This window comes from Phyllostomus hastatus, unplaced genomic scaffold, assembly GCF_019186645.2.
Source record: "Phyllostomus hastatus isolate PE091 unplaced genomic scaffold, TTU_PhHast_1.1 phas_scaffold_12, whole genome shotgun sequence".
NCBI classification, from domain to species: Eukaryota; Metazoa; Chordata; class Mammalia; order Chiroptera; family Phyllostomidae; genus Phyllostomus; species Phyllostomus hastatus.
The window spans coordinates 5,828,425-5,900,513 of NW_025334007.1; the positions used below are offsets into that span (position 1 = coordinate 5,828,425).

A 72,089-nucleotide genomic window follows, 5' to 3' on the forward strand; every position below is an offset into this window, starting at 1 on the left:
AAAGATATGAAGGAAACTTAAATTAGTGTTATGAAGTGAAAGAAGTCAATATGAAAAACTTGCATATTGTATGCTTTCAACTATGTGAAATTATGGAAAAAGCAAAACTATGGAGACAGTAAAAAGATTAGTGGTGCCCAGGGTTAGGGGAGAGGGAGGGTTAAATAGACATAGCACAAAGGATTTATAAGGCAATGAATCTAGTCTACGTAATGGTAAAATGGTTGATACATGTCAGTATTCATTTTTCAAAATCCATAAAAAGTACAGTACCAAGAGTAAACCTTATTGTAAACTATGAACTTTAGGTAATAATGATGTGTCAACATAGGTTCAATGATTTTAACAACTGTATTGCTCTCTTATGTGATTTTGATGGTAGGAGAAGTTTTTTATGTGTAGAGACATGGCTTATGTAAAAACTATAATTTCCATTCAAAAAAATAAAATAGAAAGTGAAAGAGCACAAATATTTTTACTGAGTTAAAATTCTTTGTCTCAAAAAATTAATACTTCAGGGATATTGTTATATAAGGGGACAAATCAATATAGCATGTAGATTGTTTTGTGAGAATTTAAAAATACTCATATTTGAAATACTTAAAATTATATATATGAATATATAAAAAGAATATATATAATAAATAATATATGTGCATATTTATATACACAAACACACACATACACTTTGTACATTGATGTAAGCTGTTTTGGTAGCTCGTGAAAGAATACAACTTAAACTGACCTGAATAATTAAGAATTTTAGTTGCCCATGTGATTGGCAGTAAAATTGTAGGTCAGGTGTTAGATTTGGCATTGCCAATAATTTTTGCTTCATTTTCTTGACATACTCTTGACATTAGTCAACCCCCTTCTCTCTCTTTAGTCTGGTAGCAAGACCGTCACAGTAGTTTTGGGCTTCACAACAGAACATAACAATTTGCAGAAGATATGAAAGAACTCTTGTGTTCCAGCACTCCAAGAGACCTTTTTACCCACCCCTCCACCAGATTACTTGCCCACTTCTATCCAGTTTCCAAGAGGTAGTATGTGCTAATTGTCTAACACCACTCAGTCTCTCACACCAGTAAGATTTGTGGGGTCAGATTCCTCTGAGGCACATGGAATGAGTAGTGAATGTTTGCCCTAAATCAAGAATCTGTTAGGATTCAGGGAGAGGGAAATAGATCCTATGAGAGCTTCTACAATTCACACTTTAATTATATACTGCTGTATATTTGACTAGGTTGATAATATTTAACATTTTGATGAACAAGTACCTATAATAACTTAAATGATAAAAATATATTTTACATGCTACTCTGTCTTATGACTATGGTGAATTTCTGAATACATCTTATTTTATTGCTATTTCATATCTTTAAAAATGAGAATTTACCAAATCAAGAGAGGAAATATTTAATTAGAAATAAAATGAATTCTAAATCTTCCATGAATGTATTCTGTGCAGGGAATTCTTGATGACTTCCTGCATTATGAGAGATAATGTCAAGCCCAATTATTTCAAGTCAAGCTAGATCTTTTTACATTAAAAAGTGCTGAGATAAAAGCTCTTCAATTATGGGTATTTTACCTAGAGCATAGGCCTCAGTCTTTGAAATATTTTAAGTGGAGTTCATTTTTTATTATACATTAAAGTTCTACAAAGTTTCTCATGTGGGGTTTCTAATTTGGTTTGTTTTTACAAGGTTGGCAAGTTTTTAAACATTTGTGTCAGTTGTTCCTCTACTTGTCCTCAAATATTTTCCTCTTCTTTTTCCATTTTATATCACATTGAGGCTGACTCCAGGAGAAATATTTCTCCCAGATTCCTGAGACAGCTGGCTTCAACTGTAGTCTGTCAATGGGAGCTTTTATCAGTAGGAAGGGAAGTAAAGGGTAATTCTCACTTTCTTTGTCTGCCAATGGGTAGCAGCCGAAGTGCTTCCCTCTGTGCTTCCAGGTCTTAGGAGAATTGATTCCAACTTCCTTCAAGAGACCCTAGTTTCTGGACTTCAGTAACCCCACCTCATCCCTTCAGCCAAAGCAGCTTTTGAGATTGCTAATCTGAGTCATCTCATTATCTCCTGTTTGCTTTTTCAGCAATTCCATCACCTATGTAAACATTCTCGATATTGCATCACTCTGTCTTAAATATTCTGAAGGGTTTTTGTTTCCAAAATGGAACAGAAGTGATACATAATTAAACACAGTTTTATTTAGTTTACCTACACTTAATCTTTTGTTATATGCTTTCTGCTTCCATGCTTCTACACTTGAAATTATTCTGGCAACATCATCAGTGGAATAAATGATGTAAAATTCAGGCCCTGGCTGGGTTGCTCAGTTGGATAGAGTGTAGTCCCAATATGCTGAGGTTGTAGGTAAATCACTCTCTCTCTCTCTCTCCCCTCCCCCTCTATCTCTAAAACAATAAACAAACAAACAAACAAATATTGCTAAATCCAATGAGTATATTTCAGTTCAGATACTTTTGCTTTTGGCTTTGTTTGACTGATGACTACTCACTTTCCTGAAGTATTTACTTTATTTTCACAATGGCAATCTTTAGAACTTCTACCACCCTGATCACCTTAGTATCTGTCATGACCTTCTGCAACTTTGCTCATTCTTAAACAATGTTGTTCCTGTTCATCTCATTTTCACACTCTACTGGGATGAACTTTTCTAATCTTACGATTTAAAGTACCATTTAAATGCTGGTGGTTCTCAAGTCTATTTCTTCATCACTAAACATATTATTGCATTTCCAAAGCATATTACCTAGCATTTTCTGGATAATTTCCAAAATTGAACTTTATTACCTTCTACTTTCTGAACACACACCATACACATATATCACAAACAAACAACAATAATCCTGCTCCTTGTTATTGTTTATTTTATAGATATCACCAAAATCTAACTAAACATCAAAGACAGTAATGTAGAATCTATTATTTTCTACTGTGTCTGCAATGAGTCTTGCCTCATGCTACTGATGCCCATGTGTAGTCATCTCTCACCTATGTAACCAATAGAATATTGCATAAAAGACTGTGTTTGACTTCAAAGCTAGGTTTTTGGCTTATATCTCTTCCTTTTTAATAAGGAAGATAACTGGTTATAGGGCAGCTGCCATTTCATGAGGACACTCAGGTACCCCTATGGAGATGCTCATTGGCAAGGAGGTTAGTCTTTTTGCCAGAGCCAACAAGAAACAGGACTCCTGTTTCCCTTTTGTTCATTTTCATAAGGATTTTTCTACATGTGTTTTTGGTACATTTGTAAGAGTTCCTCCAGGAGAAAAATTATTAACCTTCATATTATTGGCAGAATACTAAGAGGTATCCCCAAGGTTCTCATCCAGTGGTATACATGTACCTTCTCCTGGACTCAATATAACATTAATCTAGGTAGTGCTGTGAAGATTTTGCAGATGTCAAATAGTCCCCAAATCATTTGACTATATGATTTCTCTTTATGAGTTCTCTTAAAAATTAGTCAGTTGAGCATTTGACTATATGTAACATTACAATATAACTCAATATAACATTAATCTAGGTAGTGCTGTGAAGATTTTGCAGATGTCAAATAGTCCCCAAATCATTTGACTATATGATTTCTCTTTATGAGTTCTCTTAAAAATTAGTCAGTTGAGCATTTGACTATATGTAACATTACAATATAACTCAATATAACATTAATCTAGGTAGTGCTGTGAAGATTTTGCAGATGTCAAATAATCCCCAAATCATTTGACTATATGATTTCTCTTTATGAGTTCTCTTAAAAATTAGTCAGTTGAGCATAGTATAATGAATTGACTGTGGTCCTTGTAAATTGTACCCCAGGAGTAATAATTCTAAATTTCCTGCCTCCTCACCTTTTTTGTATCAGCCATTTCAAATCGGTATATTAGCCTTTAATATCTCTTTAATAGAAAAGGTATTTTGTTTTTCTGATTAATTTTGACTGATAACATTTTTTGCTGTGTGTATCATTGTTTTATAAATTTTCATATAGTGTCTCATTCTTGTTCTAGAAATTATGTGGCTTTGTGCATTTCCATTTCTACAGAAAATATATTTTTCTATTTCCTTTATCTCTCTCTTGTACAGCAGACGCCATCTATTTTAAAATAAACAGCATGCAAACAAAAACAGCGCATCTTGTAGAGCTACAAAAATAAAATGATTTTGAGAAGAATCCACTAGATATCACTCCTATTGTTATTGAAATGACATACTGCCTAATGGCATGGGACATAACAATTTTCTTCACTGTATATGCTTACGTGTAGCTGTAAGAATATTGGAAACTGAGAAAACCTAACCCACCTTGTAGTGATGTATTAGTTTAATGTATATTTGATTCTTTAGTTTTAAAGAAAAAAAATCTGCAAAATCCTTCTATAAATCAATTTTCATCTCAAGTTCTTCCTCCTTCTTTTTCTTCTCCTTCTTTATCTCTTTTTTTTCACCTTCACCTTCCCTTTCATCTTGTATATCCCACCTCAGTTACACAAATGCGAAGAAAGGGGCACCTGTAATCTTGGGATACGTATATATCTGTGGTAGAGCCTAGCAAAGAAGGCTCCCCTCAACATCCCTTGGTTACAGATTCTGTTCCCTGGGCAGAGATGGATAAATGTGTCCAAGAGCCAGTGAGCCACATGGGAAGAAAAGATTGAAACTCTTGCAACATCCTTTTTGGAGGTAAAACATTCTTAGAAACTCGATATTTTTTGATGATCTAGGTAAGACAGGCTGGCACGCAAGGCCCCCAAGGATAAAGTCATATGTGCCACATAAAAAGTGGTAAAGGAGTTGAAGATCTAGACTCTGTATTAGGGGAAGGGCTGTTTGAATAAAGAAACAAAAATTAGGTTCCTGCTCAAATAAATATTTGAGGACTTGGGTATTTTATTTGATTTCAAGTTCAAAAAGCAAGTCACACCTGCTCCATAATCTTCAAATAAAATGGTACATGTAGATTACCCCTATAGTCTCTAACACAACATGGCTACTTAGTGTTAGTTATTTACCCTGCAATTCCTCCTCCACCCACTGCAGAGGAAAAAAATTACATCTGTGTGATTTGTTTGGTTGGAATTTGCAGATTTCTTTTGGACTTCTATTCACTGCAAAGCACAAACTCCCTGTTGATCCCACTCCACCTCTAAAACGTCCCCTTCTCATTATAATTACAACTGTCCTATAAAACTTCTATTATTCAAGTAACTTTTTATCTTAGAGCTATTTTATGTCCTCACAACATACAAAATGACTTCCTGAGGCTGATCAACACTTATTCATCCAAATATTTGGTGTCTTCCAATAGCCATGAAATAAAGTTATTATTAATTATATCAATTGTAAAATTTTGAGCATATATCCCATTATAGATGTACTTTATTGAATTTAAATCATCTATTTATCCAAATATGCTGATTTCTAAATTCTTGTAACAATAATGAATATTAACACTGTGGGAAATACTTCATTTTCTAAGATATTTATTAAAAGATTCAATCTGTGTTTCTTTCACAATAGTGTACTTAATCAAGTCAAACTATCTTTATCCAAATAAATGGAGAAGATGGTTAGGCTGACTCTTTTGTTCAGTTGTTCTGTACTTATTTAAAAATATATTCATGTTGATCCCCACCTTATGTATGATGCCAATATTATCAATGAAAAATTAGTGCTACATTTGAAAAGGCAGTTAGATAAGCTTAATTTTGCACATTTTCTTAAAAGTAGACTACCATTTAAAGATTCAAGATGTACTTTATTTCAAATAGCATGGTTTACTACTGTGAGTACCATATGATCTATAATGCACAATTCCTTAACTAATCCTCCAAAACTTGAGTTCTTGATTTTATATAAATTCATCAAATTTTTTACAATCCCTGCCCCTCCCCGCAAAAGTCACCAATATTTTTTAAATAAAAATCATATATGTTTAAAGTATACAACATGATATTTTCATATACATATATATTGTGAAATGATTATCATGGTCAAATTACTTGCCATATCTAACATTCTTGTTTTCACTTAAAAACATTGCAATTTTCAAAATAGCATTCCTTAACTTGCCATAGAGTCAAAACCTCCCTTTGGTTTAAGCTATGGTATTTTCTTCTTTCACACTTTGTTCTAGAAATAAAGAAACAACTGATTTTAAATCTAAAGCAATTATAAGTATTTTACCAAGAATTAAAAAGTCTTTTGAAGAGTTTTAAAATTTATTGTTCATGTTATTACAGTTGTTCCCAGTTTTTGTCCCTTTTCCCACCTCCACCCAACCCTACCTTCTCCCCTCCCTCAGTCTATCTGGATATTGTTGTCTGTGTCCATGGGTCATGCATAAATTTCTTTGGTAAAAAGTTTTTTCAAGATAATTGTGGCATGTTTTATTTAAGAAAATCACTTGCAACCAAAAGGCATTTGGTAATTGTTAAAGTGAATCATATTCTCCTTATCAGCATATGTAGCTCTATATCGAGAATGAGCCTCAACAAACCACAGAGGCATCTTGGTACATTCAGTGGGAATTAATGCAATGAAATGCCTGCTTACATTAGTAAACACATGATGATTTTTTTCAAAAAAAACCTTCAAATGTTATGTTAAAAACTTAACATAGGGGTACATATATACAATGAAATATTACTAAGCCATAAAATAATATAATAATTATGCTAAGGATTTCAAGATCTAATCATCCTGGATTTAGAGTGGGTCCTCTGTCCAAAGGCAGGTCTCATACAGGCAGAAAAACAGAGGGAGAATTGTGACACAGACATACAGACAGGAAGGTCATGGGAAGATGGAGGTAGAGGTGGAGACTGGAGGGATACTTTAACAAGCCACAGAACACCATGAATTACTGGACAGCTACCAGAAGGCAGAAGAAAGGCCTGAAATAGATTCTTCCTCAAAGCTTCCCAAAGGAACCAACTCTTCTGACAGCTTGATTTCAGACTTCTAGCCCCCATAACTGTGAGAGAATAAATTTCTCTTGTTGTTAAGTCACCCAGTTTGTGTTACATTTGCCTTGGGAAAGTACTATGAAACCTTATTTTTAAAGTGGGCAAAAGATCTGAACAAATATCTCACAATACAAGACAGACAGAGGGCAAATAGGCATATGAAAGGATGCACAACATAATTTTGCATAAATGAAGTACAAGTTAAAACAGCAATTAATTACCAATACACCTATTAAAAAGGCTAAAATACCAGTTGCTATCAAGGAAGCAACTGGATCTCTCACACATTGATGGTGAAAATACAAAATGGTGCAGCCATTTGGAAACAATTGGCAGTTTCTCATAAAACTAAACATAATCTTATCATCCAATTCAGAAACAGTGCTTCTAGATATTTATTCAACTGATTTGAAGACTTATGTCAACACAAATAACTGCATATAAATGTTTATAGAAGAATTATTAATCACCCAAAACTAGGATGTCTTTAACAGAAGAGGGTGCAGTGAAGGGTAACCTGCACTTAACAGTAGTGCCCCGTGCTCCCGAGGCTGCCATTAGGAGCAGAGCTCTGTGTGGGGCAGTCTGTTCTGGGGTGGGCAGTTCCCCCAGACTTTCCTCATGCTCCTCATCTTTATTTCTGTTAGGGCCTGGGATCCTTCTCTCTTCTGGCTTGTGGTTGACATTCTGGTATAATGACATCACATACCATTGAAAGCTAACAACATTTACTGCAGATTATGTGAAAACATTAATAGGAGTTGATGCATAATTTAAAAAATTAATTCAACCAAGTTAGACTTACTACAATAATAAAGAACTTTGAAAACCACATATCACTGTCAACTCCAGTCAGTTTAACAAGGAACTGCACTATCTGTATGAATCTCTCCGCGCATTGTGTAAAATGCTTCCTCACCTGGGGCCAGCACTCTAGTTCAGACAGTATCTGGTGGCAACATAACCACAAGATATATGCCTTATGGAGGCAAAGAACTCAGGAACTAAAGGCCACATCTAAGGTGGGGATAGCATCCACATAATTTTTTAATGCTAGTCCCAACTTCAGTGGTGGAATCCATACACAGGAGAAGAAATCACCTTCTTCATCAGCCATCAAGACAGCTATCAAGTCCTGCTACTTTGAAAGAACACATGAAACTCCCAGATTAGTGAAGAGATGTACCTCTCCCCAATTCCATCAATAACATCACTTGGTAGGTGACACAGGGGAGCCAGCTATCCTCTGCCTTATATTAGGCAGGGGGATTCAAAGGTAGGAAGGGGTATCAGGCACACTACTGGTCCTTTCAAACAATGGATCTGCCGAATCAGATTGCTCTGCAACTTTAGGCTGGTGATAACAGTTCATAGATTCTCCAAGCCTTTTCCTGGAAGATATCCAGGATGCTCTAAGATTCCACAGGTTCTCTTCTTCTGTTCCTTTTTCCACTATGTGCTGAGCTTTAAGTTCAGACCCCTGACTGGCAGCCTGCCCAGAGCTATCAGGACTTGGTTCAGTATGCAGTCTCTCTCACAGACTCTGGAAATTTCTTTACTCCCCAGGCTTCTTGATGTTTCTCACCAACTGAGGGTGTCCTATCTAGACAATTCCCTGGGAGCTAGTCATTCTGATCAAATCCTGCCTCTTAATGCAAATGGAAAAATTCATATTGACATTGAATTTTAAAAGATCAACCCAGAGTGGCCCCAGTATTCAAGATATCTTGCAAAAAATCCCACTTTGTATGGATGAAAAATTAATGAGAAATTAATTTTTGATTAATATCATTTAAAATCATGTAAATACAAAATTACAATGTATATATTTTCACATGAAATATTGACAAACACTTAAAATTGATAAAATAAAATGCTGGTGTTTCTTTTGGATATTCTCATATACTAAAATGTGAGATGATAACTTGACAGCATTATGAAAACAGAATATCAGCAACATTTTAAAAATTTATGATCATCATGCTATTTCCACTTTAACCCAATGTTCACTTCTGTGTTGTTACAATAAGGAAACATCCACATTTTCCCAGTAATTTATATTTCATGATGTTGATATAAGTCCTATTAGTTGCAGAAAAATTGGAAGACGACTTATGCATCCATCAAGAGGAGAATGGTTAAATTATTTAGGGCATATAGACTTTAGAATACTTGGTAGTAATTAAAAGGGTGAGATGGATCCACATGCGCTGTCATGGAAAGAGCCTACATTTACCTCATTAAGGATAGGGCAGGAGGCAAAACAATATGTACATCATCATCCAAGGACATTAAAAAAACTCACATTGCATTTTTCTAATACATATATAACTCAGAATATATTTTCAATTAATATATACAATATTTTAATGCTATGGACACTTCTATTATTTAATATTAAATATTTCATTACTTCTAATATAAATGTTATGATTATTTCTAAGAAGGGCTGAATTTTAGAGGATAAAAATTAGTTAATGATTTAAAAGTATTTTAAGAAAGTATAAAAGCTGGCACGTCTGCCAGGGAGACATTTTCTACCTTGGTGGTAGACTGAATAATAGCTCCACAAAGATGCCCATGCATTTTCCCTGAAACCTGTGATTATGTTACATTACATGGCCAAAGATACTTTGTAGATACATAAGGAAATGAAACCAACTTTACAGTAGTCATTGGATTATCTGTGTTGGCCCAATGTAATCCCATGAACCCTTATAAGCAGAAGACTTTCTCTGACTGGAGACAAAAGAGAGATACAGTGGAGGGGAAAGGTAGAGGGATTCTACATGTGAGAAGGCTCCAATATTTCATAGCTGTGTCAAAATATATGGCCCAATGTAGAGGCTGGAGAGAGGCCAGGCAAAGCAATGTCAGCTGCATGTGACAGTTAGGGAATAGGGCCTCAGTCCCACTACCACAAAGAATGGATTCTGCCACCAACCTGAATGATCTGGGAAAGAGATTCTTTCCAGAGCTCATGATTGGAAAGGCCCACCACCTAAAAGTTTGACACAGGCCTTGTGAAGCAGAGAACTTAGAAATCCGCAGAAGAAACTTGGATTTGTCACCCACAGATATGTGAAATAATACATGTGTGGTGTGATAAACTGCTAAAGTTGTACTAATTTGTTATGGTAACTTAGGAATACTAGTACAACCTCCTAGAAGGACTACAGGGTCTGTGAGAATACAGCCTCTGCTGATGGTTGCTACACAGTGGATTCCTCAGAACTTTCCCATCTACCACTTAGGAGGGAGGCTTTTGTTCTTGGCCACTTATTTAAGCTAAGTCATCAGTGTAAAGATTCAGTGGCCAGTCTCAAATAAGTCACCAGATTAAATTTTCTTTCTAACCTCATCTGCTTTCTGAACCCCCTTGCTAAGTTCAGGGTTATCTTTCAAGAACCAGTAGATTTTGTGTCAAATAAGACTGTATTCACAAGCCAATTGGGAAAAAAATCTTTGGAAGTGTGTTGTAAGCACCCAGAGCAGAAGAGCAGACATCTAAACTTTACTGCCAAAGTAAATAGCCATGTGGACAGGTCTGTTGTTATGAGAGGTGTTCCATGGTCAAGGACAGGATAGGCAGCAGACATCTACATAGAGCTGCAGGCTTTTAAGTCAGGGGAAAGGCAGGTGATTCTAGGCTTTCTGTTCTACTGGGAGCAGAGTGCAGACTTATGAAAGGAAGCAAGGGAGAGGTTGAGAGCAGGTTAGAATCCGTATTTGGACACGAGACCACATCAGGGAAGACCTAGGAGAAGAAAGATGTAATTCAAGAAGTGTTGGGTGGTCCTAGCATTGGGTAGAGTCAGCTCTAAAACAACCTTGTGGACACAGGGGCAGGAGGACCTTAGGCAAATGCATCCCATAGAGAACCCCCATGTGGCATTTCATTCTCTTTTCACCTTATTAATGCACGTGGTTTTAGTGCATTGGCTTCAGGTTCCTTCTTCATATTCCTGTGAGACATTGTGGAATTGTGAGAAGAGAGATGAATTAAGAGATATTTGGCCTCAGGCAGGGAAGAGAGTGGAACAGTGTGTATGGGTCTGAAGAGGAATTCATACCAGGGCTTTGTCCCAACTATGTCACCTACAAGCCAGGTGAAATCACAAAGTTCTAGGAACCTCAGATTTCCATCTGTGAAATTGACTGGTAAGTAGTCCTCTTGCTCCTGGCTCACATATACCTTGAAAGTATGAATGCTGGAATGGATGGGCTATGTCTCTCCTAGCCCAGGGCAGAGTGCCATCACAGTGGCTTCTGAGCATCCCATCTCAGTGTCACCCTATTTCTCAGACACTCAGATTTACACAAATCACCTAGTTTGTGGACTTTGTTCTCCAGCACTGGGACAAGAGCACAGGGCCTCTTCCATTTTTGTCCCAGATGAAGACTTGTCTCTGCTTTATCTATGATCTTAAAGTCTGTACAAGAAGCAGTTTCCCATTCCAGGCTTCAGTCTCTCCACTGAAGACACATTTTCTGAGCTTTTGGCACCTGCCCACCACTCAAACTCATCTGACCCACCACCCAGTTTAATTAAAACTACCATACACCAAAGGACTCATAGTTTCCCAAGGCCACAACCCCTGTTTTCCAGGCCTTTACATTTGATAGTTCACACCTAAACCCCCCAAGTCTTCACACCATCTTTCGACTTGTTATTTTGGTCACAGGGAGTGTCTTAAATATTCCTCACATCACAGCTACTCCAAGACTTTACAATTCTATTGGCAGGGATGGTTCCTGTACACCTTCACATTCTCGGTACCAACACAGACTTTACAAAGAGTAGAAGCTCAATTATTATTGGAGAAAAAAGTGGGCCACTGAGAAAGAGGTCTAAATTATTACAATTTATTTTCTCTCACATTCTTTAACAAGCAACATATATTCACACACACACACACACATATAAAGAAACAGACTAAAAGTTATAAATTAAACAAAAAAATATTAGCTTTCTTTCTCCATTTCTTAACTCCATCTATCACACTGCTGAGTTGTTTCACATTTCCATGGAAATGCCTCATCTACTGCCATATTGTCTTGCTCCATATCACTAAACAAGGTGAATTTTTTCCAATTTGTTTTACAAAATAATAAAACTCTTACTCTTAAATCTCATTCACAGCAATAAATGTTTGAGCATACCCTGCATAAGTTTGGGTTATGAAGCTATTAAAACCTTCAATTAAAAGGAAAATGCTTTAAAAATTATCTAACTTACTATACAGAACAGAAACAAGTATGTTATATATCACTCCAACTCTCTACTCCTGAGAAGGTAGACTTCTCTTTTTAACAACAAAGTGAAAAATCTGCCTCAAACTTGATTAGGGGTGGGAGGAGCTGCTTCCTTGGCTCTGGAGCGTTCCCTGGCCATGGCAGCACGACGAGCCCTGACTGCAGCTCGGGCTTGGGCTCTCTCTTCCTCATCTTTCAAAGCCTCTTCATAAAGCAATGGGAAGGTAGTGGGGTCAGTGCCATGGACCTTGGCCAAAAACTCCAGTACTTTCATCTTGGTAGTTTCAATGTGGGCTCTTGGACCCCACATGAACTCATGGTGTGGAGGATGACTGTGGGGTACTTGGCGGTACACCAGGTAATCTTCTTTCACCAAATCTTCTGTGATGAGCTTCTTGGGCTCCCCAAAAAGGAAGTGACTCCTCCCCTGATATAGCCCCATCACATTCAATGTTTCCCAGACTTGCTCCTCAGTGGCACAATTGTGATTCATGTAGATCACACCCAGTATAGTCATCAGCAGACCGGTCTTGGGCACACCTCCATCATCATTCAGCACTGTGTCACAGCATGGTTCCAGTTTGTTGACAAGGATATATACATGCCGGTAGGGATCCAATTCTTTCATGTCGAGGCCAAAGACCATCTCCATGTGATCAGAGGCTCTCTTGAGGATCTCAAGGAAATGATTTCTGTATATTTGGATTACATTTCTCACCATCTCTTCCTTTGTGATGGGCTCTTTGATTTGATACTTGTACAGCAGATAATACACTAAGAGAATCACCTTCTCTTTTAGATGGCATCTGTGGAGGAACTCCATGGTGGACAAGGCCTGGGAGGATCTTGACCTTTGTTCCACCTGGTAGTTGGCACCCTCATTTGATCTTGCTGTGGTTTGAGCACCTACTAGATTCTGGCGCTCTTGTCGGGCCTGGCGGCATTTTTCACGGGCACGGGCTTGACACTTCCGACCCTGAGGCATGATAACTTTCAACAAAGGCAGCAGGTTAGTGGCAGATGACTCAGTGATCTGCAGAGAGGATGAGATTTGGGGGTCACTTCAACAGGGAGATAAAACCTTGGCTTTATTGATGGCCACCTATGCAGGATTCCTTGAGGGAACTGCTCTGGAAACCCAGAGGCTACTATCCCCTGATTTGGCACTGCCCTGAGGACCCCATGGAAATAACCAAGGTGTGCCTCAGCTCCTACCTACCAGATCTGCTTGGGGCTCACTGGTGCTTACAGAAATTGCTCTGTTCTGAGTTAGGGAATATTTAAGTTCACATTAGGGGTCACCCCTTCACTTTTGGAAGGACCTAAGGTCCCTGTGCTCTACTGTTCTGATGCTGATCCCTCATTTCAAGGCCCTCATCCCTCTGAGACCCCACAGGAGGAATTAAAGAGAACTTCATCTTACCACACCTGCCCAGGGATGCACAGAGAAGAAAGTACACACAAAGCTCTGTGGGATATTCTCTATGCTGGCATGCACAGGGGGCTCAGTCTTCATTCAGTGCCTTCACTTTTACTTTGGGTAGGGCCCTCTGCTGATTTAAGACCTATAGCCTCAGAGCAAGGCCCTCCAATCCCTGAATGTCTAGAGAAGAAAGTGAAGGAGGGCTCAGTCTAACATATTTTCCCTGACTGCATTTCTCACCAGCATGGAGGCATCCTCAGGGCTGATGGCTTGGATAAGACTCTCTGTGATCCCCACTGTTCTGAGATGGGTGATCCCCTCAGTCCTCACTCAGGGTCTTCACATTGAGTGCTAGAAATGTTTGGGTTCCCTCCTTTTAATGACAATGTGTCTACCCTCTTAGACCAGACTTCACCTTCCTGAGACTGCCCAAGGGCAATATGAGAGGGTGGCTCAGCCTCACACTCTTAACTGAGGAGTCCCAGAGCTCACAGCAGTGGTGGGGTTTTGTGAGGTCACCTTTGTTGGGAGTGGGTGTTTCCCTGAGACCTCACTCAGTTTCATGCTTGTGATGTGTGTCAGGGCCTGACACCATCCTCCCCCCATTCAAAGGTATTCACTGCCACTGAGACACCAGGAACAGAAGTCGGTGTGGCTTACATCAATCCAACCTAATCTGTGGCCTCTTGGACTGAAAATATGGGCGGGGCTCCGCGGGGCTGTGTCTGTTCTATGGTATGCAGTTCCCTCAAACTTCACTGAGGGTTCTTGCCTCACACTCGCTAGGGCCTGGGACCTGTCGCTCTTCTAGTGTGAAGCTGATGTCCTGGTCTGATGTCTTCACCCTTCTCAGTTCCCTCAAGGGAAATTTTTAACATTCTCGGAGGCTGTCCTGTTAGACGATTACTATCTGAGTCCTATCATGGCTGATAGCAGGGGCAGAACCCTCTGGAAGCCACTCTAAACTAAATCAGGGTGTTTACCTTAATTCAAAGTACGGCCTGAAGCTCCTCCGTCTCCTAATGTGACGCTCTCCTCCTCATGGAATGGTTGTGGCTTGTCTCAGAAACCAGGAACAAAACTCGCGGTGTGTCACATCCTTAAACCACCGCTTGGTGCTTCCCATTGTGGACAGCAAGGTTCCGGCACCGCAAGGCCCTTGAGAGCAGGTGCGTGATGTTCTGGCAGCCTCTCGTGGCTGGGACGGATACTACCTCCATACATAACTCAGGAAATTCACGTTAACTCCAGGCAGAGACCAGAGTTCCTTCCTCACTGTACATCACAACACTCTTCTCAGACCAATGTTTTTGGGAGTCTAATATCCTAGCACACCACTTCCAACACCTTTGCCTGGGCTTTGTCAGTACGTACACAGGAGCAGGGTTCTATGGGGTCAACTTTGGTTTTGGGGTGGAGAATTCCCTTGGAACTCACATAGGGGCTTCTGCCCCATCCAGACTGGTCCTGGTTTTCCTCTCTTTGGTTAATTAGCCTTAAACCAAGGCCCTCCACATATTACTCTCCAGTTTCCAGGGGTTAAAATGAAGGGGTATATGAGCCTCACAGCCACACTGGGGCCTCCCAGATTTATAACAGGAGCAGGTCACTGTGCTGTCCATCTGCTCTGGGGTAGGCAGTTCCCTCAGAATTCACACACAGTGCTTTACTCATGTTAATGCTTGGGATCCCATTTTCCATGGTCCTGAGGCTAATATCCAGGTCCAAAACCTTCGATCCTAACTCTCCAGAGGGGAAATTCAGAGGTCATCACTGCCAGTAATACCTACATAGATCCTACCAGGACTGAACGCAGGGACTAGACTCTGTGGGGTTCACAAACTTCTGTGGTGGGGATCCCTCAGACTCAATCGAGGACTTACCTAAGATCCTGGCTCCCTCTGACATTACCTAGATTCTTCACATTTATTTCTGCTCAGGCCTGGGATTCCACCTTCCATCTGCTGGTGGAGTCTGACAGGCTGGTCATTGTCCTTACTTCAAAGTTTTAGATTTTACTGTATTTAATATAGATACTGTGATGACTTTGTGAATGGCTAGCACAGAATCTATTTTTTAAATTTTAATTCAGTCAGGTTGGAGTTTTACATTAAAAAAATAGAGCTGAACTCCACCTATATCTGTTACCCAACCTCCGTCCAGGCAATTTAACAAGGAACTATACTTACCACGATGGTTCTCCATTCACCCTGCAAGTGTTTGCATTGTAGGCCAGGCCCTTACTCCAGTCAATATCTGGTAGCAACACAGACCACCAAATGCAAGGTACATTTGCCCTCTGCTATGCAAAGAAGTCAGGAACCATGTCAGGCAATCTGAGCCGGAATAACACCTGAACTGTTTTTCAAGGCATGTTCACATTCAACCCTTTATTGCCACAGTCACTGAAATAATTAACCTTAGGGAATTCCCCCTCCAATTTTCCCTTCGGTGTAGCTGCACACCCCTTTCCACTACTCATTGGTAATACTTGTCCTACTTTAACACTCCTAAATCACCAAAAAATTCCATCCATTTGCACAGCCTCAACCTTAGCAGCAGGAGTACCACAGAGATGGGTGGGGGGGGATAGTCTTCTCTACTTGGCATCAAGATAGCTCTAAGCCCTGCTATACTGGCAAGGATGCACAGAAACCCCAGAATAATGAAAAGATGTAGCTCTCCTTAATTCCATCAATAACATCACTTGGTGGGTGACACAGGGGAGCCAACTATCCTCTGCCTGACAGTAGGCAGAGAGTGTTCTAAGGTAGGAAGGAGTATCAAGCCTGCCTCTGGTCTTGGCATTGAATAAATCTGCCCATGCAGATCACTTTAGAAATTGATGCTGGTAATGATGATTCAGAGATTCTCTAGCTTATGCATGTAAGTTGTCTGGTACACTCTGCCAGATTCCCCATCTTCTCTCGTGGTACCTTTGTTTGCCTTTTGATGAAGTCCGCATACAGATCCCTGACTGACTACCAGCTGCCCTAGGCCCTGTGGACTTGTTTTAATATATGGTCTATCTAGAAATTGCTCTCCTTCTCCCCACCCCACATAACCCACTCCCATCTTCCTGGTGTTCCTCAGTTATTGATATTTTCCTGCCCAGGCTCATTTTCTGGCACCTGGTCATTCTTACAAAACCTTGCTTCTCAAATTGAAGTGAAAACTTAAATACCTATCAAGAATTCTTAAAGCATGAGCCCAGAGGTATCCTGGTAATTAAGACATCAATGTAGAATCTTATTTCATACGTGTGAGGGAGTATGTTAATTTTCTACTCAACTTGATTACAAAACAGGGAAATACAAATTAAAGTTGAGACAATATAATTGCAGAAAATTTCCTCCAAATTTAAAATTGATAAAATTAAATATCTGCAAGAACTTTGGTTATTCACATAAATTAATTTGTGAGAATATGAATTGGGACAGAATTATAGGAATACAATTTCAGAAATATTAAAAATATTTACAATCACCAAATTATTTCCACTTTAATCCAATTTATACATTTTTATCTCTTTCCTATAAGGAAACTTCCACATTTGTGCAACAACCATGTTCAATGATGTTGTTATCAGTTCTGTTAAATGTAGCAAGAAATGAGGAACAGCTTATGTGTCCATCAGGAAAAGAATGGGTACATTATTTATTGCACATACATCTTAGAATTCTAAGGAGTACTTAAAAGATTGAGGTGGATCTATATGTAGTCTCACAGAAAGCTCCTGCAGTCATTTTATTCAGTAACAAGCAAGAGTCAGAACATGATATACACCATTACACATGTATCTTAAAAACTCACAGTGTCTTTTTCCCTTTTTTCCCCTTTTTTAAATTCTTCCCTACCAGTTTGGACAAGTTCTCTGTGTCTCAATTTTCTCATCTGAAAAAAGGACTATTCTTACTTAGTAGGACATCAGAAAAGGATTAGAAAAGATAGGCCAAAGAAAAGGTTGTGGCATTCAGTAAGCACTCACTACAAGGGTGGGCAAAAGTAGTGCTACAGATGTTCATATGGAAAAAGACAGGCAAATTATGATTATTAGAGTAGATTTATTAACTCTGTGTTCAGTGTACTCACAACTGTAAACCTACTTTTACTCAACCCTGTACATGAATTTATTTTGATGATTACATTACAGGAGGATGTCAGTTTATGCTATGAGTCTCATGTTTCTCAGGTCCACCACTGTGGTTCATGTGCTGTAGTGAGTGAAGCTTTGTTTTGGCCTCTCAACTGAGCATTCCTTCTCTGAAGTCTGACCCTACACCTTCTTCCTTCAACACCTCAGTTCATATCTGTTGAAAACCTGCATATGTAATGTGTTGGGGAGAGTAGATATGGAGAAGAGCAGAGAGATGCCAACATGAACCCTCAACAACTTCTGATCGGGCAGGAGTCACAAAACCTATTAATCACAAGTGAGGTACAGTGCAGAAGCAATACAGATAAAATGTATGGTAAGCTGCAGTGAGAATGGGGTTCTCATGCTTCTATGATACTCAGGAGTTTGCCTCAGTGCTCACTGGAGATATTTTGAAAGGAAGTTATCAATGGTATATTCCTCTAGCACATATTTTAAGAAAAACTCTAGAATAAACTTAAAAATTATACACACAGGGTTTTTAGTTATGGTTTATTCTAATAAGGCCTAATTTTATAGAACCATAGAAAGGAGGCAGGAATGTGATTATTTCATATTTTCAGAATTTTTTAGCATCAACAATATATGCTCTATTTCTATTGTAATTAGTTTATCTAAGTTAGAATACAACAGAAAGAGAAGCTGTGTGTTACTCAGATAAGTAACTGCTAGTGATTGCAATGGAAGAAGCCTGAAACCTGAATGACCTAACAGTGCAAAACTTTCTTTTCATGCACATTAAATCTGACACAGGTAGGCAAGATCTCTGTTGTCAGGTAGCCCAGGGATGAAGGCTACTCCCATCATGTGACTCCACATCTCAACACAGGATCTCAATGTTTGCTGCTGAATTGAATAGAAGGCAGGAAGTGGCACACTGACTCTCTAGTGCCTTGGTCTAGAAAAAATAAACTTTGCTTCTGTTCATATTTCAGTGGCAAAGGTTGTCACAAAACCCTTTTTAATGCAAGTGGACTGGACAATATAGTATCCCTATGTGCCCAGGAGGAGAGCAAGACACAGCTTGGATGGACACTTGCATTCTCCCTATCAACAATCATAGAGTAGGTGCTCAGTAAAGTGCAGCCCTTACAATCTGTATACAGAAATCCTCTGCATTCTTGGAGAAGTTTCTGAGAAGGCTCAAACTTCCTTGCAACACTCCAGATTTGTCTAGTGCCTATTATGTAACCAGCATTTTCAAATACAGGATCACATTAATTTCTCTAAGGACACTGGAAATCTTAGCATGGAGGCATCACCCTTCTTCACTCTATAGCACCTTTCTACACTGGCCTTTCCAACAACCTCTCTAGTCCCAGTACACTGAGAATTCTCTTCTTCCTCTCTGCAAGGTCAAAATCTCAACTTGTGAGTCTCTGCTATCCACCACCTGGAGAAACTGCCTGAATGCTTACACAGGTGCCTTTAGACACAATGAAAGGTCTGGATTTTTCCCCTGGGGGGAAAAATCAGATACAGACAAGAGTCAGGAGAATGATGGTAAATTATTATTATTTTTCTATCAAAGCTGGCATATCTGCCAGGGAGACATTTCTACCTTGGTGGTAGACTGAATAATAGCTCCACAAAGATGCCCATGCATTTTCCCTGAAACCTGTGATTATGTTACATTACATGGCCAAAGATACTTTGTAGATACATAAGGAAATGAAACCAACTTTACAGTAGTCATTGGATTATCTGTGTTGGCCCAATGTAATCCCATGAACCCTTACAAGCAGAAGACTTTCTCTGACTGGAGACAAAGGAGAGATACAGTGGAGGGGAAAGGTAGAGGGATTCTACACGTGAGAAGGCTCCAATATTTCATTGCTGTGTCAAAATATATGGCCCAATGTAAAGTCTGGAGAGAGGCCAGGAATAACAATGTCAGCTGCAGCTGACAGTCAGGAAGGGAATAGGGCCTCAGTCCCACTGCTACAAGGAATTGAATTCTGCCACCAACCTGAATGATCCAGAGCCCATCAGCTGAAAGCTGGACTTAGGCCTGTGAAAATCGAAGCACAGAATCTAGCAGAGCCATCCCAGCCTTTATCCCTACAAAAATATAATAATAACCCCTATTGATACAATAAATATGTGCTGCTCTAAACTACTAAATTTGTGGTAATTTGTTACAGCAGCCAGAAAAAAAGTACTATAACTTTACAAGAAGCCTACAGTGTCTGTGACGCTCCAGCCTCTATCAAAGTTTGCTACATAGTGGATTCCTCAGGCCTTCCCCATCTGTCTCTTAGGAGCAAGGCTTTGGTCCTTGGCCACTTAGTTAAGCCCACTCATCAGGGTATATATTTAGGTGGCTTTCTCAGTCAGTTAAGACACTCCATTAAAATTCTACTGCAGGGAAGATAGTCAATAATATTTTAATAACTATGTATCATTCCAGGATGACTGGAGAGATGCAACAGGAATGTTTTGGAAAGTATAGGATTGTCTAACTACTATGCTGCACACCTGAAACCAATACAAAGTAATATTGAATGTAAACTGTAATTGAAAAATAAAAGTAAAAAAAAGTTTTAAAATTCTACTGCAATTATCATGGATATTTTAAAATGTCCTCTCTCGGTCTGGTTTATAAACCAAGGCTCTTCAGGTTTCCTGCCAAATCAGTCTACCAATCAGCAGTTTTGGCCAAAACAAACATTAAGAGTTTGGTAGAGGCAGCCCAGGGTGGCGATGAGATGTCTAAACTTCCCTGTCTGAAATGAGTCACTGCATGGAAGGGACCACTGCTATCAGAGGGGCCCACAGTGAAGACCAGGATCTGCAAGGATTTGCTATGCTCTAGGTCGAGAGGGCAGGGGTTATGGGCTATGCATTCCACAGCAAGCAGGTGCACAGCAAGCAGGTGCAAGGAGGATGCAGAGCAGAGCTGGCTGGCAGGATAGGTTCCAGCCTGCATGGGACACACACTGGGAAAGGCTTAGGGGAAGGGCTGGGACTGGACACTTGGGCTGGGTACAGGGCAGAGTCAGCTCTCAAGGAGCCCTGGGTTGGAGACAGGAGGATCCTAGGTAAATGAAGCGCCAGATGATCCCCAAATTGTGTTTGATTCTCATTTTCACCTTACTTCTTTAGGCCTGCTCTGTGCACTTTAGCCACAGGCTCTTTCTTCTTACAGCCTGAGAAACATGAAATAGTAAGAAAAATGAATTAATAGACACAAGGCCGGCCTCAGGCAGGGAGGAGTGGAGAAGTATAAGTTTTAGAAGTACCAGACCAGGTCTTTATTGTCAAGCTTGTTTCTTAGGAGCTATTTGAACTCAAGAAAATTTCAAAGCTATGTGTGCCTCAGGTTCTTCCTCTGAACTGGACTTGATGTGATCATCTTGCTCCATGGTTCATATGTACCTTGTGAAGTTGGACTGCTAGAATGTAAATAATTTATATGAGGCACCTGGTCCAGTGACTGGTATGTATTCAATCTTTGATAATTAGCATTATCACTATTCAATTCTGACCTCAAAGATCACCCATTTTACATCTTGGAATTTTTAAATTTATTTTTATCCTGGAGATATCAGACAATATACAGCCATGTAGGATGTACCACACCAACTCAGTGATAATGCTTCTTACCAAGAATATTAAGTAACTTGCTAAGGAAAATGTTGGGGATCATTTATAAGCAACTGAGAGAAACTTCTGAATGGATGTATACAAGGATCCTGTAAAAGGAGTCAAGGACTAACTTGCTCACTCCCATCAAACTATCCATTTCTCACTTTCAGTTTGTCAATTTATACTAAAAAAAATGCCCTATAAATTGTGATCTCTGTGTTTTTCAGCCTAAGGTAAAGCGTGCAAACACAGTGGCTTTGAACATCACACGTTGTTAATGCATTATAACCCTTACTTCTCAAAGATTCCATGGCAATAATGTATACAAAATACCTACTTTGTAGACTGTGTTCACCTGCACTAGGACAAAGGTAGAGGACACACCCCATTCCTGCCTCAGGTGGAAGTTTCTCGCTGGTTAATTTATTATCTTAAAGTGACTGTTGGAAGCACCTTCTCAGGTTTTGTGTCTCAACTCTGGACACAACTTCTGAGGGTCTGGCCACTGCCACCCCCACCCATAGCCTCCCCATCTGACCCTCCACCCATCTTAATATAAAATTGACTCACACCAAAAGACGTGCCATTTCCCAAGGCCCTGAACCCACTTGCTTCAGGACATTTACACATGACTGCTCACATAGAGGTCCTCTATGACCTCTCTCCTTTGTATTTGTCCTTAGGTCTTAGGGTATATCTCACCATCTTTCTGACTTAAAAGTTGCTCCTAGACTCGACCATTGTATCAGTACAGTGGCTCTTTTTGATCCTGACATCTCCAGACGTAGCAAGGAGCCTCCCAAAGAGCAGAGGCTCAAAGAATGTTTGAGAAATAAATGAGCAAATGTACAAGAGATCTAATTTATTATGATGTAATTAATTCTACATTTTTGAATAATCTAAGCACATCCAAGAATATATCTCTTAATTTCACAGAACAACAAATTAAAAGTGACAAGAGAATTCAAACATTTATCATCTATTACTTTACTTCTGTAACCTTAATCCCAAATATTTTACTACTAAGTTCTTTCACATTTCCAAGGAAATGCCCAAGCAATACACTACTATGATTTTGTTCCAAATAACTAAATAGAGAAAATTTCCCCATTTGTTCTAGAAAATAGCAAATTTTTGCAGTTTTAAAATGTAATTTTATTAGGCTAATTACTAGATGCATGAGCTACTGAGGAAATTCTAAATCATAATATCTTTTCCCAAATAAGAAATGGATTTAATGAACTTAATAATTTTTCATTTTGTTAAATTTATCTTTAATTATAGTCCACATACCAAAATAGTAAAACTCATACTCTTAAACCTCATAAATATCAATACATGTGTGACTTATATATCAGTCATTGACTCAGAATCTGAAGTTAGTTAAACCTTGTATTAAAAGGAGCAACATGTATACAAATATCCAAGTTACTACATAGAACAGAAACACAAACATGTTATAAACTCTTATCTGTAGCCCAACCCCAACCTTCTACTAATGAGAACATTAGCTGTTCTCTTCAAGCACATAGTAAATAATCTTCCTCAGCATTTACTTGGAGCATAAGCTGCTGGTCATGACCTTGGAGCATGCCCTGGCCAAGGAAGAAATATGAGCCCTGGCTACAGCTCTGGCTAGGGCTCTCTCTTCCTCATCTGTCCTTCGTAATAGTATGGGAACTCACTGGGGATGGTATCATGAATCTTGGCCAAAAACTCCAGGACTTTCATCTTGCTGGTTTCAGCATGGGCTCTTGGGCCCCGCAGGAACTCATAGTGTGGAGATCACTGCCAAACACGTGGCAGTACTCCAGGTAATTTTCTTTTACCAAATCATCTGTGAAGATCTTCTTGGGTTCCCCAAAGACGAAGTGTTTCTTCCCAACATGCAGCCCCATTAGATTCACTACTTTCTAGACTTCCTTTTCAGGAACACAGTTGCCTTTCATAAAGATCATGCCCAGGATAGTCATCAGCAAACTGGTCTTGGGCACACCTCTGTGTTCTCTTGAATCACAGCTTAGCTCCAGTTTGTCGATGAGGATATAGGTATTCTTGTTGGAATACACTTCCTTGATGTCAAGGCCAAAGACCAGCTCCAAGTGCTCAGAAGCTCTCCTGAGGATCTCATGGAAGTGATGCCTGTACACTTGAGCTGCATTTCTCAGCATATTTACCTTGGTAATGGGCTCTTTCCTTTGATACTTATACAGTATGTAGTGCACCAACACAACCACCTCTTCATCCAGAGGGTTTCTGGGGTGGGGCTCAGCGATATTCTTGGCATGTAAGGCATTTGGCATTTCCTTCACTTGATTGTTGGTACCTTCATTAAATATTGCGTTTGAAATGACCTCAGCAGTTGTGGTGATGGAGCAGACTCCCCCAGGCATTTGAGGATTGCTGGGTGTTTTAGTTGCAGGTGAACTCTGAGGATCATCATTGAAATCAGGAGATTAGGAATAAGGTCTCTCTTCTCCCCCTGGTACAGTGACCTGGGCACCCACTAGATCCCTGGACTGCTCTCAGGCTTTGTGGCATTTCTCACGGGCACAAAGCTTACTCTTCTGTCCCTGAGGCATGATGACTCTGGTCAGGTTTAGCAAGCAGGAGTGTGAGAAAGGTGACCTGGAGGAGAAAGAATAAAATGGTGCGATGCCTTTAGCAAAGAAGTACAAGCTGGGACCTTATCGAAAGCTATCTCTGCAGGTTGACTTGAGGACACTGCTCTAGGAGCAGACGATACTCCACTCCTCTCCAAGCTACCTTTCTGCTGAGGAGTCTGTTAGGGTAACTAGAGTTTGCCTTAGGCTGCAGCTTTCCAGCCCTACCTGGCTCTTAATGGAGCTGATACAAGGTCTGACAAGTCCGGGCCCTGTGGAGCCTCCTCTATTCTTAAGTAGTAGATGTTTCTTTCTGTTCATATTCAGAGCCATTACCTGCACTTCTGGCAGGATTTGAAGTGCTTTCTCTACTGGATTGCTTTGATGCTGACTCCTTATTCCAATGCTCTCACCTCCATAACATTATGGGTGAAGAGCTGAGGTGGGAATCTTACCTAAGCACACCACCAGGGTTATACCATGGGATGACAGCAATAGCAGAGCTCTGTAGGACCATCTGCATCCTGGGATAATCAGGGTTCTCACTCCTCACTCAGAGTCCTCACCTTTTTTTTTTTTTTTGCACAGCCTTGGGCTGTCCCCTCAGCTGACCTTAGACTTAATCTCCTTGGAGCAAGGCACTCATATTGATGAATGTCTGCAGAGGATTTTGGGAAGGCCTCAGTTTTACATATCTTCCCCATGTGTCCCCTGCCCCCAGGAATAGTATCACAGGTGGGGTTCTGTGAAATACCTTTTGTTCTGTGATGAGACGTTCTCCTAATCTTTAGTTTGCTTTTGTGGCTCCTTCCCTTGACTGCCTGATATCCTTCCTTCTTCAGACTTGAGGATTGTAGCAATCAGACCAAGGATTTCTCCACCTGATACTCTGGAATATGTGGGGGTGGAGGGAGTAAACTCAAGAACAGCAGATCTCCCCAGGACTTCCCACAGAGGAAGTGCCTGACTCTGTGTAACCCTCTCAGTGCTCACTTTGACATCTAAAAGAGCCAAAGTCACATCCTTCTAATTGGATCCTCCTCTCCCTGTGACTGCTGAGGACAAAGTGAGGAAATTTTACCCTGAAAGCTCTGCTGTGGGGTCACCAGGGCTTATGGCAGGAGGTGTGATCTCTGGGATTCCCTTTGTCCTGAATGAGAAATTTCTTCAGTAGTTTCTCAAGGTTCTGAACTAAACTCAAGGTCACCCTGGGACTCTTCCCTCTGCTAACCTGAATTGTCTGGCTTACACCAAAGCTTTTTTTTTTTTTTACTAAGGTAGCATTTATTTTTTATTTTTTTAAATATATTTTATTGATTATGCTATTACAGTTGTCTCATTTCCCCCCTTCATTCCCCTCCACCCTGCACATCCTCTCCCACCCACATTTCCCCCCTTTAGTTCATGTCCATGTGTCATAAGTTCTTTAGCTTCTACATTTCTCATACTATTTTTACCCTCCCCCTGTCTATTTTCTACCTACCATCTATGCTACTTATTCTCTATACCTTTCCCCCCTCTCTCCTCCTCCCACTCCCCTGTTGCTAACCCTCCATGTGTTCTCCCTTTCTGTGTTTCTGTTTCTGTTCTAGATGTTTGCTTAGTTTGCTTTTATTTTTGTTTTAGGTGTGGTTGTTAATAATTGTGAGTTTGCTGTCATTTTACTGTACATGTTTTTTATCTTCTTTTTCTTAGATAAGTCCCTTTAACATTTCATAAAATAAGGGCTTGGTGATGATGAACTCCTTTAACTTGACCTTATCTGAAAAAGCACTTTATCTGCCCTTCCATGCTAAATGAAAGCTTTGTTGGATAGAGCAATCTTGGGTGTAGGTCCTTCCCTTTCCTGACTCAGAATACTTTCCAGCCCCTTCTTGCCTGCAAGGTCTCTTTTGAAAAATCAGCTGACAGTCTGATGGGGACTCCTTTGTAGGTTACTGTCTCCTTATATTTTGCTGCTTCTAGGATTCTCTCCTTCATTTTTATCTTGGCTAATGTAGTTATGATGTGCCTTGGTGTGTTCCTCCTTGGGTCCAACTTCTTTGGGGCTCTCTGAGCTTCCTGGACTTCCTGGAAGTCTATTTCCTTTGCCAGAATGGGGAAGTTCTCCTTTATTATTTGTTTAAATAACTTTTCCACCTGTTGCTCTTTCTCTTCTCCTTCTGGTACCCCTATAATTTGGATGTTGGAATGTTTAAAGATGTGCTGGAGGTTCCTAAGCCTTTCCTCATTTTTTTTTAATTATTCTTTCTTCATTCTTTTCTGTTTGGTTGTTTCTTTCTTCCTTCTGGTCCACTCCATTGATTTGAGTCCAGGTTTTCTTCCCATCACTATTGATTCCCATGCACTATTGTGCATTTTCCTTCATTTCCCATAGTGTAGCCTTCACTTGTTCATCTAATTTGTGACCAAATTCAACTAATTCTGTGAGCATCCTGATCACGAGTGGTTTGAACTGTGCATCTGATAGGCTGGCTATCTCTTCAGTCACTTAGTTGTATTTGCTCTGAAGCTTTGATCTGTTCTTCCATTTGGGCCATTTTTTTTTGTCTTGTCGCACCTGTTATGTACGAGGGGCAGAGCCTTAGGTGTTCACCAGAGCAGGGTAACCTAGTTGCTGGGTTGTGGTGCTGTATGTGGGGGCGGGGTCTGAGAGGGAACAATGGCGCTTGCTCCACTCTGTCAGATTTCAGTCCCTTCCGCTGCTTCCCCCAAGCAAACTTGGCCTTTCTGGTACTCATTCCCATTTGGGTGGGCTTGTGTACATTCTAGGACCCTGTGGGTCTCTCCAACAAACTCTCCCGTGAGGCTGGGAGTCTCCCCTTGTGCCTCAGCCCCCACAGGTGTCTCCAATCGGTGCCTTGAGGCTTTATTTCCCGGTGCTGGGACCTTGGGTTACGCGGTCTGTCTCACTCCCCAGCCTCGCCTAGTTTATCTGCACCTGAATGTGGGGCCACTGGGTCAGCCAGCCACCTCGCTTCACAATCGCCACCTCTCTGGGTCTGCCCATTGCCACCCCGTGCCAGGGGTCTGCCAGCTGCCACCTGCATGCCCAGGGTCCGCCCCCTTCCGTCTTGTGTGCCTGGTGACACCACTTTTTGTGCTGCAACCCCTCTCTGCCTGGCCTCCTGTCTCCGCCCCGCCTACCTGTCTGGATGAATGTGTCTATTTTAACTCCTTGGTCGGACTTCCATACAGTTTAATTTTCTGTCAGTTCTAGTTGTTATTTTATTTTTAAATTATTGTTATCCTTATTTTGGTTGTGCAAGGAGGCACAGTGTGTCTACCTATGCCTCCATCTTGGCCAGAAGTCTCTACACCAAAGCTTTTATGCACACATTTCCTCACACATATCTGCCACCACCAAAGCTGAAATGTGGAGGCATATGGGCCTTATTGACATGTCAAGGGTCTCCCAGGGCTGACATCAAGGGCCAGACTCTGTAGGGGAAGAAGTTTCCCCCAAACCCAAAAAGGGGCATTCACTGACTCCCAGAAGTGCCTGACTTGAGGCAGACACTTTGGTGAAAATCTTCCTCAACTCTGGGAGCTGCCATCCAAGTAAGTCAGGTGTGCTAGTTCAAGCTAACTACCCCTGCCCCCTTCCAGGGTCTCCCAAAACTGAAGGCAGGGGCCAGGCTCCCTAGTGCTTCCTCAGCTATGGGGGGTGGGAGGAAGCACTGTGGCCTGAGGACAACTGGTCAAATATCTCTTTCACCTACTGGAGGCACCAGCCAGGGAAGTCAGTGTTGGGAACCGCCCTGACTGGTATCAGAGGCTGAAACCCCCGCCTAGCTAAGGCTAAGGGAACGCCCTTGGAACTGTAAGCCAGCAAGGAGACAAAAGCTTATCTCCCTGGCAGGAATGCTGCTTCTGCTGCTTTATTCATGACTGAACCCCAAAAAGCTTGGTCGGTTAGCCAAAGACGGGTAAGATTCCCCACGGAGGGGAACGACCTAAGACAGGCACGATCACTTTGGGAGGCCCCCCCCAAAAGAAGGACTTGGGGGGCTGCAGCAAAAGGGGGTGATGGACCCTCGCTCCTCGGCTTTGACATACTGAGTTCTCAGTGCCTGGAAGAAAATCTCCTTATCTCTCGGTTGCCTTAGTTCCTTTGCTCCACCTAAGCCTGAAACAATGACAGGGTGGTGCAGCTCGGTACTGAGAAGTGCGGATTCCCCAGGGTGATCAGGCCTAAGAAAGAATATGTAAATTACTGTGAAACCTTCTTTGTTTAGAATGCTCTCAGTTGAATGAGAAGGGTCTTAGGAGGAAGTTAGTTTTGTTCCTCAATCTTACAGCTCTTTGACCCCAACTCAATAGACCGGCAGAGTTCTTTGTTTTCTATAGTTCCTTACTTCCCCCTAATGAGTACTGTACTTTGCCTGAATTATTATGCAAAATGAGCCTAATAAAAGCAGGTATGGATGGTAAAGCAGCGCGCTCCCCACTAGGGGGGGTGGCCATTTCGTCCCTACTTCCTCACAGAAACTAGTTTGTCTCTGTGCATGTTGTTATTTCTCGCGTGTTTATCGTCGAGCCATCCACAGCGTTCCGTGGTCACTGGTGGCCGGTGACCCACACGCAACAAGTCAGGTGTGCCACTTAAAAGCCACCTTCACCTGGAGTCTCCCAGGCCTGATGGAAGGTGCAGGCTCTGTGCTGTTTCCATTTCCTGTACTATCCGGGAGGGGAGCTCTGCACACCAAACTCCTTTATGGTCCTTCACTGACTCCCAAAATGATCTGAAATCCCTGTTGTCTTGATGTCAACCTCCTGGTGCAATGCTATTAATTGCCTAAGTTCCCTGAAGGAGAGTTCTGAGGTCGTTGCATTGGGCCATCCCTGCATGGAACCTTCTAGGGTTGATTGCGGGGCAGGATTGTGTGGTTATCTCTTGGGATAGGAAGTATCCCAAACTTATTGTTTATTCTTACTTTATTGGCTACAGAAACTGGATTCCTTTCTCTGGTGACTGTAAGCGTGCCATCTCATTTGTGATCTCCTGTACAACAGATGCTTAAGGTAGAAGTAAGTCTGCCACACATCCCTCTCCAGCTTCCCCAGAAAACCCTGTGAGCATAATGCTATGGTACCCCCACCTTCTGTTGTGGGTTTATCCTTGTGTGGGATCTCCCAGGGCTCATACAAGAGGCCTAATCTCAGCACTCTTTGTGCCATGGGGGAGGGGAGGAGCCTGGTCTGAGACAGACACCTGGTCAAATATCCTCCTCACCTCCTGGAGCCACCAGCCAGGGAAGTCAGGTGTATCACTCACAGCCACTTGCATGCACATGGAGTCTCCCAAGGCTGATGGCAGGTGCCAGGCTCCCTGGGGTTTTCTTCGGGCATTGGATAGAGCATTCCCTGTGTGGAACATTCTAGTGCTGATGCTTGGGCAGGACCATGGGGCTGATGGAGGGCTCAGGCTCCATGAGTTTTCTCTGCTGTGGGGAAGGGGGTGAAGCATCATCTGAGGCTGACGCCCTGGTCTGCTCTGCCAACAGCTGAATAGGTAAATAAACTGTGGTATTTACATACCATGGAATACTATTCAGAAGTAAAAAGAATGTACTATTGATACAGGCTATGACATGCATGAATCTCTAAATAATTATTTTAAGTGAAATAAGCAAAAGAAAATAGCACACACTGTATGATTCCCCCATTTATGTAAAATTCTAGGATATGTAAACTAATGTATAGTGACATCATGAATGCCATTCCATTGTTCCCTGGGAGTAATGTGAAAGAGATTCAAAGAAACCTGAGGAACCTTTAGGGAGTGATGGATATATTCATTATGTTGAATTTAGTGGTGGTTATATGAAAGTATACATACTACAAAAATTTTCAAATGTGTCCTTTAAGATATGCAGTTTATTGTGTATAATCTATAACATAATAAAACTGTTAAAGATTCTAGACCAAGCCAATCTAATCTGTAGTTGAAAATGGCACACTGTGGAAAGGAGTGATGTCGAGGTGGTGTATTGGGATTGTTCTGGAAAGGCATGACTAATCTTTGTTAGGTGGTAGAATAATGCTATATGTTGATAGGGGTTGGGCTACACATACATATTCATTAGTACACTTATGTTTTGTGAATATGATTTATGAATATAATATAATAACGAGAGTACAAATATTCAGAATAGAATAAACTGTAAAGCATGAGTACCTAATTTTCATTGATAATGCTTCATTATCCTCTTTTTTAATCTATTGATAAAACATAAGTCAAATATTACTTAATCCTTCTTAGCTTTGCATTTCACATGGCTGTAATGGTATTGTAGATATATTCTTCAACTGATCTTTCTTTCTCTTAGACATTTTAGGGCTTAGCCTACTCTTTATTTAGAATGAATTTCTAATATTTATTGGTCATAACTGACCCAATTTCAAATGTTGCAGTAACAAAAATAAATAACAAGGTAATAGTGCTTTGTACTTAAGGCTAAGTAAGTTCTAGATGATTAATTTTTGTAGCCAGAAATGTTTTTTAAGCAGTTAGTTTAACCTTATACAGTGTTGCTAATAAGTATTTATCATTCTCATAATGGAAGCACATTACAGTATAATTTCCTTTAAACTATGGGACATAGTAAGTTATGTTAAACTAAAGTTATGTTAAACTGATGTATATGTGGCCTGACTGCACATGCCCTAAACAACACAGTAGGAAGCAGTGTGTGGGAAATTTACATATTTCTTAAATTCTGTTTTAAAGGATAAACTTTTTGACTGTTAACCTCATAGGTACATGGTACTTTGCTCAAAATAGGCTATTCTTTAATCATTTACCACATTGACCACTGTGCTTTACTTATGCATTTGATATGGTCATTCTCATGCATATAACACTTTGATATTCACATTGATTTTTTTAACCACAAACCAGTTATTAAGATAATATTATTTTGGTGAGTGATTCATGCAACACATATCCTTACCTCATCTCTACTATATACTTCTATCATCCCTTAACTATATATCTAGTCAGGGACTCATCAGTCACAACTCAGTGCTTATGGTCACTACTTCACTGACATAATCTCATACACTAATTTTCACTACATCATTAATTTCTGTCTCACTCTAAGTTTTAACCAATTACTCACACTGTTTCCATATATCTCTAGAGATTAAATGTGAGGATGAGTTGAGATTTTTGGCAACATAAAATTAGTTTTAAAGAACAATGCTTCCTTTGTTATATAACTTAAATATAACAACCACCCAAAAACAAAAACAAAAACATTTTTGTTTTTTTTACTTATCCGTACTTTTTAGCATACTGCCTAACAATTAGGGGCAAATGTTAGCATTACCTTCTTTGAGTTTCTAGTGCTGAAAAAAGGAATAATAGAAGAGGAAGTGCAGACCTCAGACACCCCCAAGCTACTAGTACAGTGATGGTGGAACGTCCAACAGTTTCTCTCTCTTTCTTTTTAAATCATCACCCAAAGATATGCTTTATTGATTTGAGAGAGAGCGGAAGGAGAAACATCAATGTGAGAGAGAGAGAGAGACATTGATCAGTTGCCTCCTATATATGTCCCAACTGGGGATTGAAAGCACAGCCTAGGTATGTGCCATGACGAGGAATTGAACCCACAATCTTTTGGTGTACAGGGCAATACCACCCAGCCAGGGCCAAAAGTCTCTTTTTTCATGTCTACTGAAACCTGCGTTTTTAGGGTCTGATCCTAAGCATGGATCCATGCTAATACTATGTATGAAGGACATTTATTAGTATTTATAATCTGCTGATCTAGAAAAGTTTCTTAAAGGATCAAAAATATACTCAATTGTAGCTTCCAAGTTTCCCATAATGACATTAAATGTTAGTGTATAAAAATGATTGACTAAACCTGTACCCATTCTTCAGGCTAGTCCTTCTTTGATGATAAAAATAACTTTGTGATATTGTCCAAGACTCTAACCCCAAAAGCACCATACTGGTCAACATTGGGACCGGCAAATTAATCCTGATGCTGATGAATTCCGGGCATGTAAAACTGCATGTCCACCCTCCTCACAGGAGCACATGTTTAAAATTGTGCAGTAGCTAAAATTCAAAAAGAAAAAAGACTTGAGGAAGGGGATAGGGTAAGAGTCTGTGACAGAAAATCATGATAATTTTCAATAGTTAAATACTTTTGTTTCTCCCATATTCTTGCATATGATCCCATGCAAACATTGTGTATAACTGCTTTAGATAATTATATAAGATAATCAGTGCAAATTATGAATAGAGTGATTTGTTGCCTACATTTTTAAAATTTTCATGCTGCCTAGACACAGAAGAAATTCAGATAAATAAATTAGCAAAGTTGGTTATAGTGATGCAGCTTAAATATTCACATATATTCCTCAAATATATGTGAACAGAATATATTCAAATTTATATATAACTTAACTATATTAATAATATTGAAATGTATAAAGTTGCTTATAAATTATATAATTATAAATTATATTTTTAAATTGCATATGCATATAAATTACACTTATAAATTATACAAATATGTTATATAACTATAAATTATAAATATACAATTTAAAATATAATTAACATAAATATATTATTTATATAAAATATAATATATACACATACAAAGGGGGTCCAAAAATTGTGTATTTATTTTTACATTTTTAAACTTCAGTCACTTTCAAAGTTCTCTCCATTTGATGCAATGCACCTCTCAAGATGTTTTTTCTACTGCTCAAAACAGTTTTTAAACTAGTCAGTTTGGATGCTTTTTAGTGTTTCTACCTGTTTTTGTATCACCTCTTCCACATTGGCAACTTTGCAAACTTTTTCCATCCTGTTAAACAACAACAAAAAGTCATTCTGGGCAAGATTGGATGGATAGAGAGGGTGGCCATTTTTGGCCATTTTTGGTCAAAAATTTATGAACACTCATTCCAGCGTGGGCAGATGTGTTCCTAAATCACCCATTGTTAAATGGGTAAATGTGTGGAAAGAGTCTTCAAAAATATTCACTGAAGCTGAAAGTAGCCTCTCACAACAATGCCGGCTAGTGCACTGACACAGATGGGTTCCTAGAACTTTCACCTAGCAGGAAGAGTCTGTGCTACAAGGGGCCCACCCTCTGGAGCATAATTCTGTTTTTTTTTTGATAACCCCTCATATATATTATTTTTACAGCTCTGACAAAATTTGAAGTAAAAAAGTGAACATAAATAAGTAAAAATAATATATATGTAACAATATAGAATTTACTTTTATCATTACTTTACCTCTGTGAGTTTAATGCTGTGATAAAAGAATGAATGCAGTGATATAAATAGACAAGTTAAAATGGTTGTAGAGATGTTGATAAGTAACTGATATCATGAGAATATTTCCTGATTTATTTCCACTCTTCACCGTATTACATATCTCACTTTTTAATGATATATTTAAAGCTAGTTACATGATTGGAAGAAGTTACAAATGATGATACATATTAAAATGGATCATAAAACATAATAGGAGAAAAATGAAAAATTTTAATGCTATCTATTTTATACCTTTTAAAGGCTATTTTAAAGGCTAATTTTGTTTGCAAATAGGAAAAAGGGAGATGTGTGTTTTCTGTCAAGAACTGTGAAGCAGCTGAGATTTTTATCCTTGCAAGCTAACAAGTCAGCCTGTCACTGTTTCATGGATGCTTGCAGAAAACATGAGACTCTCAGGTAAGAGATAAAGAACTTTATACCCAAACAATAGCTGTAGCCAGAGTGTTTGCATTTTGTTACACTGGTTATCTAAGCCCCAGTAACTATAGGGTGACATGAAGAGGGCCAGGTGACACCAGAACATGGCAGTGACTTGCACTGCAGGAGAGGGACCATGTGATTAGGAAACTAATTTTGTATAATGGGCAGTAAACATGCCTTCTCTAGGCTCTGAAGGCTATATGTTCCAAGACTGTTTGCTGCACAGAATTTCTTGAAAACATTGTCTGGAACAAAGGCAACCAGTGCCTCACAAGATATACATACATGCAAGTGACCCATGGAGAAATGTCCCCTAACCATTACATAGTCTAATAAAGCCATTTACATAATTGATTTCCTTAGACCTAAACTTTCGGGAAAGTAACATGAATGGATTTAATTGGGGAAAATGACACCCTTACAAAAATGTATTGTCTCCCTTAATCTGTTTTCTAAACACCCATCTAGTGCATATTTTATTGGGAGAAAACAGGAAGGCATAAATTAAAATCCACATAAACAAATTGTTTTCAGGTATTATATGTTTAAGAGACAATTTACTCACAAAGTATACTCACTAGTATTATTGTAAAACTTATTCCAGATGAGTTTCTTCAGGAGGAAGGTAAAACTTAAGCAAAATGTAAAAAGATATTTTGTTTTTTCATTTTGTATATCAAAATAAAATACTCTGAAAATGCCTATGTGCCCCTAAGTGGAATCAATAAAAGATATGAAGGACAGATGGGTGATATAATGAAAGCTGTAGAGATGGGAAAGATGTACACACATTTACCTTTAGTATATGACAGGAAGATGTTCTTAATTGTTATGACCCCAAGGTCCTAAGATTTTAGAGTCACAGTAGTAAATATTCATTCCCTTCTCTAATGAAATGTATTTTATAGTCTGATATACTGTGAATAAGGAATCTGTGAGATGTAATAATACACAAATCCTTACCAGTGTTCTCATGAGAGTAGCTTTTGGTTACAGGAAGATTTTTAAAATTATTAAATATATAATAATATATCAAGATTTAATATTCAACTAAGATGGGTTGGAATGGGGGCAGGAGGTATGGTGGGTAGGGTGGGGGAAAGTGGTGGTGGGGAAATGGAGACAACTGTACTTAAACAACAATAAGAAAGTGGTAGATTAAAAATATTCTTTTAATTGTATACCAACATGTTTCATTTTAATGTATGCTAAAATGTCTGAGCAAATAGAAATATCATATAAGTTAGACATAATTTTCAATGTAAAAATCAAGCCCTGGCTGGCGTAGCTCAGTGGATTGAGTGCGGGCTGCAAACCAAAGCATCGCAGGTTCGATTCCCAGTCAGGGCACATGCTTGGGTTGCAGGCTACGGCCCCCAGCAACTACACATTGATGTTTCTCTCTCTCTCTCTTTCTCCCTCCCTTCCCTCTCTAAAAATAAATAAATAAAATCTTTAGAAAAAATCATTCATTGTACATGAGTCAACAATATTCCCTACCCCCCCCAAATTTAATATTTAACATTCTGAACACTGTGATAATTGCTTTTAAAAAATCTGAAAAGTGGGCATCATTACCTTAGAATTCAAGAGAAAATGCCTCTACTTGAATTTTTGAAATCACTAGTATTTTAACATAAGAATTTTCTTGTCAAGGAGGATGTGGAGTGCTTTGGGATTAAATAGTTTTTAAATCAACTCAAATCACAGATACACAAAAAACTGCTAAAAATCTTCTGGTTTTTATATCACTTATCAGAATGTGTTGAAGTTATGTTTCAAAACCAAATATAGTCATATTAAAACTGCTTATAAAATAGTCCAAAACATATCAGCTCTTCCTCTAAAAATTCATGAGTATAAAAATAAAAACACTGGATATGCCATGTTAAGTTGAAGATACCTTATGATTAATTTCTATTTCTTGCTACAGGTTTATAAACATGCCAATAATTCATACATTACATTAAAATCTTATCAGTGGACCATGGTGACAAGAATACAAAAGTTCACATTTTAAAAATATCAATTTAAATTTCTCCTTAACACTGACATAAAAACAGGCAGTGACTAGAGTTGCATCAATCCTTCCCAACTGTCTCAAAAAATATGTGCACTGTTACAATAAAAACAGTTCACCAGCTGTTTATGCAAAAATTATTTGACAAAAAACAAGCATGGCCATATGGCACTCTAGCTCTGCTGTGGGAGCATGAAGAATAATTTTGTAGACTGTAGTGCATAATGGTCATGCTAAGTAGGGTGTCAACTATTGCAGGCACATTACATTAATAGTTAATCTGTCCTTTTATCCTCTAAGTACTTACATTTCTTAACAGCTTGTAGTTTGGAAACAACAACTCAATGATTAAGAATTGAAATTTTGGAAATGACAAAATATTTGATGCAATATGGACATACACAATATTAATTCCCTAATTAAAAATACTGTTGAAATAATACATTAATTGAGTAATAGGAATGTGATGGGGTGCTGGTTCTCAATGCTAACTAGAGGTTTCAAAAATATAAATATTTTGAAAGTGCTACACACAATTTAGAAGAAAAAAATACTTACAAGAGGTACTCCTCTTGTAGAAGTCAACATACGCATTTGTACTTTTAGAGTGTAAGAACTGTACTTTTACTCATCTTTGTATTATTTGCAATATCTATTACTCTGTCTTGCACATAGGAAACGTAATAAATATTTGCTGAGTATAATACTCTTAGAAAAATGTGGATTTTAAATGCCATTATCAGATCCTAGAGTCATTAAGTTTATATAAAACTTTAGGAATACATTGGAAAATAACCCTCATCCATTACATAGACTGCATAGTTGAATGATGTTTATTAGCTTATGAAATTCCAAGATTTTACCCTCATGTTAATTTTTCCTTTTGAGTTGTTTATGCATTGGGAGCTAAAGTCACCTGAAAGACAAAACTGAATGACCTAGCTCTCACTCGGCAAATCAGAGTACTTAATTTAAGATTCTGGAAAGGAAGGTGGAAACCAAAATGGAGAAGAGATAAGCCAGATTAGAAACCAGTCATTCACATTTGTGTGTTTTGGTAGATACCCTGACAAAAAGATGTTCATTGACATGTGGCTTTGTCATTAATAACTTTAAAATGTCAACTGACTGTCATGGTGACATTAATAACTAAGAAAGAAACCATAGCAGATATAGTTCTGTAAGAAAAATGTTGCAGACATACCATCTATTTCTAAAATGTTTATCCTCTGTGGTTTTCATGGTTCATTTGATATAGAAGTGCCTAGTTTAAACTCATGATCTATGTGGTTTACCTCCCCCCATATCAACTCCAAGACCAAGATGTTAATCTTTTATTTCAGAGACTTAAAACCTTAAAGGATTTCAGGGTGGTAATGATATCCTTGTTTACAAATGGCAAACACAGTTAGTGTGTAGGTGAGTATGTCTCAAGGGACACTGGAAGAAGGCTTCAAACTCTAGGATGGATACATAGCTGGTTCAGGGAACTTAACAATCATAATCAGTGAGAGTGTATTATGAAAGTAACTTGAAAGATATTTCAAGAAACAAAATTTTTAAATTTGTGTAGACTCAAATTAGTAAGAACTCATAGCTTAATATCTGAATGATAGGACAATTAAATACTAGAACCACAGAAGTGTCAATACTTTAGTCCAGGGGTGTCAAACTCATTTTCACCGAGGGCCACATCAGCCTTGAGGTTGCTTTCAAAGGGGCAAATGTAATTTCAACTCTTTAACAGTTAAGGAGTAGTTACATTTATACAGTCTTAAAATTATTTTTGCCCTTTAAAGGCAACTGCGAGGCTGATGTGGTCCCCAGTGAAAATGAGTTTGACACCCCAACTTTAGTCAATGACAGTTTGTTTCAATGGAGCAAATCTCACAAGACTGGAAGAGACTCTAAGATATAGCATTATTATCCCTCTATGATATTAATATTTAAGAAATATTAAACAGTTTTTAGTTGAATTTGTTTCACATGTTGCATAAAATCTATCAAAAGGACAGTTTTTTTTCCCCAGGAAGGCACACCTTTTTATTGATTTTTATTGTGGCATTGTGATTAAAGTAATTATTGATTTTTATCACTTTAAAAAATATGTATTTTTTATTTTTATTTTTCAAAAGATTTTATTTATTTTTAGGGACAGGAGAAAGGGGAGAGAAAGAAAGGGAGAGAAACATCGATGTGTAGTTGCATATTTTGCATCTGCTACTGGGGATCTGGCCTGCAACACAGGCATGTGCCCTGACTAGGAATTGAACTGGTGACCCTTTGGTTTGCAGGTGAGCACTCAATCCACTGAGCCACACCAGCCAGGGCAATAGGTATTTTTTAGAACAAGGAAGTCTTCTGCTCAATTGTTGACTATAAGTGGTAACATTTTTCAGTAAAATGTTAGAAACATATACATGGATGGAACTCAAGAGATTTATGCTAAGTGAAATAATCCAGGCAGTGAGGGACAAATACCATATGATCTCACCTTTAAGTGGAACATAACCAACAAAACAAAAAAGCAAGCAAAATATAACCAGAGACACTGAAATTAAGAACAATATGACAGTAACCAGAGGGGAGGTGGGAGGGGATAATGGGGCAGAAGGGCTTTCAGAAACAACTATAAAGGACACATGGACAAAACCAAGCAGGGTGGAAGCAGGGGAGGGAAGTGTGGATGGCTGGAGTTGGGGGGTAGAGAGGGTAAATGCAGACAACTGTACTTGAACAACAATAAAATAATAAAAAAATAGGCATATAAAAAAGTTTTCAAGAATACACACAATTTTTGAGAAAGCAACAGTATGAATGTTGAGAGATATGTTCACCCAGAATGGATATGGGTAGTGTGAAATAATTAATGGGTGATGATAACTGATGATCTAAAATGCTACTTTGTGGAAAAAAACAAACCAACCGTTATTAGGAAATAAGAATACATTGGAGGGAGAGTTGAGATTTTTTGATTTATGGATATATATAATATATAACTTATTTAAAAATATTTATTATATGCTAGTCTGATATTAAATCTAAGCATGCTTATTTTAAAAGTAAGAAATTGTCCAAAGAAGAAATAACCACCACCTATAATTTCCTATCAAGAGATAGGCTGTACAGATCTACTTTTTAAAGTTTGTTCTCAGTATTTTAAGTTTTCTGTAATATTTGTTGCAGACACTTTTCCCATTAATATTTTTAATTTGTTCATTTATTTATGCAGAATTTTAACTTTTTGTAGATCAATCTATCATATTTACCATTTATATATGATTTCTGAAATTGGAGTCATATTAAAAAGAAGTCATATCTTTCCCAAATCATCTTTAATATTCTTCCCATTTTTTATTGTGTTTATTTTTTATGAGCAGAGCTTGATTTATTGGCATTAAAAACCAGTTCTCATATACAAAGCATGCTAATTTTTATTTTTGAGTGTTCAATGCACTCTTTAAAAATTAGATAAAATTTAAAGCACATATTAAGTGAACTGTTTCTCCTGTAAGTGCTTAAATGACTATTTGACAACATTGATCTCAAGTGCACATCACTCAGGCACCCACAGATAGATTCTCAGGCCTGCTCGTCATAATGTGTGACCTGGCAGATGCTGATTGTAGTGCCAGCACAGGTCTACATTTGGTCACAGGAGTGGATCATTGCCAAAACCCAGAGGTACAGGACCTGCGGAAAATTCATTTGCATGTTAGAATCACAACTATAAATGGCTACAAAGTACACCTTGCTCCTGGGGCATTGCAGCTAAGCTGTGACTAAGAGTTCTAAAACTCTGGGCATTCAATGACAGTCTGCCAGACAACTGCACGTAAACGTAGTGACCAGTCAGGGCCCAGCCCCATGGGACACAACTGTCCCTTCTGTGTCTGCTGTAGCTATGAGCAGAGCAGAGGAGAAGGCCCAAGACGCCATACACCTAGCTATCCTGAGCCCCAAAACAGAGAGCACTGGGAGAGGGCCGGAACGCCAACCACAGCTGAGCCGGGACACTGGCACCACCCTCCTCACCCTGCCACAGGAGGTGAGGGTACGGGGCTGTCCTCGGTATTCATGGGGGCTGGACACAGGTATTTAGAACGCACAGGCTGTCTGTTACCTTGTAGAGTGGTGGCTAAAAATGAATACTGGGGCTCCTGTTTACAAAGTGGTTTATTGAATTGTTAATACCATGTAGTCACTGAACAGGATGGACATGAGATAATATGGGCCCTGCCAGGGGACTGGGTTGATCTGCGTGAGCTCCCTCCTGTGATGTCCACGTGCACCAGGAGACACCATTGTGCTAGCTGGTGTTTGTGCTTTGATGTTTCTTGGATCACAGGCTCAGCTGCAATGTTCAGTAGACCTGTTCCAGCTTCTTGGCCCAGGGTCTCTTATAGCAAGTGATGTCTAGAAGCCTCTTGACAGAGACCTTAGGAGCTCAGGGTGTCACTGCTGTCTCCTCAGACACAGCCTGGTGTTTCCACAGCAATCACCCGAAAGTATCAGTGTCTGAGTGACCCATGCCAGGTCATACAGGGCAGAACTAAGGGAGCACTATGGAGGCCACAGAAACTGCAGTCAGGGACACCCTACAAAATCAAACAGCTATGTTTTCTAAAAATAGTTTTTACAGTACTTTAAATAACTTCCAAAAAAGCTATAAAACTCATGTTTACTAGGACACACATGTTAAATAGGGGCATCACTTCCCATTAATGTACATATGTACAGGGAGGTCACAGTGGCTTCCACCCCCCTCTACACACATACAGCCCCCCCACACACACATGCTACCCACAGACATGCTGGTGCCCGGACTTGTGTTCACAGCTTGAGGACTTTGCCAGGGGCCACAGGGCTGCCGTCCTCCATGGAGGTGTCAGGCAGCTCACTGGCATCACTGCCCCAGGCCTCCCGGTCCTTGTCCTCTCTATCCACCCTCTGTCTATACCTCAGGTCCAAAATGTTCTCATCTCAACCAAGTCCCTACTGTTGTGAAAACTGAGCACTGGTGGAGACTTCCTTCTGGGCCAGTGCCCCACTTCCTATTTCACAAGCAAGTGTGAGTTTCCAAACACAGGGCCATGGTCAGCCAGGGCCTCTCTAAATTCAGGCTGAGAAGGATGCGCCCTGCAAAGGCAGGCTCAGGCCAGGGCTGAAGAGGCCGGCTGGATTGGCTCCCCAGGAGACACTACTCCCAAAGTAGAATAACTATGTGGAGAGCAGCGGGGAGAAGCCAGAAAAGGGAAGACCTTTCTTGGGGTCCACAGGGAGGCTAGGTGTGCCCCTGGCCTGGCCCTTTGGCACCTTCTCCCTCTTGCTCTCCAGGCCCCTATTCCACAGTGAATCCCTGCCTTCAGAGCTCAGCACCCGCGTGCTCTGCAGTTGACTCTGATGGGCGAAGGTCTGCCCATGGGAGGGTGAGGCCAGCTTGGGACCCTTCCTTCCCTGTCTGATTCCAGGCTCAGAGTCAGTGTACTCTGGCTCCAAGAGGTCACAGGCAAGGTTCCACTGGGGGTTTCTGCCCCTGTGCTTGCTTTCACATGGCTGGACAGCTGACCGAAAGCACTGTCCCCAGGCAGTAAGCCCGGCCCCTCTAGAGCTCTGGTTTTTGTGAGGATAAAGGTCTCTCCTACCTGTGGGTGACCCTCTGGCAGAGAGTTTCACTGGAGCTCCTGGGTGGCGCCTGCTGGCCTCTGGACCTCTGAGCAGTGGGAAGGCAGGCCTGCTCTGCTTGGAGGCCATCCCTTGCTCCTGTGGCTAGCTGAGGGGTACCCGTATCCCTCTGGCTCCATATGCACATGTCAAGTTGAATGGCCAGGTCTGGAGCCTCCACCTTCTGGGACAGTGGCTCTGGCCCGGGCACAGTCCCTGCCCTGAGCATGGCGGGACTCCCTCCTTGAATTATTAAACCACTTACAGACAGACTCCTTGGCCTTTCTGGCCAAAAACTTCCTGATCTCTGCTAGATGCTGTTGTCAACTGTCCACAGAACTGCTGTCATCAGATTGAGAGCTGGGCCTGGCAGCTGAGCCATGTAGGTGGCTGGACTCTGCCTTTCTGGAGCACACACACCCTTTGCAGGCTCTCCACTGTAATGGGAGGGCTGGGGACATGTTGGCGGGCCCAGTGCTGCCAGGCTTTGCTTTCTCTGTTGCTGCAGAAGAAGCTGGAAGGTTTCTTCAGAGGGTCCTTCTGAGATGCAGACCCAGGGCCTGCATCTCAGTGGTGCTGAACCTGACTTTCTTCCTGCACACAGCGCTGGGATTCCTATACTGCTTCTTGGGCCCCCACTTGAATCATAACAAGTCCTTCATGGTGGTGTCTGGTCCTCATCACTGTCCAATGAGCTGTTCTTGTCCTCAGAGTGCTCCTTGTCCACACTCCTCATCTCCTGCCTTTTTGTGGCCTGGCAACACGCTGTTCCTCACATCTGTGGCCACATGTTCATCACCTAGTATGACAGTCCTATGGGGGAGAAACTGCTCCCTGGCTTCGCCCTCCCTTCTGGGGGCCTCACTGGCTTTTCCCTGGCTGAGGTCAGTGTCCAGGGCACCCTGCTTCACCATCTGTCTCGTTTTTGGGGGTGTGCATGACCACACAGTGTTGCTGTCTCCCCTGTGTTTCCTTTTGCAACTCAGTGACAGGTCCATTGTTTTAGAGCCAGGGCCTTAGGGCCACTAGCCTACCCACTGAGGCCAGGCAACAGCAGTGGGCTCTGTGCAGACTGCAAGCAGGTATCTGTTCTGGCCAGCAAACTTCCTGATTGTGCCTTCAGCACCAAAAATGTCTGGATCTCCCTCTCTATCCTGTAGTCACGGTCCACGAAGCTGCTGTCCTTGTCTGGGTGGGAAGGCACATTTGGGGGACAAGGGAGCAGGCTGGTGGACAGGGGTCTATCACCACCTTCCCCAGGGACTGGCAGGATTGTTTTGGAAATGTCCAGGATCTCTTCAGCAGACATGAGCTAAGCAGATGTGTCTGCCTGGCAGGAGGACTTGTCCATAAACTCGTTATTGGCCGCTGTGTTTCCTGTAGGTGCAGGGGCTTTGATTTCCTTTGGTGGCTTGGAGGGATGGTCAGGGTCAAGGCCACCTGGGCTGAGGTCCATGACCTTCGAGGCCCCTGGCTTCTTGCCTAGTGTTTTCCTGTGGGTTTGAGCAAGGCACTTTTTGTGGCATGGCTCCTGCTGTGGGCAGGGAGAGTCGGGCTGCTCCTCCCCCCGTAGGGTTTCTGTGGGGAGTCCCCACTTGCCTCCTTTCTTTTCTCCAGCTGGTACAGCTGCATGGTCTCCTTGATGCAGTCACAGCTGCTGGAGTCATATGCCTCACACACCAGGGCTGCGTTCTTGGCTCCCTGTCCTCTCTTCCCTGGGCCCAGGTTCCTTTTGATCCCACCCTTATTGCAGGCTCCTGCAGTTCCACTGGCATTGGCTGGCCTGGGAGCTGTCAGCTTCGGGCCACCCAAGTTCTCTAGCTCTGTGGTGACTTTAGACCTGAGGCTTCTGGGCTGTGTGGTCACCTTTGTTAACCAGGGAGATTTCCTGAAGAAAAACTCCTTACAGGCTCTGACCAAATCCTGCTAATATGCCTCGACAAACAGCTCTTTGCAGGATCTGAGTGCCAATTTGGCCAAGTTGTCATTGGGGTCTGTTTTTTTACCCACAGGTACATCTCATGTTGTCTGTTCTCATTCAGAAACTGCTCTATTTCTGTCTGGATGCTCTGCTCAAAGGAGTCCTGTCTACTGGGGAGATGGGCTTGGGGCCTCACTGGCTCCCATGTGCCTACCAGGGACACCTCCTGAGCCAGGTGCCAGTTTGCGGGGGGCACAGGGCAGGTGGGGTGCTGATCTGAGGAGGCCCTGTTTTACACTGACTGTCCCCATCGGCATGGGCTGGGCAGCCCTGCTCTTGGCAATCTGAGAAGCAGCTGTGAAACCTATAGCTTCCTGGCAGCCTGAGGGCCTCCCATGTGAACTGGAGAGCAAGCAGGAAGTTCATGAGGAACATTCTAGTGACAGGGAGGCATTTTGAGTCCAGGCTTTATCTGCCCACTAGCTTTACCTGCTCAAAAAGCTGCCCTGGTGCTAATAAGATAAAGGCCAAACACGGTTTTCTGCAGGTTAAAGAACAGGAAGATTCCGTCCCTGGGTGGGTGAGAGGCACATCAAGGGTTGATTTATTCTTGGTGGGAGGAGCAAGCCCTTGAAACGCTCTTCAAGTCCAGGTTCAGAGTTCTGACGGAGCGGCCAACTTTGGCTCGTCATGGGCATGAGGTCTTCATCACCCTACCTTCATGCCATGGTGTCCTTTGCCCACTTTTAGAACAGACTCTGTACTCTGCCAAGCTGCCCTGCCACTAGCTGGGCTCCAGCCTGCCCATTCCATATCCCAGGGGAGGAGGGATGCACGCGGGGGAGGGGTCACACAGAGGCTGCGGGTTCCTGGCATCACATCTCTAGGACATCATGGAGGAGGCTACAGCCACCTTCAACCTGCCATGGCTTCCCACCCTGCTTTTTCCCATTTTTTAAACCTTAAACTTATAATATGTTTATCAGGCAAAATCATAAACAGCTGGTCTGCAGTCTGGATTCTGCCTGAATTTTTTTTCATACAGTGAAGTTTTCGCTACTGTTGTTGCTTTAGTTAGCGTGTGTGTGTGTGTTTATAGACTTACATAATGTACATAAAACCAAAAAAATGAACTAATCATAGAAATAGCTCGGTGTATTTTCACAAACTGAGCACATTCATATAACTATCATCCAGATTAGGAATAAGAGCCACAGCAGAGACAGTACTGTGAAAAAAATATTGCAGACATGCCATCTGTTTCTAAAACCCAGAAGCTCCTAACATGCCTCCTTCTAATTGCTACTCCTTTCAAAACATAACTACTATTCTAACTTTCAAATTTTCTATGAGATAAATTTCTCAGTTTTTGAATTTTATATAAACTGAAGCAATGAATTGCTTTTCATATGACTATTGACCATTTGGATAGCCTCTTTTTGTAAAGTGCTTTATTCAAGTCTTCTGATTTTCTATTGGGTTGTCTCTCTTTTTCTCATTGTTTTATAGAAGTTCTCTATGTATTTTGGACATAAGACCTTTGTTGACATTTCTGCTGAACTTTTCCCATTTCTTGGCTTGCTTTTTCAATCTCTTAATAGTTTATCTTGATAGTAAATGTACATCAATCTTAAAGCACTTTATTTTATCAGTTTTTGTATTTTTTATTATTTTAGTGTACTATGTAAGAAATTGTTGCCTATTCTGTGGTCATGAAGATGTTCTACTACATTTTCTTCTTAACACTATATATCATTTTAAATTTCACAGATATATCTAGATGAAGATATCACTTCATCTAGAAGTAATTTTTTTGTTATGCAACTCAGAAACCAAGTTTTAATTTTCTCTCTCATATATATTCAATTGGTTCAGGACATTTTACAAAGTAGACATTTCTTTCCCTGATGCATTCAGTTATCACAAATTAAGTGACTGTATATACACAGGTCTATTTCAGAAATCTCTAGCAGGGGTGTCCAAACTTTCGGCATCTCTGGGCCACAGAAATACACAAACACTAATGAAAACTGATGAACAACAAAAAAAAGGTTTTAAGTAAATTTACGGTTTTGTGTTGGGTCTCATCCATAGCCATCCCTGGGCTGCATGAGGCCTGAGGGCTGCAGGTTGGACACCCCTGTTTCCATTAACCTACTTTGCTTTTTTTTTTTTTTTGCAAATATCATATAGTCTTAGTGTGGTTTTATAATTATTTTTGAAATTTGGTAGTGTAAGTAAATAAATTTTGCTTTTCTTCAAGATTATCTTGGCTATACTTGGCCCTTCATATTTCTATACACATTTAGAGTCAGCATGTCAGTTTCCATTTGTAATAAATAAACTGCAGAAATTTTTATTCAGAGTACATTGAATATAATATTCCATTGGAGAAGATGCTATCTTTAAAGTTGCTATCTTTAAAGCATGGATTCTCCAATCAGTGAATAATTATTTAATTCTTTAATTTATCTCAGCTATATTTTTAGGGACATCTTATACATATTTGTTAAATTTATTTCTGGGTATTTCATGTTTCTTACATGACTTTGTAAATGCTTTTATTAATCTCATTTGTATTTGATTATTTAAGTAATAATATAGGGGTAAATAATTTGCTTATGTTCAAATTGTAACCCACAATCTTGATGATTTTACTTATTAATTCTAAATATTTTGTCTGTGGATGCTTTTTAAATTGTGTATAAAACCCTGTATGGCTATTAATGGCAGTTAATAACCATTTAATTCTTTCTTTGAATCCTTATGTCTTTTTGTATATATGTGTGTGTTCTTGCCTCATTACACTGGCTGGGGTGGCCTTTAAAATTTTACATAGAACTGATGACAATGTTATTAATAGGTATATTTGTCTTGTTTCTGATCTCAAGGAGAAAACTTTTAATATTTCACTATTAACTAAATATTTGCTCTAGGAATTTATATCCTCTTTATTCAATTCAAGGAGTTCCCTTCCTTTTCTAAATTAATTGGTTTTTTAATCAATAATGACTATTAACTTCTGTCAAGTACATTTTCCTCAATATATACATGACTTTTTATTTCTGGTCTTCTTCATTTTTTGAATGAAAACATTGATATATTTAATATTAAAGAAAAGTTGCTTTCCTCAAATACACTCCAATTGGCCATGATTTATTACTACCATTTTAGCTAGATTAATCTTTCTTTTTGTTGGCCCTATTATAGATATCCCCCATTTTCCTCCCATTGTCCTCCTCCATCCAGCCTCTGCCCACCCCCGGCCTTCATCACATTGTTGTTTGTGCCCATGGGTTATGCATATGTGTATATATGTTCTTTGGCTAATCAGTCTTATAATTCATCTTTTTATTTATCACTGGATTTAATTTGCTGATGTTTTGAGATTATTACACCTGTGCTTAAGAAATAAATTAGTTATATTATTTTTCTTTTTTTTAAATAGTAAGAGTAATTTTTAAAAAGATTTTATTTATTTATTTATTTATTTTTAGAGAGGGAAGGGAGGGAGAAAGAGAGAGAGAGACATCAGTGTGCGGTTGCTGGTGGCCGTGGCCTATAACCCAGGCATGTGCCTTGACTGGTAACCGAACCTGCGACACTTTGGTTCACAGCCCACGCTCAATCCACTAAGCCATGCCAGCCAGGGCTTATATTATTTTTCATAATATTCTTATCAAGTTTTGGTGTTATAGTATTGTTGGTCTTATGAAGTGAGTTGAGATGTGTTCCTTTTTATCTATTCTTTGGAAATATTTTTATGTATTTGTTTTTATTTCTTCATTAATGAAACCATTTGGTTCTGGAGTTTGCTTTGAGGGAAATTAAATTCTAAATTCTATTTAATTTCATTCTTACTCATATTTTCTCTTTCTTTTTGTGTCAATTTAGTAAAAATATACTTTTCTAGGAATCCATGTTTAGTTTATTCTTTCTAGTTTTTTGTAACATTATTTTTTAATTTTAAATTTTTTCAATTATATTTTACATTTAATATTATTTTGTATTAGTTTCAAGAATATAGCATAGTGGTTAGACAGTCATATACTTTAGAAAGTGTTCCCCCTGAACCCCCTAATATTTCCATTACTCACTTGGTACCACACATAGTTATTACAATATTATTGACTATGTTCCCTAAGTTGTACTTTACATTCCTGTGACTATTCTGTAACAAGCAATTTGTACTTCTCAACACCTTTACCTTTTCCACACAGTCCCTCAACCCCCCTCCTCTCTGGCAACCATATCTGTTCTCTGTATCTATGAGTCTGTTTCTTTTTTTGTTTGTTTTTATTGTTCTTTAAATTCCAAATATAAGTGAAATCATATGGTATTTGTCTTTCTCTGACTGACTTGTTTCACTTAGCATAATACCCTCCAGGTCTATCTATGCTGTTTCAAAATGTAAAATTTCAAAAAATTGTAAAATTTCATTTCTTCTATGGCTCAGTAGTATTCCATTGTATACAACATGTATATACAGACAACATTTTTGAAAATCAATTTACAATGAATATTTAACAAGGGCATTTCTCATCAGTCCTGTGAAATACAAAGACATACATTCAAAAACATGCATAAAATGTCCATTATATTATTATGCTATTTATAATAACAAAGCAATGGAATTGCTTTTCTAAGAAATGAACATATTTGAATAAATTAAGAAAAACTATTTTCTTAAGAAAACAGAACATGAAGCAAGGACTAAGTTGTTTAAATTTCACTCAGGAGGTATCAGCCCAGCACAGGGGGAATGAGGGAAAAAAGGAAATGGCTTAAGATCCAAAACAATGTCAAGCAATGCATTGCTGCATTTGCTGTTGTTTCAAATAAGCCACAAAGAGATAAAACAGATTACTCTGGAGGCATAATCACTTAGCATATGAGACCTCTCTGGAAGGGTAGTTAGTCCCAGGAATAGTCCACAGAAAAAGAAATTAGGGGAACTTATCTATCCACCTTTCTTCTGTTTCTTTTTTCCTATTGGACAGAGTCGACCTCTGAAATCTGGATCCCGCTCTTTATAATATACTGTTTCATCCAAGTCCAAAAAGGGGAGGCATGACCTTGAATGGCTCATCTACCAGCTAAGAAAGTGAAAAGAGCACTGGCTCGTGTGGCTCAGTGCATTGAGTGCCAACCTGTGAACCAAAAAGTCACTAATTCAATTCCCAGTCAGGACACATGCCTGGGTTGTGGGCCAGGTCTCTGGTTGGGGGCATGCAAGAGAATCATCACACATTGATGATTCTCTCCCTCTCTTTCCTCCTTTCCAAAAATATATAAATAAATAAAATCTTTTAAAAATTTTTTTAAAAGAAAGTGAAAGGAGATGGTTAAGGAAATCTGAAAAGTCACACAAGGTTGGAGTACCAATAAAATCTAAACAAATACTTATCATGGAACCCTTATAATCAAGTTTTCTAAAAATGAAGAATGACAGAAGTAGAATTATGTTAAATTTTAGAAAAGCAGGAAAAATGTCTATTGTATGTTAGGAATCCAAGATTACAAGCTACATATATAAACATAGAGAGACGTAGACTGATAGATGGATCATTAACTTAGTAACAAAATTACTACCTATATGTTGTTTTCTATGTAAGGTGATTTTTAATTTCTGGTTATTCTTTCCAAACAGTCCCTACAATGTTTAAAAATTTTACCCTGACTTTGTAATCTTATAATTAGAGTTAACACAAATATTATTTATATGTAGTTACAATGTGATCTGATTTCACTAAACTTGAATGAATTTTCTTTCAATATACATATTAAATTTCAGGAATCTTCAGACACAAAAATAAAGACTCCACGGGTATACATAAAATACAAAATTTAAAAACACTAATTAATGTGACAGATATTCCCTTTCTATTATGTTAGATGAAAATAACATCATAACTTTTTAAGGAAGTATTTTTGAGTAAAGCTCACTAAGCAAATCATTTATGTTGGTTTGTCATGTTAATAGACAAAAATAGGAAATTATTTCACATTTATGATCCCAAGAACCTTTATTTTTAAAAAATATTTTATTTATTTTTAGAGAGGGGAAGGGAGGGAGAAAGAGAGAGAGAGAAACATCAATGTGTGGTTGCCTTTCACGTGGCCCCACTGGGGGCCTGGCCCACAATCCAGGCAGGTACCCTGACTGGGAATCGAACTGGTGACCTTTTGTTTGCTCAATCCACTGAGCTATACCAGCTGGGTGAAGAACCTTTAAAAACACAAAATAAGATAATTTCTCATTTGTAGTTATGTCATTATTTAAGTAATCTCTGGCACTTTGAATTTAAATTGTGGGAAAGTACTAGAGAAATTTCTAGGGCATTGAATAAAGATGAATTGTGACATAATTTATGTTCAGATGATGAATGATAAAAGAGACCAACTACTTTAGAATTTTTATAGATTAACTACATTTGTATTCTTCCATCTTTATTCTGATCAGATTTCTATAAAACTAAGCTGTAAAAACAAAACAAAACAAATGCTAGCCTTTTCTTTAGATGGTTTTGGAATTAGATGGTGAGAATACTTTTCAAAAGTCAGTAACTCTTCTAAAGGCTGGCTACAGTTGTTTATACTGTTGTGTTTTCTTTTCTGGTTGTTTAATTTGTTCTCTGAAAATCTCACTAGCACACCATGATCCTTAGGTAATGCTTCTGAAGGAAGAGAAAAATGAATGGGTAACAAAAAGAGGGATCATAATAATAATAGCAGATATTTAAATAATGCTATAATTATCAGCTATACTTGTCAGTGCTGCCATCATTAGTAGCTCATTTATCATCAAGAAAACTCTACTAAGTGGATATTATTATTATTTCAGTTTTACAGAAGCAGAGAGATCAAATCCAGGATTTGAACTAAAGAAGGCTTGCTCCAAATGCTGTTGTAATAACCATTGTAACACATAGTAACTTTCATTGTCATTTAGGCAGTTGTTGCAATGTAAAAATTTTACATTACGTAGGAAATATTCTGCCAAGAAGAATCTCTTTGACTTCTCTCTGGTGCAAATGCCTAATGACATTTGCATCTGCTCCATGGTCCTACTTTCTATGAAGTACTGCTCAAACCAGGGAAACAAAAGTAATTACGTTGATTTGCCTCATTGCTCTGTTTTATTTCTTAGTACACTTCCCACAGGTAGTGTTACTAAATATTATAACCTTTTAGTCTTTTTATTTGACCATTCCAAGATTTAATGTCAGCACATATGACATTGATATACACAAATTTAACACAACATATTTACATTTTGAACAGATTTTGAAATTTCAATTTACTATTCATTTCAGAGAAAGAAGCTTTATAATGTATTATTTGTTTTTCTTAAAAACATACATTTTATTACTGATAATATATAGACCATCTGAGAAAGTATATAACTTTCATGTACGCAGAAACAAAATTATATGTTTATAATTATAGAATATCATTAAGTTTCAAATTTATAGAGTTGCTATGAAATCCTACTGTCACTAACCAAGCAGTAGATATTTTGGATTGAAAAACTTTTCATTGAAAATTTTAGAGAAATCCCATATTAGTATAATAACCAGCCATTAAGACATCCTTAATAAGATGGAAGGACAGAATTAGAACAAAAATCAAAGTCCAGTTAGACCCTTTCTTTAATTTCAGATATTTGCAGATATTATAAAATAGCAAGACATCGAAAGTTCAATTTCCCTGCACTTAAAACAAATGGATACACAGAAATGTAATTTGTCTTAAGACATTTTGAGTTTTCTATTTAGCTTTTTGGGTTTTATAGATGTTAACTGGGTTAATTAACAGGAGGAAAAAGAGGGCAGAAGGGAAAGTTTGAGATTTCCCAACAAGGTTTAAAGTATTTAAAAGGTTATTGAGAGAGAAGATTTTTGAGAATTGGTATATTTGAACAGGTATTAAAGAATTTAATAACTCATCAGACATTTAGCAAAATTGGAAGTTGATTTTTCAAAATCTGATAGGAATGTTTTGAAAGTCTCAACAGGTCTTCTTGCTGGGTAATGAGAAATGTAAACAAAGCCCACTGCACTGTGAGGCTGAGGTAACCAAAGGGGGAAAAACCTGGCACTTTTAAAAACACAAGTGGCTAAAGTCACCCATGCCTGACACACCCGCTCCTGCTTCAGCCTCTTGAAAAATTGTCAAAGACAAATGAAAATTTTTGTGTCTTGTCTATAGTTACTAGTAATTCTGTTCATATGTATGATCTGTTTGTGAGATCTGTGTTTGTCTGTGTTTATGTAGGTTGTAATATTTGATTGGCTTGAAGAAATTAAGTGGGTAAATAAATTTAAAAAATATAACAAATTCTAACTCAACTGCATTTTAGAATCAAATGATCTAGAAAAATATTTGATATTAAGGCCAGTTTAGGTTTGGCTTAATTAAATAGATATATATTCTAGAGTATTTAATATTGAATGTGGTATTTTGTTTTACATGGCTTTACAAAATAAGCTGATGTTTTGCCTATTCCAAAATCTTTCAAGAAAATACCTTGGCTCATAATTGGCTTTGAAAGTTCATAGACTTGCTAAGAACTAACAGATAGTTATAACTCAAATAAAAGTGTTTGGTAAAACTTTTTACTACTAAATACATTATATGAGATACACACACACATCTATCCAGAAAATATCCAGCCATGCACTAGGAAAACTAGAGACATTTATTGAAGAAGATACAAGAAACATTGTAAAGAGGACAATGACACCTTAGTCCCCTTCAAAGTAGGCACCTTGGTACCTCACTCAGTTCTCCCAATCGCCATCAGCTGCCCCGTTGTATTTTCTTGAATCTCATCAATGGTCTGAAATCTCTTCCCTTTCAAAGGTGATTTTAGTTTTGGAAAAGGCCAGAAGTTATAGGACAACAAATGGGGGCTGAGTCACCTGGGTGATTTGATGTTTTGCCAACAAATTGCAGGAGACGTGATGTATGAGAGAGTGCATTGTGATGATGAAGCTGCCTATCACCAGTTGCCCATAGCTGCAGCCTTCTCAATCATCCAAATAGTTTCCATGGAGGAACATTCAAGCTTCATGAAAAATCTGATACAGATTCATTGCTCTACTTGCTCAGTCATTTTAAATGTGACATTCACACAGTACACATGCTCACTCAATGGTGTCTCCTGCCCCACTAAATAGTACAGTAAAGTCTTCATGGTTCACACATGCACATTCCAGTCCACTCTCCTTGGCTGCCAGGTTACATTCATGTCATACAAACCATTCTCATTATATTAACAATGGCTGGACTTTTTCCAGGCAGACTATATAAACATACATATATCACAAACAAATTTTAAATTTTATTTCAAAAACTAGCTTTATAAAAATTTAATCAACTTTTGGTAGATAGTTTTAATAGATTTGTACAGTTTCTTTGAATAAGTCAAATGATACGTGACCTACTTTCTACAGCACATCCATATTAAGAGTGGGGTCAGCAGATCCTTTCACAGATTTGTAGAGGCAACTCAACTCCCCACATATGGATGGGACTTATAAGAAAAGAATATGAAAACAACTCACTGTACAACAACCAAGTTAATCCCACTTGGTTGACATTATTGTCAACCGCTGCATCCGCTAATAAACTGGAATATTTTTAAGACAGCAAAAATCCAAGAATTCGGATTAAATACTTAAGATACTACGACTTTAAAAATAAGCACTAAAACATCAAAAGTATTAAAAAACAAATACTCCCTGGGTGCTGTGGCTCAATAGATTGAGTGCCAGCCTGCAAACCAAAAGCTCACCCATTCAATTCCCAGTCAGGGAATATGCCAGGGTTTCAAGCCAGGTCCCCAGTAAGAAGTGCATGAGAGGTAGCCACACAATGAGGTTTCTCTATTCTCTTTATCCCTCCTTACACCCTATCTAAAATAAATCAGTAAAATCTTTAAAAAACAAATACTAAAATATTAAAGCACTGAAAACAAATATTGAAATATACTGAGATGTTGGCTTAATTAGATAAGACACTGTGTAACTTTATAACCCCTAAGGTGCTCTGAGACACTCAAATGCAACAAGCATCTGAAATTCATCATATTAAAAATAAAACCAGAAGGCACCCCTTCAAGCCCCACCCCATTCTATTCCTCCTCTTCTCCCTGAATCAGGGTCACATAAGGTAGATGACCAAAATAATGGTGTTCCTTTATCTTTCTTTCACAGGCCTTATCCAGTAAGTAGGTCGACAGCATTTCCAGTCAGTCAACAGTGAATGCTGTACGTCTCTTGAATCTGCTCCATCTGTGTTGCCACTGCCATTAAGTTCAAGGCTAGGTCATCATTTATCGGCAATATTCTGATAGCCGTTTACTTGGTACTTTCATTTGTTTTCAATAAATCTTTACTTGGTGCCTACTCTGTACTCTGTACCAAAAGCTATAAAGATTAACCAAAAGCAGTACTCACATTCAAGTAACTTATTCTTGAGTAGAGGAAACTACACATAAAAAAGTATCAGTGGTATCATACATGTGCTTGTAAAACAGTTCTTTCAGCTAGAATGCGAGAAATTATTCGAATTTAGTTTTGAAGCATCTAACCTTGCATCTATCTAACTTATTCCTCTTCCTGAAAATAATAATTATAAAATGCAAATCCAATCCTTGCTTAAATTATTGAAGTATCTACCCATCATCAAATAGATAAAATCCAACTTGTTCTCTGTATGTTTATAAGAAATCAGCAGTTCTTACAGTATGCTTTGGGACCTATGAGAAAGGAAGTGGGTCCCTGAGTCCTATTTAGTGGGTCTCAAAGGTCCAAATTATGGCCATGATAATCTTAAAATGTTCTATGCCATTTTTCACCCTAAATCTCTTACAAATGTACAGGTGAATTTTCCTGACATGGCATAAGAAATATGCAACACTGGGAAAAAATAAATTTGTTTTATTCTGGAAAAAATTACATTTTGGAAACGATTTATGTTAACATGTAATGGGTTTAGTCTTCTTCTTTAAAGAAATAATTTCAGGGGAAAAGGGGAAAAGGGTTTGCGGGAACAAGAATAAAGGACCCATGGACAATAACAAGGGGGAGTGGAAACGGGAGGGAGGTGGGAAGGGCTGGGGAGTGGGTTGGGATGGGGGTAAAAGGCAGAAAACTGCCTTAATTGAACAACAATTAAAAAAGAAAAAAGAAAAAAGGAATTAATAAATGTTTTAAAATTTATCAGCTTTAATCCCTACTGTGGCAAACATCAGTTGAGATAAATCACATATGGATGAGTACTTTGGATTTGTCAAAAAATTTTTAAGAATGCCGAAGGGGTCCTCACACCAAACAGTTTGAGAACTGTTTCTAAAAAAACCTTTCTCCTAGAGTAGGAACTGCCTTTTAGAATAAGGAAATCGCTTCTGGGAAAATTAAGCTTATCAGTCAGCCATGTCTGAGAATGAATTACTTTAATCTTTCAATCAAATTGCCTTTGCTTTAGTAGCTTGGGTACAGATTATAGTGTTCTGGGTCATCCTGTCCTCCAAAGTTTCATATATCCTTATAGGCCATAAGGCAGTAAAGGAAAAAATGAACTCTACCTCCTCTATGGTTGAACACACTTGCTGATCACAGCAAAAGCGGCCTCCCTGGGACCTCCAATCAGCTGACCCTATCAAATGTGCCCTCTTTTTATCTCCCTCTTTTGTTCTTAATTCTCTTTCGCTTAGTTAAATTCATGGTTCTTTACAAAATATGTCAATATGTGTAATTGAAACTCCTTTGCCCCCCCAAAACCTCCATTATCCTCAACTAGCAAAAGAACTCAGATTTTAGCTTGAACCTGGATATTTGTCTACTCTCTTCCTGTCCTCCAGTATCTGAAACAGACAAAAACTAACAACCATGCTGTCTCATTTCCCTTTTATGGGATCAAACCACAAGTGGACCCTCTCTGCTTCTAGGCAAACATTCTCCATTCCCCTATTGGACTCCTACTCCCATTCACCGAGTTGACTATTCCACACCTTCTTCTGCCTCAAGGACCCAGCACAGCTTTCATCCTCCTCATTCATGGCTGATATGCTTCCTTCTTTACTCACTGGGAGAATGGAAGCTATTAGAAAAGAGTACGCACATTTTCTCACCAGCAAAGATGGCATTCTACCTGCCTCTGTGCTAAATATTTGGTCTCCTTTCCTGTTACAATTCCCCCTACCTATGCATTGAATTCTATACCCTCCCCCTACTCAAGACTGTTCTTCCTAAAACTCCCATCTCCCCCACATTATCAGTTTTTACCCTTACTAGTTAATCATTGTCACTATCCTAGAACAACCAGTGGTAATCCAGCTTAAGAACAGACTATCTTGATGGCAAGCTCCCTTCTCATAGGGATTCCATTGAATGTGTAGATCACCTTGGATAGTGTGGACATTTTCACAACATTAAGAGGTCCAACCCATGGACACTGCATGCCTGTCCAATTATTTGTGTCTTCCTTAATTTCTTTCATTAATGTTTGGTAGTTTCTATTGTACAAGTCTTGTACTTCCTCTGTTAAGCTATTCTTAAATATTTTATTCTTTCTGGTGCCATTGCAAAGGACATTTTTTCCTTAATTTGCTTTTGAATAGTTCATTCTCAGTTATTCTGAATCCAAATCTAGATGAGCACGCTACAGAAAAACTATCAGAGAACATTCCTAATAAAAATAGATGCAAAACTCTTCGACAACAACAAAAAAATAGCAGACCAAGCTCAGTAGCACATTAAAAATGACAATACACCATGACAATATGGGATTTATCCCTGGGATGCAAGGATGGTTCAACATAAGCAAATCAACTAGGTCAGGAACAGATTCACAGAAACAGAGATCACATGGAGGGTTATCAGTGGAGAGGGGGTGAGGGGAGAATGGGGGGAGGTACAGAAAATAAGAAGCATAAATGTTAGATACAAAATAGACAGGGGGAGGTTAAGATACTATGGTAAATGGAGAAGCCAAAGAACTTGTATATATGACCTATGGACATGAACTAAGGTGGGGGGAGTGATGGTGGGAGGGGGTACAGGGAGGAGGGAATAAAGGGGAGAGAAACATGAGACAACTATAATAGTATACTCAATAAAATACATTGAAAAAAACATAAGCAAATTAATCAAAGTGATACACCTTTAACAGCATGAAGGATAAAAGTCACACAATCATCACAGTAAGTGGGGGAAAAAAAAACTAGACAAAATCCAATACCCTTTCATGACAAAAATTCTTAAAAAACTAGATATAGAGGGAACTCACTTCAACATAATGAAGACCATAAATGAAAAGCTGACAGCTAACATCACACTAAAGAGTGAAAAGCTGAACACTTTACCTTCAAGATCACGAAAATGTGAAGCACAGCTGCTCTTGACGTATCAATACAACACAGTACTGGAACTCCTAGCCAGGGACATTAGGAAAAAAATAAATGAAAGGCATCCAAATTGGAAAGTGTGAAGTAAAATGAACTGTTTGCAGATGGCATTTCCTTATACATGGAAAACTCTAAAGACTACTAACACACACACATATGCACACACAAAAACTATTAGAATCAATAAGTTCAGTAAAGTTACAGGATATAAAATTCTACCTTCTGCACATGACTCAATGGGAAGTACCACCAGGACAACAAAGAGAGGAGCATTAATTTGGGAAATTTGTCTCCCTGGCCCTCTCCTTATCATTTTACCGAGGGATGGTAAATGATAGCCCTTGACAGTTCAGACTCTCCACACTGCCCTTTCTGTCTCAGGTTTTTGATAACTGCTCTCTAGCTTCCCCACTTTTAGGCCTAGAGGTACAATATAATGTCTTCCTGTTCTTAAAGACCCTGAGGTCCTGACCTTTCTCTTGAGAACTCCCTATAGACTTCTCACTTTTGTAAAAATCCCACTCATGAACTGCTTCAAAGTGCCCAAATGATATGCATTTCTTGGCAGTAGCCTGACGAATCCATCTCACATTCACATTCAATTTAGGATTAAATGTTGACATTTCCACTGTGAAAATATATTTCAAACCTAAACAGTTTTCACCACCTGTGCTGTCTTCACCCTCATTTAAGCCACCTTAATGTCTCACCCAGATTAGAACAATAGTTTAGTACTTCTGCTCTCTCTTCTTACCTCGTTCTGTTATCCACACAGCAGCCTGTGTCATCTTTTTAAAAGTAAGTCAGGCAATGCCATTCTCCCACTCCAAAGCTTCTAAAGGCTTTCCACCACACACAGAATGAAAGAAAAATTAAAATTCTTGGTCATGGACAGAAAGGGTCCAAGTAGTTGGCCTTTGCATCTCCTGATCCCATTGTCTGACACTCTCTGTCATGCTTACCTGCATTGTTTCAGTCACGGTGGCCTCCTTGAAGTGCCGTGAACACTCATATTCTGCTTCTACTTTAGAGCATTTGCACTCAGCATCACTGTATAGGGAACATTCTTAACCTAGAAATTTCCATACTCCATTTCTTTTTTTTCAGCCCTCTGCTGAAGTATCATCCCATAAAAGAGACCTTCTTTGAATGCACTGTCTAAAATAACAACTTCCAGTCTATGTGCACTTGCATACCTTTATTTCTCTTCATACCACTCATCAGTGCCTCATATGATCTACGAGTTGACTTGTCTATTGTCTTCCCCCCCTATATTTTATGCTCTATGAGTGAAGGATTACCACTTTCATCATCAGAACCTAGAAAAGCATGTGGTGTTTATTTAGAGACTCGAAATAAATTTCTGGAGAATGAGTGAATGTATGAGTAGGAATGGAAACATACCCAATGGATCAAATAAATTAAATGCAAACTTAAATGAAAAGCCAATTCATAATCACTTTGCTTCATGAGTTTGTATCGTAGAAAAATCAACCCAAACTAATACAACAGCATCAGATTAAAATAAACTGACTCAAACTCTGAAAGGGAAATTGTTCCTGAAAATGGGGCTAGGCATGTTTCCAAATCAAATTATGAGGGATTCCTTCCCAGGACCGAGCCAGAAAGAGCATAATAGGGTTTAGGCTCTAGTTCCCCTAGGTGGGTGATTGATTGTTTTGTTGTATTTTGTTTTTGTGGTCCATGGCTGAAGAAGACTCCTTGTTAATGAACTACCATGTAATCTATCATACACAGAAAAGGTTATATATATATATGTATATATACATACATGTATATGTATCTGTCACTGAATAAACAGTAAAAAGGATAACAACATACCTATATCCACTATAATCTATAATGTCTCCAATAGTTTATTCAGTATTCCCTCTTCCAGATTTTAACTTCCTGTTCTTCTCTTAATTATTACCCTGAATTTGAACTCAGTTATTGACTTGTGGTTCTAAATACATTTTTTACGCATGAAAAGTATAAATTTCTGCCTAAAAAATGAAATTACGGAGTACTCTTCACTCACTTGTGTATTTCTTCATCGTTATTTTAAGATTCACCCATATTCCTGCATTTAATTTTAATTCATGAATCCTCATTTTTATACATTATTCCATTATAGATATATATGCTAAATGATTCATCAGTAATACTCTTGATAGGCCTTCAGGACGTTTTCAGGTGGCTGTGCTGTTCTCTGCAGAACACTATGGATATTCTTTTGCATGTGTTTCCACTACATTTAGGAATAGAATTCTTCTCTCCAGAAGAGTACATACTTGTGTGTTTAATCGGCTTTCCATTGATCTTGCAATTACTCTGAGGGAAATCTTGTTTTCCCCACTTGGTCAGTAGTTCACTGTAGCCATTAAAAAATTTACGGGCCTCACCCTAGATAAATCATTTGCCAAAAGCTCTGAAGTTAACATAGGAATCACAATAACAGTCTCTGAGTTTTCTTTGCCTAAAAGCGCACACACTCAAGCCTCTTTCCTATTTTGGGAAATATTTTCAATATTGTGATACCTTTATAACATCACAGAAGAATTCCTTCTGCATGATTTTATTTATGGTGGTGTTCTGCAAGAATCCTAAGCTGAACAAACTCCAAATAAATACATAGACTCTCTGGTGGAGGAAGAAAGAGCTGTGCTTCTATTTCAAATTGGTGATGCAATCGCTGTTTCAATGTCTACATTAAACTGATCAGTTAATTTCAGCTTTGATGACACAGAGGGTCTCAAGCACTGTTCTCACCAAAAAAGCCTGCCAGAGTTAACGGAAAACAAAATACAGGACGCACATTTAAATTTGCTATTCAAATGAATAATAAATATCTTATTAGTAGTCATGCCTAAGGCAACATTTGGGATCTACTCATGCTGAAAAGGTATTCATTTTTCAATCCAAAATGCAATTACCTAGGCGTTGTGTTTTTTATGTGTCGACACTATGGCTTTCCTACCAATTAGAGTTCTCGAGGTTTTCCTTAAAGTGTTTGATTTGGTGAAGATATTGTTTGCATTTCAGGAGCTCACTATCTGTGGGGTCCTCAGCAGTCTCGCACTGCATTTGACTATTCATTTCAGGACTGTACATTACCTTCGATCAAAACCGAGAGGCTTAGGGTAAGTGCTTTTCCTGAGGAGGATGGGCTTTGTGGCAGGTTCTCTAATAAGAACGCCTCTCAACTGCGTATGTTTCGATCTTCGAAAAAAGAAAAAAAAGCAGCAAGACACTGGTTGACAGTGTAAGACAGGTACGTGCACCAGGCTCTGGGACTAGATAATGGGAAAAAACAAAAAACAAAAAAACCCCCCACAAAACCCAAGCATTGGAATAACCGCGAGACTGTAGATGGGAAAAAGTCTTTTGAACCTCATCGGCTCCCCGTACTGGGAACGGCCTCTGGCAGTTACCGTCCCTTTCAGGTTTTGCCTACCCAAGATGGTGGCGAACCTGTAGGGCTACGTTCTTCTCCTCTGGTCTGTTACTACCCAGGGCTGTCCAGCCACCTTCTTCAGGCCGCTAGGACTTTTACCACTACAGCAGGCGGCTACAGCTTCTAGCGTCCCTAGATGTCTGGTAATGGGAGTAGCACAGATGGCCTAGATGAGCACTGTAAAGTGGAGGCCAAGATGGAGACCTCGTCAGATCTCCATTCGACACCTGACCCTCAAATGAACTTGAGATTGCCCAGAGAGGGTGACAGAGGCGAGGATGGTAGTGTTCCCGAACTTGCTGGCATAGAAAATCAAAGCACAGATGCGCAAAACGATGGTGGCCGAGACACACGCGAGCACGGTGACGGCGGACTAAGACGAGAAGTAGAGGAAGGTGAGGAAGAAGCGGCAGAAGACCGGCGTCAGGTACCGTGCAATGAGAGCAACCCTGATCAGTGTTTATCAGATGAGGCTCGGGCCCTGGAGGACTGGGTGTCCTCAGAGACCTCTGCCCTGCCCCTCCCTCGCTGGAACGTCCTTACTGCTCTTCGGGATCGGCAGCTGGGGTCAAGCGCCCGCTTTGTGTACGAGGCCTGTGGGGCAAGACTGTTTGTGCAGCGTTTCTGCTTGCAGTACGAGCTAGAAGGCCACCGTGGTTGTGTCAATAGTGTTCACTTTAACCAGCGTGGTACCTGGCTGGCCAGCAGCAGTGATGACCTGACAGTGATAGTCTGGGATTGGGCCCGTCAGCAGCCAGTACTGAACTTTGAAAGTGGCCACAGAAATAACGTCTTTCAGGCCAAGTTCCTGCCCAATTGTGGCGATTCCACCCTGGCCACGTGTGCCCGTGATGGGCAGGTACGGGTGGCACAGCTACCTGCTCTGCCACACAGCAGCTTCTCTAAGCAGGTGGCCCAACATAGGGGAGCCAGCCACAAGCTGGCTCTGGAGCCAGACTCCCCTTTTAAGTTCCTGACCTCAGGTGAAGACGCCGTCGTCTTTGGCATTGACCTCAGACAAGACCAGCCGGCTTCCAAAGTGGTGGTAGCAAAAGAGAATTGGAGGAAAGTGGGACTCTATACGATCTTTGTGAATCCTGCCAATACTTACCAGTTTGCTGTGGGTGGAATGGACCAGTTTGTAAGAATTTACGACCAGAGGAAAATTGATGAGAATGAGAATAATGGAGTACTCAAGAAGTTCTGTCCTCATCACCTGGTCAGCTGTGATGCTGGAGTATACATCACCTGCCTGGTGTACAGCCATGATGGCACAGAGGTCCTGGCCAGTTACACGGATGAAGATATTTACCTCTTCCACTCCTCTAGCTGTGATGGGGCCCAGTATGCTAAGAGATATAAGGGGCACAGAAATAATGCCACCGTCAAAGGTGTTAATTTCTATGGCCCTGGGAGTGAGTTTGTGGTGAGCGGTAGCGATGATGGGCACATCTTCCTCTGGGAGAAATCATCCTGTCAGATCATTCAGCTCCTGGAGAGAGGGGACAGGGCAGGTACTGTAAACTGTCTTGAGCCCCACCCTTACCTCCCTGTGATGGCGACCAGTGGCCTAGACCATGATGCCAAGATCTGGGCACCCACAGCAAAAGATCCCACTCAGCTTCGTGGGTTAAAGGATGTGATTAAGAAGAACAAGCAGGAACGAGACAGAGAATGGTCGGGCCACACTGATGTGTCTGACAGCGACCTGATTTTGTTCCTTATGCATCACCTGACATACAGAAGTTCTGGTCCTCATATTGGTCACTGGGTGCCGCGCTCAGTTGGACTCGAGGAAACAGAGTGGCATCAGTCTCCCCATTCCACAGATGTATCCGAGGACGAGGCTGCAGACTAAGAGCGCACATAACAGGGACAAGACCAAGAACATGTGCAGTGCCTGCCATCCTGAATGCTGCGTACCTGATCCAGCTAGATGTCACCGCAGTAGGCTGGACTTTCAAGTTTGAAATTCAGATTGACTAATAGATTTGCCTTTCTTCTTTTATTTTCCACAATAAAAACTACCTTTCATATCTTTCCTGTGCTTTCCTTCTTTCCTTTCTCACATGCTTCTTCCCTCATTCCTTTCCTCTCACTAGGTCTCTTTATTCCTCTTTCATTACCCCTTACTTCTGTGTAAATGTAGAAGGAATGTATTGATGGCTCACTCTGTTCTCTTACGGTACACTTCCAAAGGTTCCTGATTCTGGTGAAATATTAAGAGATTTATTGAGTCTATCGTATCATTTCTGACACTGAAAACTCTCACCTTTCTTCCATCATTAGTAGTACATTAGTGAGTTATTTGGTTGATCTGAAAGTTGTATGAATGTGTTTATTTTTTTAAAAGTGAGTAAAATTAACTGCATGCATAAATGTACACACTTGTGTAATAATACAGTGTCTTAGAGAGAGGAAGGGAGAGCAAGAATGGTAAATGTAGAGAAAAGGTGGTTAGGTAGATCCATAGGAAGTGAATTTATCTATCCAGAATTAATAACTTTGTGTTGTTCTTGTTTTCTGAATCCATACGTTAATAGTGACGAATTGAGCCTGACAGGGCTGGAAAGGATTAAGTTTAGTGGCCTGACACTGTCTGCCTGGTACTTCGAATACTTGTGAAGTAGCATGGCTGAGAATTCCCACAGGATTACCTTGCACAGAGTCCTGTGGGACAACCATCTCCTAGAGGGTACCAGTCAGGAAATTAAGAATTCTTAATATTTGAAAATACGTATAAATTAGAACCAACTTTAAGAAGAACTTCCTGTTTGAATAAAGAATAGTTTCTACTTACAGATAAATTGTGTGATATTATTGGGTGAAATATCTCATCAACTCTATGCATTACTTAAGATTGATTTGAGGGGTTAAATTGCTTTGAAAACTCTTTTGTTGTAAGTCTTATTTAATGTAAATGTTGGGTGCAGGAGGTCCAGTTGGTGTGCAATAAGAGTGTTTCAGTTTTACACCTGTTATTTGTCTTGGTGATGCAGAGGCCCTCCTTGCCCCCAACACCCCTGGGAAGTATAACCCACCCTGCTTTGCAGATGTTTCTTGGTAAAGATGGATGTGATAAAACATCCTGTGCCCTGACAACAGTTTTCTTGGCTAGTGCTCCTTAAATTGACATTATCTCCGGGCCCTTGAGCGCAGTTTGAGAAGTATATATAATGAGATTACACTTTAGAATGGAAAATTACATGTCCAAAATTTCTGCTGGCTGAGATTCAAAGTTAGGGACAGCTGCCTAGGATTCTAGCCCCGTGGGGTAGCCCCTACCAAGCTCTGCTGTCAGGAAAGGATGTTAAATGTCCCTAAAGAACACATGAGCCTGAAGGATGCACTGTGGTTTAAAACGTGCCATAAGGAAAGCAGAGTTAAAACTAGAATCCTAGGTTCAGGGCAATCCCGCACAATTGGGTGGGATGTATAATGGCAAGAACATCAACACATTAAAAAAAAAAAAAGTGAAAGAATGTTTGAAATTTCCAGTAACAGTGGGTGGCTGTGAGAACAATGGCAAGGGGGGTGGGGGATAAGTGCCTAGTTCTTTTGCCACCTGCTATTTGGCACAGTTTCTCTCTATTGGTGGGGGGTGGGGTGGAGGAGGGACACAGGATTCATAGGGAAGGGGTTGTGCTCTGAACTAAAGCCTTCTTCAGGTTTCCCTGCGTGGCTGTGGGACTGCTTGTGCAAGAAGAAGAGGCACTTGGAGCCACATTTGGAAGGCAAGGGCAAAGCAGTAGCCCTATTTGGTTTATGCTCAGAAAGTAGGGCAGAGGCACATTGGTACTTACCTACTGGCTTGCCTTAGTGTGAGGCAGCAGCCGGGCCCACAGCCACAGCAACCCCGTTCAGATCTTTCTTCAGCTTCAGCAGCTCCATAAGAAGACTGCCCACTTCTCCTTCCCGCTCTCATGCCACCTTGGCTGGAGGCCTGGGGGGCAGTGGAAGATCAGTGTGGGCCCCAGTTTGTCCTTGTGGGTTCTGGTTATTCCCCACAGGTTCCAGTCCATCTTTGCTTCTCCCACTCCATATCCATCTCTCCTTCCTGAATGCTGTGCTGAGCCCAGGCTCCAGCACCTGGAGCAAAGACAAAAACCTCACGAGCACTCACTGCTTAACCAGACCCCGCAATTACGTACTCTCTGGTCCCTATTATGAGTCACCTCTCTTTGGACCCTGAAGGAAGCAGCCATAACCACCTGTTTGGATTGAGTAAGTCACCAGATTATGTAGACAATTTGCCATTTGGAAGAGTCAGTTCCTCTAAAGAGAGGGGCTTGACTTGCATAGTATAGATAGGTAGGTACACAGATAGATCGATAACAGGGAGTGAAATAATTTTAAAAGTAGAGTTACTATGATAGATGACAACCAAGCTGGTAGTGTAGATCCCAGAAAATGAAAGTAATGTTAGAATTTTAGTTTATGTAAATATTGGTGTATTAGGAAATAGAAGAGAACAATAAACATCACAACCAACCTTCCATGAGATGGGGGACCAAGCTAACAATTCTAGCATATAAGCAGGTGAAATTCCAACTTTAATTTCTCAACCCAAACTATTTTCATTCCACAATGTGCTTTCTACAGGACAGTTCTATGTAGGCTCTCATGGCCTCTACGCAGTGTTATCATTGTCTTCTCCTTAGGCACAGGTTCTAACTGCAAAAAGTTTCTGCATAGGCCAAACTTTACTTTCATAAAGACAACTTCTGGCAGCCATTCCTTAAAAGGACAGGTGTGGAAAAGACCACAGGTGGAAAATGTATGTATATAAAGGAGTCTAATTATGAAATGGCAAGCCAAAAGAATTTTAGTGAGTCGTGCCAGTCCAACAGTGACCTTCAGCAGTGCTTCTTCCACCACACGAGACAAAAGCATAAGGCAAAACTTTTCAGTAGTCTGGATCTTAGCCATCCCTCATGCACATCCATGAATTTCACTATCTTAATTTGCCTTGTCTTCCATCTCTTCAATAGTAAAATCTGAGGTTTCGACTTTCAGATTTCATTCTGAGAGACTTATGGGGGACTGAACACACATTTCCTTAATGGACAATGAGTTCAGAGATGGGTGTATGGCAAGGAGCTTACTACACCAGTCTCAAGCTGTGTTGTGGGGAGGACAAGGGATTTTTGGATGTTTTTCACTGGGAGGGGCTTCGGGAAGTTTCTTATCCTGTTGTTTCACTCAGAGTATCATGCTTTCCTTTTTTCCTGCTAGGTTTGGCAACAATTTTCTTTCTAACTCCATTGTATAAGCAACCACCCAACCACCTATGGAACTTCATACACATATACCAGCAAGTATATTCAAGTGTAGTTTCTCAATAATTCTCTTTTGTTTGTATTTATTGATTTTTGAGAGAGAGCGGGAAGAGAGAGAGAGAGAGTGTGTGAGAGTCAGTCTTGTTGTTTTACTCATTTATGCATTCACTGAGTGCCCTGACCCGGGAGCAAACATGCAACCGTGGCGTACTGGGGCAATGCTCCAAGCAACTGAGCTACTGCCCAGGGCTCAATAGTTTTTCATAAAACCCATATTAAAATGGAAGACAGAAAACTTAAGTTCAGAGAAGTTAACTGTCCAATGCCATTGAGCTCAGGAGGTGTAAACCAGAGGATTACATGCAATTTGCAACTAAATTATTCCAACAAATAGTGGCACATAGCATAAGTGTTTTGGTGCGTGGTCATTTGGCCTAGGTGACAATGGAAATAGGGATCCCACATCTCAAGGTTTTTTCATGGTATTTTTAAGGGTTTAGTATTCTTTATCTGATGTTGATCATAAACCACAGTAAGATCGTGATATTTAAAAGTCACCTTTCACCTATTAAGGGGGCTGCTGTCTCAACTTGAATTTTGTCAGTTGTATGGCAGGCATGTTAGCACTCAAGCCCTTTTCATTCATTGAATTGTAGTCCTCTGAGTAGAACAAACTAACCACCAACATTGAATCAACAAAAACAAAACGTAAAATACAAAGTATGGAAACAGTACATTCTTGGGTAGGAACCATGAGGATTTGAATGGCATTAGATGAAAAGGTTTCTGCTAGTGAAGGTACCAAAATTCTGCCACTTTGAAACTGCTATGGGGGATATTAGTTTTAAGCTGTTTGCTAAGGGACAAGACTCAGAAATAACCTTTCACCTTATTCCCTTTCCTTCCCAAGTGATTCAGAAGGAGAAACCTGTTTCAGGAAGGAGGTTTTAGGATGCGACCTTAGCCTAATTTGAATTAAGTATGGGAAACAAGAGGGCTTCAGGCTGGTAGCTTTTGCCTAGATACCCTCTGTATCCCATTGTCTCTCAGTGGCCTAGAAAGGAGTTTCCTGTTTTGTGTGTGTGTGTATTCTGCTATTTCTCAATTACCTGTAAATCATCCACTGTCACTTCTGAAATCTAATACCTAGTTCCCCCTCACTCTCCTTTGTCCAAAAATATATTAGATACCCAAAGTTGCCTCACAGTCCTAGGAATTTCCACACCTAAGCATTCCCTATGTGCATGTATTAAACTTTGTTCTTCTCCTGTTAATCTGTCTTGGTTAATTTGGTTATTAACTGAGTTTAGAAAAATTTAGATGGGCGGGAGGAAAATATTAATACATTTTTAGCCCTCACACTTATAAGTCTCAAATTCACATCACATCTTACCGTGACTGATTGGTTCTTTTACTCTGCTAGAAATATTGTAATAACCCTGATATTCTAGGGATTCTCTTCTTCAGCTGACAGGTATAACCAAAATTTAAAGGGACTAAAACCCATGATAGATAGCCATTAAGATCTTGCATCATATAAGGAAACATTTTTTTCCATAGTGATCAGCTTTCTAAGTAAGAGTCAATATTTGGTCATTAGGTATTAGACTCTTAAAACTAATAAGTTGCAGTTGATAATCATACTCTTTAATATTTTTAAAAGTTTGCAGTTATGAAGTTTGGGTGAGTAAGGGTACCTGTAAAGGTTTTTAAATGTTCTTAGTAATGTGGAAATAAACTTACATTAACATTACCAGATAGAACTAAATATTTGTGGATTGGGGGGAGATTTTGTTCCATGCTTTCTCCTGTAGTGGCTTCCATAAAAAAAAATTTGTGTGGAATTTTAGGGTGATGGAATTGCTCTGTGTGATACTGGAATGGTAGATATATGAACCAATGCATTTGTTAACACTCATGGAGTTATACATGAAAAATAATAAACTTTAATAAATGCCAACTAACAAAAATCGAACCAGGATGTCAGAGGATCTTAGAATCGAACACTGTGACAAATGAATCTAAGTCTATTACAAATGTATGACCTATCCTCACTGAAGCAGGTGGGAGAAAAAGAAACTGACTAAATAACTTTGTCAAGTGCTGTTTTGAAGGGCACTTGTAAGGGTAAAAACAAAATGAAATGTATGTAAAAACTTTATCGACAAATTAATATCTCATAATGATTCACATTAAGTGATAATTTTAAATCAGCTGTATATATATGTCTCAGGTGAAAAAATCAAAAAGTGTATGATGGACAGCGACAATTAGGTGTTTTACTGTCAGAGAGGTAAATTACAGATGAGCAAGGAGGGAAGGGTAGATGAACCCTGCAGTACTGAATCAGAGTTGAAGATACCAGTATCAATTCACAATTAGGCTAGCACAATAGGTATATATATATATATATATATATATATATATATATATATATATATTCTAGATAATAGCTGTAGAAATAATGTTATAAATGTGTATATACATAGGTTAGTACACTGACACATATTTCATAGCTCTGTCCCCCGAGAGGCCCTGGGGACAGTGATACCTCAGTAACAATGGGTACCCCCAGCTGTCAGATCTTGATTTATAAAACTATTCTCTAATAAAAGGAACAGGCGATCCTGGGAAAAATGTGTAATTTCAGAGCTGGGCCAGGAAGTATACAAAATAAACTTGGAGCATCTTGTAGTTCTACATAGCATGGAAGTGGATGAGGGCCCACCAATGTGACACATGAAAACTGAGTTCCCAATGGCCAAAGCTGGAATAATTTCACCCCCTCCCCAAATAAAGTGGTATTACATTATGACCTAAAGACTTAAATATTCACCAATCCATCATGGTATAAATAAATTAATTAATTAATTAATTAATTAATTGAGAGAAGGGCTAAATCTCACTACAGAATAATTCCAAATAGCATGAGTAGACAATGACTTCATGAAGAGATGGAGTTTTAATCTCCGTCTACTTTGAGTATGGGCTAGATTTAGTGTCTTGCCTCCAAGGAACACAGCATATAAAGGGAAAAAATAATAACCTCACAGTAAAAAACAAAATAAAACTACCAACACCACTTAACCAAGTGATGGTGGTTAATATCACCAGTGATAAAGTCACACTGATGTCATATGTCTCCAATATAATTATTTACCTCTCTGGTTATTCTTTCTTAAAACCCATAACTTTGCTGTGGCCATGAAAATATATCAATGCAACTCAAACTGAGGGACATTCTACCAAATATGGGCCAGAACTCCTCAAGTCTTTCAAGGTCATAGGAAACAAAGAATAGTTGAGAAACTACCACAGACCAGAGGAGCCTAAGGAGACAATGTGACTAAATGCAATGTGGTGTCCTGTATAGAATCCTGGAACAGAAAAGGACATTAGTGGAAAAAGTGATAAAATCTGAATAAAGTCTGTAGTTTTGTTAGTACTAATAAACCAGTTCTTGTTCTTCGTTAAACAAATATACCAATGTAATGTATGATGTTAACATTAGAGAAAAAAGAGTATTATCTGGGAACTCTGTGCTTTTTCTTTGAAATTTTTCTATAAGTCTAAAATTATTTAAAAATAATAAACAATGCACTAAATATCCCAAAAATCTTTACCTTTAGTAGCCATAGTAATTCTGGTAATATTTATCATGTCAGTAGAAATAAATTAGCTCTCTTGGTTTATGAAGTCCCTGCTTATTTTGTGATTCATGCTGAGTAACTTTCATTATTTGTGACCTTTTGAAAATATTCTTTCTTTCATCATTTCTCTATTTTGTTCAATGATTTGCTTCTGGTAAGTTGCTCCAAATAAAAGTGAAATAAAAAGTGTAAATTGAAATAAAAATGAAATTTTAAAGGACAACATTTAGCAAATTCTAAAAAGAAAAAAATTTTCTCAGAGACATTTCACCAAACTAAATTGTAAAGTACATAGTATTTTGAAACATTACAAAATATTCCTGCATAGCTAATTTCTTTAAAGCACTGATCATTTAACAGGAAACTTTTCTTTGCAGTAAGTAAAATTTTAAAGACATCTTTAGAGCCAAGGTGGAGTGGAGCCTGGTTTACATTGGCTGAAATGTTTCTAGGAGGAGAGCAATTAAAATGGTGAGTGTAGGCAAGTCTTTTCAGAAGTTTGGCTATGATGAGAAAAAGAAAGAAGGAGTGACAGGTGGAATGAAATAGAATTAAGGGGAAATTTCCATACTTTATTTTTTACCATAAAGGATATTAGAAAAAAAGCATATTGGCAGTAAACATCTAGGTGAGAGCAACAAAGAAAAATGTGGGAAAGTGAGGAAAATAAGAGGATTCAATCCCTTGTGAGGAAGTGTGATCTAGAAGCCAGTGGAGGAATTACCTTTCTTACAATCAGACCAGATGGTAGAAATCAGTCAAGAAAACTGACAGGTTTGGTGTGGGAAGATGAGTGTGGGGAGCCTGATGTCATTGCTTTGACATTCTGGTTTGTAAAATATGAAGTAAGGCCACTAGTTTAGACACATGGGAATTTTTTGGATTCAAAAAAGAGAAGATAATTAAACCTCATTTTCTCAGAAAATAAGAAAATAAACTTTCTAGGATTATGTACTTTTTTTTCTGGGCACACTGAACTATTAAAATAAAATTGTAACTAGACACAAAAAAAAAAGAAAGAGAACTTCCAGCCAATATTGCTGATGAACATAGACTCTAAAGTGCTCAATAAAATATTGGCAAGCCTCATCCAGCTACACATTAAAAACATCATACCATGATTAAGTGGGATTCATCACAGGGATGCAAGGATGGTACAACATTCTCAAATCAATAAATGTAATACATCACATAAACAAAAGCAAACACAAAAATCACATGATCATATCAATAGATGCAGAAAAAGCATTTGCTAAAGTATAGCACCCATTTATGATAGAAACACTAAGCAAAGTGGAAACAGAGGGAGCATTCCTCAACATAATAAAGGCCATATATGAGAGACCTACAGTCAACATCATACTCAATGGGCAAAATCTAAAATATTTCCCACTAAGATCAGGAACAACACAAGGTTGTCCATTTTCACCACTTCTATTCAACATAGTATTAGAAGTTTTAGCCACAGCAATCGGACAAGAAAAAGAAATAAAAGGCATCCAAATTGGAAAGGAGGAAACAAAACTGTCACTGTTTGCAGATGACATGATAGTGTACATAGAAAACCCTATAGACCCCGCAAAAAAAAAATACCTGCTCCACCTAATAAATGAATTTGGCAAAACAGTGGGATACAAAGTCAATATCCAGAAATTAAAGGCATTTTTGTATACCAGCAATGAATCATCAGAAGCAGAAATCAGGGAAAAAAAATCCCATTTGATATAGGAACAAGAAAAATAAAATACCTAGGAATAAACCTAATCAAGGAGGTAACAGACCTGTACTCAGAAAACTACACAACGCTGAAGAAAGAAATCAAGGCAGACACAAACAAATGGAAACAAATACCGTGTTCATGGATCAGAAGAATTAACATAATTAAAATGTCCATACTACCCAAAGCAATTTATAGATTCAATGCAATACCTATTAAGATACCATTGGCATATTTCACAGATATAGAACAAACACTTCTAAAATTTATATGGAACCATAAATGACCCCAAATAGCTGCAGCAATTTTGAGGAAGAAGAGCAAAGTAGGAAGGATCACCATACCTGATACTAAACTGCATTACAAGGCCGCTGTAATCAAAACAACCTGGTACTGGCACAAAAACAGACAGATAGACAAATGGAACAGAACAGAGAGGCCAGAAATAAACCCAAGTCTCCACAGTTAATTAATATTTGACAAAGCAGGAAGCAGCATAAATTGAAGTAAAAATAGCCTCTTCAACAAATGGTGCTGGGATAGCTGGACAGTTACATGCAAAAAAATGAAATGAGCACCACCTTACACCATACACAAAAATAAATTCAAGGTCAATAAAAGATTTAAATATAAGTCATGACACCATCAAAGTCCTAGAGGAGAACATAGTCAGGAAAATCTCAGATATTTCATGCAGCAGTATTTTCACTAATATGTCCCCTGGAGGAAGGGACATGAAAGAAAGAATAAACAAATGGGATCTCATCAAAATAAAAAGCTTCTGCACAGCTAAAGAAAACAGTATTAAAAAAAAAGAACCAACTGTATGGGAGAACATATTTGCTAATGATACCTCAGACAAGGGTTTACTCTCCAAAATATATAAAGAACTCACATTACTCCACTCCAGGAAGACAAGCAACCCAATTGAAAAATGGACAAGGGACTTGAACAGACACTTCTCCAAGGAGGACATACAGAGGGTTCAGAGACACATGAAAAGATGCTCAGTATCCCTAGCTATAAGAGAGATGCAAATTACAATCACAATGAGATACCACTTCACACCAGTCAGAATGGCCATCATAAACAAAGCAACCAACAAGTGTTGGAGAGGTTGTGGAGAAAAGGGGACCTTGGTGCACTGTTGGTGGGATTGCAGACTGGTGCAACCACTATGGAAAACAGTAAAGGGTTTCTCAGGAA

The 72,089-nt window shown here is 39.3% G+C and overlaps 2 protein-coding genes and 2 pseudogenes across 2 annotated transcripts; 1 reads left to right on the forward strand and 3 right to left on the reverse strand.

The window, feature by feature from the left end:
* Window positions 1–12,338: 12,338 nt before the first annotated feature.
* Window positions 12,339–13,244, reverse strand: LOC123829928 (melanoma-associated antigen B10-like). Its single transcript, XM_045855845.1, has one exon. The coding sequence runs from the start codon at window positions 13,242–13,244 to the stop codon at window positions 12,339–12,341; it is 906 nt and encodes a 301-aa protein (XP_045711801.1).
* A 9,734-nt stretch (window positions 13,245–22,978) lies between these two features.
* Window positions 22,979–24,008, reverse strand: LOC123829867 (annotated as a pseudogene).
* Window positions 24,009–40,614: 16,606 nt separating this feature from the next.
* LOC123829929 lies at window positions 40,615–43,801 on the reverse strand (annotated as a pseudogene).
* Window positions 43,802–60,373: 16,572 nt separating this feature from the next.
* LOC123829930 (DDB1- and CUL4-associated factor 8-like) lies at window positions 60,374–62,095 on the forward strand. Its single transcript, XM_045855847.1, has one exon. The coding sequence runs from the start codon at window positions 60,374–60,376 to the stop codon at window positions 62,093–62,095; it is 1,722 nt and encodes a 573-aa protein (XP_045711803.1).
* Window positions 62,096–72,089: the final 9,994 nt, after the last annotated feature.

What these genes read in the sequence shown, in the direction of transcription:
- LOC123829928 (XM_045855845.1), bottom strand. Translation starts at nt 13,244, where the DNA reads ATGCCTCAGGGTCGGAAGTGTCAAGCCCGTGCCCGTGAAAAATGCCGC.
- LOC123829930 (XM_045855847.1), top strand. Translation starts at nt 60,374, where the DNA reads ATGTCTGGTAATGGGAGTAGCACAGATGGCCTAGATGAGCACTGTAAA.